The sequence below is a fragment of the Diceros bicornis genome, assembly GCF_020826845.1.
Source record: "Diceros bicornis minor isolate mBicDic1 chromosome 1 unlocalized genomic scaffold, mDicBic1.mat.cur SUPER_1_unloc_3, whole genome shotgun sequence".
Lineage (NCBI taxonomy): Eukaryota > Metazoa > Chordata > Mammalia > Perissodactyla > Rhinocerotidae > Diceros > Diceros bicornis.
The window spans coordinates 3,262,290-3,334,378 of NW_026690856.1; the positions used below are offsets into that span (position 1 = coordinate 3,262,290).

A 72,089-nucleotide genomic window follows, 5' to 3' on the forward strand; every position below is an offset into this window, starting at 1 on the left:
TAGTAAACCTGAATAATGTGTAGGTGAACAAATCAGTTGCTCTCTATGCCTCTAAAACATGTCTTGACATCTGACTCATAAATAGTACAGGTTAAATATAATAGAATATCTTTGGAAATAACTTCGCATCTAATCTCATCCAATGCTGTTTGCAGGAGCCAGTATTAAACAGCCAGATGGTGAGTACCCATGTTGAAGCACCATTTTTATCACAATGAAGAGAATATGAGGCATAAGCCAAACGGACTGATGTTCAGATATTCTCTCTTACCCTTGATCAATTTTGTAAACATGTTTTTCTTTATCAAAAATGAATTATAACAGTTACATTAAAGGATTACTGTAAGAATTGCATAAGGTAATACAGTAAAGGAATCAGTGCACAGTAGATTGATAGTTAATTCTCCTTCCCTGTCTCTCTTCTAAGAAACATACAGAAATAATCGAAGAAGAGAAACTGTGTATAAAGTAAACTTATGACAAAAATTCAATGGCTCCTGAAGTAAGGGACATCATTGTTGTGTGCTTAACCTCAACTGCCTCCAAATACTGTTAACTCTCAATTAATTTTACGTGTTTTCTGTCTTCCAGACACTTCGCTGGCTACAAGGAAAAGAGAAGGTGTGAAATTTAAATTGATTTCACCCTTGAATGGTCTAGCTGTAACATCAGGTGTTTTAAATCACCTAGTTTTTCAGGTTTCCTGCTTATTACTGTATATTTTACCATGTTTCACAGCCCGAGAAAATTAGAAAATCATTATAATTTTACACACATGAATATATATCTTGATTACATCTGGACTCAATATATAGAGCAATGTTGTACATATTTTGTCCTCGTGGATAGTACAGAATACTTTTCTTCAGCTTTTCTTTGGCATTATCATTTATAATGAAGAACTCAGTAATATATGACCTGGAGATAAGGGTTTAGAAAAATCTAACATACTATCCTAGTCATGCCTCAAAAAAAAAAAATAAAATAAATAAAAAGCTATAAAAATAATGAGAGGCTATTTTGAAGGCACTATTTTTCTTAATTATTTCCAACTTTATTTCTCTTTACCTCTTGTTAATCTTTCTCCATCTTATTTGCTATTGGCTAATCATCTCACAGTAATTAAACCACACTCAGCTGAGTCCCCCATGCCTCTTCAAGTGCCCCAGCCTGATGTAGGTCTCAGCTCTGACAAAAAGAAGTTGGAAAACCTGTTTTGTGGCCCTATTCTTAATCAAAATAATATTACCTCTTCCTTTCCAATTTGGATGCTATTTCTTTCTTTTTCTTGCCTACCTGCCTTGGCTAGAACTTCTAATACCATGTTCAATAGAAGTGGTGAAAATGGGCCTTCTTGCCTTGTTCCTGATCTTAGAGAAAAAGCTTTCCTTCCTTCACCCTTGAATATGATGTTCTCTGTGGATTTCTATATATGGCTTTTATTATATTGCAGTAGCTTCTTTTTACTCTGAGGGGATTTTTAGTGTTTTTAGCATGAAAGCATGTTTAGTTTGGTCAAACGCCTTGTCTGCATCCGTTGAGATGATCATGTGTTTTTTTTCCTTCATTCTGTTAATGTGGTTTATTACATTGATTCATTTTCATATATTGAAACATCCTTGTATTCCAGGAATAAATCCCACTTAAAAATGCTGTATAATCCTTTTAATATGCTGATGAACTTAGTTTATTACTATTTTATGGAGTATTTTTATATCAATATTCATCTAGGATTTTGATCTATAGTTTTCTTTTCTCTTAGTGTCTTTGGCTTTGATATCAGGGTAGTGCTAATCCCATAGGATGACTTTAGAGGTATTCTCTCTTCTTCAACTTTTTGAAATAGTTTGAAAAGAATTGGTGTTAGTTAATTGAAAAAAAAAGTCTTTGGCCCAGGAATAAATTCAGCATTAAATAAATACAAATAAATATTTTTTAAAAATATGAAAAAGTTTTCTTACTAAAAAAATTAAAAATTAAGCAAGTACATCACTTACTTTATTTCTAAAAAGTTTTTAAACCTACTAGTAAGCATGAACAAATTGTTAGAATTAAAATGACTGAAGTGTTAATTTTCTTCATTGCAAATTTTCTGACAAAAGTATATGATGTCATCATGTATGACATCTTTTATGAAAAAATGATCATTTTTTGTAGTATTTGAGAATATTATGAATTTTCCCAGTGGCCTCTGACAATACTCTGATATGCAAAGTTATCTTTTCAACATGTATGTCTCATCATCATCCTTACCAAATTAACAAACTCAGGTGCTAATTAATCAACTACTTTTCCTATGATTCAGGTTCTCCACCATCAACTTCCCTAAGCCTCAGGAAATTCTACAACTTCTGCAAGATTAACAATTTTACCTTATATTGTATTCATCTCATGTGGTTTAAAACAGCCAAAAATCATTGATAAACTGACCCTACCCACACTAAAACATTGTGAATTATAAAAGGTGGTCTCTGTTAAGTGAGGAGGGATTTCAGGTTGAACTTAATTTTATAAGTGGTCAATTTATTACAGTGTATTGTTCTGTTATGTATTTCACTTCTTTTCTAAAAAAAGTGATAGCTGAGGGCACTTAGATAAAAATTTGAGAAATTAAGGAACAGTTACACACTGTAAGCTTCAAATGATTTCAAACATATGATACAATAAGAATTAAAACTACGAAATGGCACAGGAAATAGAGATAAGAGGATGAAATTACAAAACTGAATCTATAATAATATTTCAATGGCTAATGTTGTGGTGCCAGGAAGGTGGTGAAGTCAAAGAATTCGTAAAGATGATAATAAACACACTGCAAAGAAAAATGATTGAAATTTTCATAGAGAGAATTTTTACAGTGATATGACAGATAGAGAACAGGGAAGAGAAGTTGGAGTAAGAGACTATCTGCTTCTTAAATTATTTCCACTGTTGAGAATAAAACTCCAATTTGCTGAAATCTTTATTCCCCTCTATGACCCTATCTTTACCTGCAAAATCTCAGCATTGAATTGATGTCACAGTCCAGCTTTTCCATCCCTGAGGAACAGAGCAATTTATCTCATCCGAAACCTCAATTGCTGAGGCTGTGAAACAAGGCCGGCCATCCATTCTCACAGAGGAGCGAACTGGAGGTAGGATTTTTGGTTCTGAATTCAGCTAAACATCTTCAAAGAATTGTATCTGGCCTTCCTTATCCAGGGCTATCAGTGAAGTGCTGGCTGGCTTTCAGAGAAGAGCAATTCACAATCAGTGGAGATATTTTCTGTTGAGCTCTCTAGAGAAGGCTGTGGGGCTTGTCAGTAAGAGTTGATTTCTATGCGGGTTATATTTTTTAATTTTATTCAGAGATTTACAAAGAAATTTACATGGTAAGTATTATTATCAACATAAAACGTTGTCTAGTCTCTGGTCATTAAAGCAAAATATTCCTCTCAGGGTCCACCCATGGACAAAGTCCAGATTTAATCTCCAAGAGTCAATCAGGCACTCTGTAGTCCATGGGAAGCCCTCAAGTTTGCAGCCTGTTTCCTTGTGTGCTGTGCTGGTGTTTAATCTTCCATCTCTTCCTGGTACAACTAGACAGATGCCTATCAAATCATCAAGGGAGTTGACATTCGAGAAATGTACTTTTCATTATCTTTAGACTTCTACACTTTTCAAAAAGACTCTCAGCATGTCCAGTAATTGTGCAGCAGTTTAACCAACACTAAGGTTCTCACTATTAAAAGTTAAAACAAATAAATTTTTAAAAGGAAAAAGTGATCTTTGCAATTTTGTACAGAATCTATATAATGGGTGCATCCTTATAAACGGAGGTGATGGTGTTCAGGGCAAGCTAACCCAGGAGGCAACACTCTTGTATGCAGATTATTTTGAGCTGAAGACAATAAGAACTCAGAGAACTCAGGAAGAATATTTGAGTTTCCCTTCCCAAACTGCCTAAAGAATTTAAAACAAAAGATCTGTTTCAGTAAGGAGTTGTTATCATGATGGCTGTAAAGATAATGTAGGATAGAGGTTACAACAGGAAAGGCACCAAGCCCCTTTTATCAAAAACTCTATCTCTCCCTGAGCACATTATCTATAGATGACCCTGAGAAGAGTTGTCAGGCAAAAATTTGCATTTCTATCTCCATGTGAGTTGGCTTCTTGCCCTCTGAGGTCCCAGACCACTACCCATCCCCAACATCTTCCTCGTCTTTAGCTACAATACTTAAGCGGGCAGCTTAGACAGAGGGACGAGTTGCTCATTTCTGAGTTTCTCCCATGTATACCTGTTATTAAACTTGGTTTATTTTTCTCCTGCTAACCTGGCTTGTTAATTATTTGGCCAGCCATAAGAACCTTAAGAAAAGGTCAGAGGCAGATACTCTCTCTCCCGCAACAGTTTTTGTGTCCAACGTAGGGCTACACTGGCTGGCAAGTTGCATTCTCTGGCTGGAAGAACTGTCTTCTCCCTGGGTTACTGCAGATGATGAGATACGGGAACGCCTGACGAAAGCAGGCAAAATGTAAGAATTCTTACCACGTCAGCCTCCCACAATCTCTACCTCTGGAGTCCGGTGGAAGGAAGTGGAGAGAATTTTTTTCTCTTTCTAAATTTAGATTCGCAGGAGAAAATATTTGGGAAACTAGTTTCTTGTGCTTTTAGTGACGCTGGTAAATTTGATAGAGTACTCTTGGTTTTGATCTTGATCCCTTTTCTCCCCAGAGATAGTCTCTGTTTTTCTCTTTTGTCTTTGTCTTTTGTATAGTGTGTCATAAGAAGGAAATACCATAAGGTAGGACGCAGGCATAGGCCCTATAAGCCTACTGTCCCGGCCGGCCCAACAGACTGTTGAGTTTGCGGGTCTCACAAGACTGGCGTCTATTTAGACAAACGTTGTTGTGGGTTAATAGGCACATGAAGTGAAAGTCATTGCCAAGGGAATATTGGAAGCCAAAAAGGCCACAAATTTGGTGGGCACGGGTAGAGCAGTTAAGAGCCATTAGGGCGCTCGCCACTTTCAGGAGACTCCCGTGACAGGATAAGTTGAGTCACAGAACGGGGTAGATGACACAGTTCCCCCGCCAATTGCAAGAAAATGTCCATGCAATGACGAGGTACTCTGTAAAGCACACAGTCTCCAACCCCATGGCACCTCCCCCTCTAAGTATTATTCTGACTCCAAGAGACCTAAGGCGTGGCTAAAGCTGTCATTGTTCACATAAGAAAAAAACCGGATGAAGTTTTTCCTTCTGTCTTGTTCTGTGTCCTGAGACAACTTGGATTTGTGCCAAGTGAGAATATTCTCCTTGGTCTCCACTATACGGAAGGTGCATTTACTGGGGTGCCCTTGGTAGCCAGTCGAGTGGAGTGGGGTTCTGAACTGTCTCTTTGTCCTGCTGTGCCAAGCTCTCAGGGGAGTTTGTCATAAAGGGCCCAGTCCATAAGGGCTTTTGTCGTCTTAACCTTCGTTGCTTGTTAGTGCTGGAAAAATCCCATTCCATTATCGCCTGCACGGTGTCACAGATTAGCGGGTCTGTGACTGGAGGCGTCCCACACTATTGTGGGAGACCGGAGACACGGGTTTCACTATACCATCCTTACCGCCTGTGCAATGAAGGTCTTTCCTTTCTCTGAATATATTTGATATTTAATTCTGTGGAACATGGGGGCTACATCATCTGCGCCCTCACCAGGGATGCCTCTTGCGTCCATGGTAAAAATTTATTCTAAGCTTGGGAAGTTACCTCTGGGTCTTTCCTTAAAAAGTCTTATTAGATCTAGTCATTATTGGAATAAATATACAAATGAAGATCCTACTTGTCAATGACCAGACGACGGATTCTTTGAATTGGGAAAACTTCTAAATTGGGGGAAAAAAATATGTTTTGAGAGCTCTCACACAATTGTTTAATTGGTACATAGAAAAGAGCCAGAAAAAGGAAGGGAAAAATTTAAATAGCCTTAAGACCTTGACTCAGGTTACAATTGAATTGAGAACATGTAAAAGTGTAAGTGTTGATAAGATTATAAAGGTTGGAATGTTTGAGCTAATTTTATATAAAGAGGTTACATCAACTTTGCCTGATTATATTTTAAAATGTCTGACTGGGAATTCTTCCCTTGTCCAAAATCAGAAGACCAAGCCTATTAATAAAAGTCTTAATGATAACTATGTTTAAAGGTATAAGAGGTGATGAAATTTACATGAACTTTTGTACAAAAAACTGATGTTATTTCTATTACAGAACTGGTTAACAAAAATAGTAATTTAAATGATGGCTAATTTTATCTAATGTCTTATGAAGTCTTATAGACAATCTAAATAATTATTGGGAACAAATAAATAGTTGTGAAAAAGATGAATGTTGGGTGAACTTTAAATAATAATTATGTGTTATGGTGGTTACAGCTTCCAAACTCTTTTTGGTGACATAAAACTTTAGAGTTTTGCTAAATTTTGTGATAAAAATTCACTGAGTATCATCATTTCCAAATAAAATAAGATATTAGACATTGATTGCTAAACTTACATTTGTCTACTTTTGGCTTTTCGTTACAGGAAAACTAAAAGGCGTTTTGGGTGTATTGGTAAAAGTGTGTCTTATTAAAAGATTGTACTATAAAGTAACATATTTCTAGAAGTTATGAAGTCTTTATAAATTTTCCAAGCCACAAGATCCTAGTGTAAAAGAAAGTTTATAATTGTTTACTTTGTTTTTAATTACAAATTGGGCTTTCTAAGAGTTAAAATTTCTAATTAGTATATGTGATTGAAGCTACAAAATATTAAGAAAATTATGTCTGTGTACAAGGATAGTAAGATGTATAAAGAAGGAACAAAGAATGGAGATATTTTATTTGATTGATTAAGAAAGATAAATTTGTCTTCAAGTAGTAGGAGGGAAAAGAAAGACATGGGACAAATTCTGAATGTAAAAAGAAAGTTATAGGTTTGTGGAAGAGGAATTCTGGAAAAGGTGTTTTTGTATGGTCAAGTTGGCACAGATTGAAATGAATTTAATTAAGTAAATGAGTTTTACTATCAGAAGGAAGCAGGTACAAAATTATAATTTGGTCTTATTTCTCTTAAAAGGATAATTTTCTTGAACTTGATAAAGAGGTTATAAAATATTTTTCGTTACCTTTGTGTAAGTCTACCTAAAAGACAGAAAAAAAAAACTGTTAAAATAATTTCCTGTGTTCAAAAGACTGAGGTCTCTCTATCAAGGTTTTTGGACTGTCAATGCTCTCTTTGCTTTAACGTTTTCTATTTTTGACAAGCTCCCCAAAATTCATATAAATAAAGTCTTTTTTTTACTTTTTTTCTTTGAGAATTTTCAAAAGGTCCTGGAACTTCTCAAAGAAATTTGCTCTCTTCCTATAAGGGGAAAGATACTAAATTTATTAGGCTTATTCAGTATGTTAAATTACATGGAAAGCATTGTCAGACAAGTGATGATAAGTCTGCTTAGGTGCTGTTATGTGGGCAAATGTTATTGACATAGGTGTTTTAAAATTGTATAACATTACTGAAATTCTGATCTGTCCTGATTATCAGTCATATTTCTGGTTATTATTATTTTAAAGTGTTGTATGTCACAAAATTAACCAAATTTCTCTGTCAATTGCCATTTTGAGGTCTTGTTGTTTACAGACTTATTTCTTTGCTCTAATGCTTTTGCAAAATGTTTCCACTTCAGAAAAAATCATGGAAAGTACTCTGACATTTACGCTGGAGTACAGGTTTCTGACAAACTTTCTGATCATAAAACTGAACTTGGTAAGAAATTACAGAAATCTGATGGAAAGACTGATAACTTCATGAAGCTGCTAACAAAAAGATTGGGATCAAGAATGGATTACACAGGACTGAATGAACTGATAAGGATGATTATAATTTTTATGATTTTTCATTTGAAGTATTGCTGAATTTTTAATGTTTTGTTTTTTTAGATATAAGGAAAACTTTTTCTCTTTTCTCCTGAGCTAGCTATGACTTATAACAATTTGGTAAATGATATTTTTGTAAGTAAAATTGAAGTATTTTTCTTTCTCCATCTGATCCCTCGAATTTGGAAACTCTTAGTAAGTGAGTATTGTTTTCATGGCAATATAGTTATTTGCATAAGTTCAATAAGAATCTGTTCTCCTTATAACAGGACACAATTGGAAACACTGGTTATATTACCAAGGTTGTGACTGGAACATCATATTTGCGATATAACCATACAGCTTTTGAGGAATGAAGATTGGACTTTATGGAATAAAGCCACGTGGAAATACTGGCCTGGTACCTTATGTTCCAAGCAGCACTTACCAGGATAAGTAAAGAATGTCACTTATCTGGCAGGTACAAGGAACCTCAAAATATTTTGGGGGATCCTCGGAGGAGAGGAAGTCACCTAAATCTGTAGGTATTACAGGCAAATTCTGATGACAAAATCCTTGGCTTGGCTTTCCTGGCCTGGAGAGGCCTTTAAAGTTCAATCTGAGATTCCTTATAAAAAGTTCCAGCAAAGCAGATTTAAAAGAGCCTATGTGATCAATTGCTATTCTTGCTGTACTTATGTAAATAATTGGGCCAACTCTATTGGAACTAGACTTATTTTGCAAACTACTTAGTTTTAATTTGTCTATCTTTGATAAAAATGAGGGTGATTTTAGAAAGAAAAATTATATTTCAGTAAAAACTATAGTGTACATTTGTGGATATTAGATCCTAGTTTTGTTAATTGTCTTTTAACGTTTTTGTTTTATATTGTTGAATTTACTGGACCCTGATTTCTTCTAGTCTCCTCAAATACCTGGCTACACATGTCCAAACTAACGTTTTTCATTTTTTCCATCATTTTCATTTCGAATCACTGAAAACTGAACCTGCCCTTTTTCCTGAAGCCTTACAAACTGAAGCTGATGGACTTGATATAAACTTAAGAGATTACCCGATGACATCATCAGAGACATTTTAAACTCAAAAGCTGCTTTGACATTGACATCTAAAAATCTTATCTGGCTCTCCTCTAAACTCAGAAACTGCTTTACAACTTGCTTCAACCATTAACCTTGTTTTTCTTTTGTTTACATAGAAATGTTTCCATTAAATAGTTGATTTCTTGCCTCCACAATATAGGTGTAACCTTGAGAACCCACCTGCATCACCACCTTCTAAAATGTATGTAATTGAACTATCTATTATCAGAACTAAGAAATGTGCTCAGTGAGATGAAACAATCTACCAACTCAGCTTCTGGACTATGAAACTTCTTTAATTTTCAAAAGGACTGTGAAACTTCTAGGGAAGTTTCAGGGGAGGGAACTGATGGTGCTCAGGGCAAGTTACCCCAGGAGGCACCACTCTGGTATGCAGATTATTTCAAGCTGAAGACAATAAGGACTCAGAGAACTCAGGAAGAATATTTGAGTTTCCCCTCCCAAACTGCCTAAAGAATTTAAAACAAAAGATCTGTTTCAGGAAGGAGTTATTATCATGATGGCTGTAAAGATAACATAGGATAGAGGTTACAACAGGAAAGACACCAAGCCCCTTATATCAAAAACTCTATCTCTCCCTGACCACATTATCTATAGATGACCCTGAGAGGAGTTGTCAGGCAAACATTTGCATTTCTATCTCCATGTGAGTTGCCTCTTGCTCTCTGAGATCCCAGACCACTACCCACACCCAACACGTTCCTCACCTTTAACTGCAATACTTAAGTAGGCAGCTTAGACAGAGGGATGAGTTGCTCATTTCTGAGTTTCTCCCATGTATACCTGTTATTAAACTTGGTTTTATTTTCTCCTGCTAACCTGTCTTGTTAATTATTTGGCCAGCCATAAGAACCTTAAGGGAAAGGGCAGAGGGAGATTCTCCCTCTTCCCCCAACAACAAGATTATCTGATTCCCAGAAAAAGAAAACATTACTATAAGATTAAGGCTGCAACTGTCAAAATGAAGCCAAGATAAACTCAAGTCAAGCTTTTGCTCAAAAGTTAATTGGCTCCTCTTTGAAACTGTATCATGTTTATTATGTCAGCATAATATAGAGCCTAGAATATAGAAAGTGCTTATTGGTAAGTTAACATTGTGATCATTTATTTTGTAAATGTTAGTATGAGAGATGTAATTTATTTTCTAGTCTATTCAGATTCTCAAGTTCTGCTAAACCTAAAGCCACATTACTGGCAAGTGGGATACCTCTAGCCATCTGAAAAATATGAATCCTAAACAGAAGCATATAAATTCTCTATTCATCAGGTTTTAAGTTCTAAAACATTCTAAGGTTTTGGAACAAATCAATGGCATTCCAAATTACAGTAAGACTACATGTGCCACACAGGATCCTACAGGAAGAGAAATCCAGATTTTAAATAGAGGAGATTATGCACAAAAATAAAGTAGGTTTTCAAGTCTGAAAGGGGATTTCAAGAAAGAAGAGACTCTCAGAACATGTGGGAAGTGGTAAATAACTTACCACGGGCTCTCTAAAGGAGAACATATTGTGGATAAAAGAACTTCACACCAGAGAGCTAAAATGGCATCTCAGGAATCCTTCCGATAAAACAGATGCTGAACTACTATTTCCTGAAACTTAAAATGCACCTTGGGCAGGCCCCGTGGCTTATAGTTTAAGTGTGCACGCTCCGCTACCTGCGGCCCAGGTTCGGATCCTGGGCGCACACTGACCCACCGCTTCTCTGGCCATGCTGAGGCCGCATCCCCCATACAGCAACTAGAAGGATGTGCAACTATGACAAACAACTATCTACTGGGGATTTGGGGGAAAATAAAAGGAGGAGGATTGGAAGTGGATGTTAGCTCAGAGCTGGTCTTCCACAGCAAAATGAGGGGGATTAGCATGGATGTTAGCTCAGGGCTGATCGTCCTCACAAAAAAAAATAAAAATAAAATGTATCTTATCCTCCAAACAAATACCACCTCCCTGCCTTGCAGCTTACCTGGACATAGTGATGTGTTGGAATCGTTTTTCTAATTCATTGGTTCTTCTTTCTTTTTTGAAGAGGATTGGCAGATGTTAGCACAGGGCTGATCTCCTCACAAAATTAAAAAAGATAGGCCTTGGCTCAAGCACGGAGTCTGCAGGTGGAGGAGGCCAGGAGGTGGGAAGCAATGCTGGGTTCCTGCAGGAGGAAACTGAGATGCCTCTCAGTCACGGGAAGACTGTGCCTGTCATGGTCCCCCCGCCCCCATGCCCAAATGCCATGTTCCTTTCTACTTCTATACCTTTCCTCTCTTCTCCCATTTGAAATCCTCACTCTTTCTTCCCTCCACCTGCTCAAAAGTGGTCCCTTTGAGGACTTAATCTAGTCCACATCTCCTTAGAAGCTGTCCTTAATTACAATTTCTCGATAACTTTCTCATTTTTTTAAGGTTCTGTAATACAACATACACTAAATAACTTGAGAGAATCAAATTATATCTTGCAAACAATTTCATGTATATGGAGGAGCTTGGAACCTTATAATTCGTTATATTTCCTTCAATACCTATCACAAATAACTTGCACATAGAGGTCAATGGATGTCCAGTAAAGTTAAATAGAGTTGAAGCACACTTTATAAGCTAAAACTTTTATGAGTTCAGTTATTTCTTTAGATCAGCTGCTTGAACCATTTGTTTTTCTCCACAGGTCAACAGTGTTGCCTAGCACAAATGAATTTTACACCTTCTCAAACTCAATAGAGCAAAGATGGAACTTCATTCCCCTTGCAAGCCTTACTGCCCCAGAGGAAAGCAAAAACATGTGATGTCTAATACTTTCTTCACATTCTCATCTCAAATTTTAGCTGTTTCCCAGTTGCTAATTGGTGTTCATTATTAAAACTGACAAAAAAGAGTGACGTTAGCATCACGGCGGAGTGAGATTTCCTGTGAACTCTTCCCCCGACAAGATACAACAAAAGCAACAGCCACAGACCAACAATGGAATCCCAGACAGTGAAAACCTAAAGCGGAGGGATCCACACTGCCGCACATCTGAGAGCAGAACGTGCTGGGCCCCCGGAGGAAGTGGGGAGAGGTAAGGAGAACTCCGCTCCCTCCCCATCAGATCAGCGATCCCGGGCCACGCGGCTCCCAGAGAGGGGGGAGGGGCGGCCCTCGACGGGGAAACCATGGCTCTTTGGACTCTCTCAGCCAGTGGGAAACTCCCGCACAGAGGACTCAGAGGAGCCACAGGGCTACCATCAACATCTGAGCACCCCAGAGAGCGGATAAAGTGGGACAATCGAGAAGCTTCCCACGTCAGGAACCCAGAGGGCAATAGAGAGAGCTCCCCCCTCCCCGCAACCCGGAGTCTGCAGCTTGACCAGACCAGACCTAGCGATCCGAGACAGACCTGATCAAACGACTGGACCCGTGGATCGCAGTGGGAAAAAAAAAACAAAACTGCGGATCACAGCAGAAAAACCGGAGCAGAGTGCAAGAGGCTTAGACTACACAGCCCTTTACCACCAGACAGTGTCGGCAGGTAGAAATTGCAACCAGAGACTTCCAGGATGAGGAAAAACAAAACCAACACGGGAACCGCAATGCAAAAATATATGAAATCACCAGACAAGAAACAAAATGACAAGCACCCAGAAATCAACCCCGAAGACACAGAAATCCATAAACTAAATGACAGAGATTTCAAAATAGCTATCATAAAAACACTCAACGAAATACGAGACAACACAGACAAACAATTCAATGAGATTAGGAGTTTCTTCACAAAAGAGATTGAAATCATAAAGAAAAACCAATCAGTGCTGATGGAGATGAAGAACACAATGGAGGAGATAAAGGAGAATCTGGAATCTTTAAAGAACAGAGCTGACAATATGGAGGAAAGAATTAGTACTTTAGAGGATAGGAATACAGATATACTCCAGATGGAAGAAGAGAGAGAACTAAGACTAAAAAGAAATGAAGAAAGACCCTGAGAAATATCCGACTCTATTAGAAAATGTAACATAAGAATTATAGGTATTCCTGAGGGAGAGGAGAGGGAAAGAGGAACAGAGAGCCTATTCAAGGAAATAATAGCTGAAAATTTCCCAAATCTGGGGAAGGAGGAGGAAATACCAGTAAGCGAAGCCAACAGGACACCTATATATATTAACAGACAAAGGCCTTCACCACGACACTTAGTGGTAAGGTTAGCCAGGGTCAACGACAGATAAACAATATTAAGGGCAGCTAGACAAAAACAAAAAATAACGTACAAAGGAACTCCCATCAGGCTCTCAGCGGATTTCACAACAGAAACTTTTCAGGCTAGAAGAGACTGGAATGATATATTCAAAATACTGAAAGACAAAAACTTTCAGCCAAGAATACTCTATTCAGCAAAAATATCTTTCAAATATGATGGAGAAATAGTAACTCTCCCAGATAAACAAAAGCTAAAGGAGTTCATGGCCACGAGACCCCCACTACAAGAAATACTCAAGAAGGCCCTCAAGCCTGAAAAAAAAGAAGAGAAAGGGAACACAAAGCTTGAGGAAAGAGAAAAGTAGGTAAACAAAATCAGAGAAATAGTAGATCTTTACCAGAATAGGTTAGCAACCACTTAAATACTAAACTCAAAGATCAAAGGAAGAAATTCACCAAAAATAAATTTAACCTCATCACTGTAAACACACAGACACAACACAAGATAGAATAAGGTATAACAAGAGCAACTTAGAAGGGGAAGAGGAAAGTGACTGAATTGACTTAGTATAAGGAAATAGGAGGCTATCAGATAATGGACTATCTCATACACAAGATTTTTTCCCAAACCTCAAGGTAACCACTAAACAAATAATCAAAGCAAAACCACATATGATAAACACAGAGAAAACTAGAAGAATCATAAGACAGAATAACCAAACTGAATTGGCAGTCCAAAACAAATGGGACAAGAAACAAAGGAAATGCAAAAGAAACAGAAAATAAGTGACAAAACAGCAACATTAAGCCCACATATATCAATAATTACCCTAAATGTAAATGGATTGTACTCTCCAATCAAAAGATACAGAGTGGCAGGATGGATTAAAAAGCAAGACCCAACAATATGCTGCCTTCAGAAAACACATCTTAGCACTAAATACAAGCACAGGCTCAGAGTGAAAGGATGGAAGACAATACTCCAAGATAATGGCAAACAAAAGAAAGAAGGTGTTGCCATACTCATATCAGACAAAGTAGACTTCAAGATAAAACAGGTTAAGAAGACAAAGAAGGTAAATATATAATGATAAAAGGGACACTACATCAAGAAGACACATCACTTATAAATATATATGCACCCAACATAGGAGCACCAATGTACATAAAGCAACTATTAACAAACCTAAAAGGAAAAATCAACAACAACACAATAATAGTAGGGGATCTTAACATCCCACTTACAGCAATGGATAGATCATCCAGACAAAAAGTTAATAAAGAAATATTAGACTTAAATGAAAAACTGGACGAGATGGACCTAGTAGACATATACAGAGCACTCCATCCAAAAACAGCTGACTACACATTCTTCTCAAGCATGCATGGAACATTCTCTAGGATAGACCATATGTTGGGAAACAAAGTAAGCCTCAATAAATTTAAGAAGATTGAAATCATAACAAGCATCTTTTCAGACCATAAGGCTATGAAACTGGAAATGAACCATGAAAACCAAACTGGGAAAGTGACAAAAATGTGGAGATTAAACAACATGCTACTGAACAACCAATGGATCATTGATGAAATTAAAGGAGAAATCAAAAACTATCTGGAAACAAACGAAAATGATAACATGCCATATCAAACCATATGGGATGCAGCAAAAGCGGTCCTGAGAGGGAAACTCATAGCGATACAAACCCACCTTAACAAACAAGAAAAAGCCCTAATAGGCAACCTTAAATTACACCTAACAGAACCAGAAAAAGAAGAACAAACAAAGCCCAAAGCCAGCAGAAGGAGAGAAATAATAAAAATCAGAGCAGAAATAAATGATATTGAGACCAAAAAAACAGTAGAAAGGATTAATGAAACAAAGAGTTGGTTCTTCGAGAAGATGAACAAAATAGACAAACCCTTAGCCAGGCTTACTAAGAAAAACAGAGAAAAGTCTCCAGTAAATAAAATTAGAAATGAAAGAGGAGAAATTACAACGGATACCATGGAAATACAGAGGATTATAAGAGAATACTATGAGAAATTATATGCCAACAAATTGGACAATCTAGAAGAAATGGATAAATTCTTAGACTTATACAACCTCCCAAAATTGAACCAAGAAGAAATGGAGAATCTGAATAGACCAATCACAAGTAAAGAGATTGAAATAGTAAGCAAAAACCTCCCAAAAAATAAAAGTCCAGGACCAGATGGCTTCCACAGTGAATTTTACCAAACATTCAAAGAAGATTTAATACCCATCCTCCTCAAACTAGTCCAAAATTAGAAGATGGAACACTTCCTAAATCATTCTATGAGGCCAAAATCACCTTGATACCAAACCAGACAAAGTCAATACAAAGAAAGAAAATTACAGGCCAATATCGCTGATGAACATTGATGCAAAAATCCTCAACAAAATATTGGCAAACCGAATACAACAATACATTAAAAAGATCATACACCATGATGAAGTGGGATTTATACCAGAGATGCAGGGATGGTCCAACATCCGCAAATCAATCAACGTGATACATCACATCAACAAAACAAAGAATAAAAACCACATGATCATCTCAATAGACGCAGAGAAGGCATTTGACAAGATACAACATCCATTTATGAAAAAAACTCTCAATAAAATGGGAATAGAAGGAAAGTACCTCAACATAATAAAGGCCATATATGACAAACCCACAGCTAACATCATACTCAACGGGGAAAGACTGAAAGCCATTCCTCTGAGAACAGGAACGAGGCAGGGCTGCCCACTCTCACCACTCCTGTTCAACATAGTGCTGGAGGTTTTGGCCAGAGCAATTAGGCAAGAAAAAGGAATAAAAGGATTCCAAATAGGTAACGAAGAATTGAAACTCTCACTATTTGCAGATGACATGATTTTATATATAGAAAACCCTAAAGAATCTGTTGGAAAACTATTAGAAACAATCAACAACTACAGCAAAGTTGCAGGGTACAAAATCAATCTGCAAAAATCAGTTGCATTTCTATATGCTAATAATGAACTAACAGAAAGAGAGCTCAAAAAGATAATACCATTTACAATTGCATCAAAAAGAATGAAATACATAGGAATAAATCTTACCAAGGAGGTGAAGGACCTATACAATGAGAACTACAAGACATTATTGAGGGAAATCCATGATGACATAAAGAAATGGAAAGATATCCCATGCACGTGGATTGGAAGAATAAACATAGTTAAAATGTCTATATTACCTAAAGCAATCTACAGATTCAATGCAATCCCAATCAGAATCCCAATGACATTCTTCACAGAAATAGAAAAAACAATACTAAAATTTATATGGGGCAACAAAAGACCCCAAATAGCTAAAGAAACCCTAAAGAAAAAGAACAAAGCAGGAGGCATCACAATTCCTGACTTCAAAACATACTACAAAGCAATAGTAATCAAAACAGCATGGTACTGGTACAAAAACAGACACACAGATCAATGGAACAGAATTGAAAGCCCAGAAATAAAACCACACAAATACGGACAGCTAATTTTCAACAAAGGTGCTAAGAACATGCAATGGAGAAAGGAAAGTCTCTTCAACAAATGGTGTTTTGAAAACTGGACAGCCACATGCAAAAGAATGAAAGTGGACCATGTGCTATCGACATACACAAAAATTAACTCAAAATGGATCAAAGACCTGAAGGTGAGACCTAAAACTATAAAACTCATAGAAAAAAATATAGGCAACACACTATTTGACATTGGTTTTAAAGGAATCTTTTCGGATGACATGCCTACCCAGACTAGAGAAACTAAAGAAAAAATAAACAAGTGGGACTTTATCAGATTAAAGAGCTTTTATAAGACAAATGAAACCAGAATCAAGATGAACAGACAACCCACCAGCTGGGAGAGAATATTTGCAAAATATACATCTGCCAAGGGGTTGATCTCCATATTATATAAAGAACTCACACAATTGAACAACAAAAAACAAACAACCTGATCAAAAAATGGGCAGAGGAAATGAACAGACACTTCTCCAAGGAAGATATACAGATGGCCAATAGGCACATGAAAAGATGCTCAACATCACTAATCATCAGGGAAATGCAAATCAAAACAACACTAAGATACCACCTCACGCCCGTTAGAATGGCTATAATCACCAAGACAAAAAACAACAAATGTTGGAGAGGATGTGGAGAAAGAGGAACCCTCATACACAGCTGGTGGGAATGCAAATTGGTGCAGCCTCTATGGAAAACGGTATGGAGATTCCTCAAAGAATTAAAAATAGAGATGCCCTATGATCCAGCCATCCCACTACTGGGAATCTATCCAACGCACCTGAAATCAACAATCCAAAGAGGCTTATGCACCCCTATGTTCATTGCAGCATTATTCACCATAGCCAAGAAGTGGAAGCAACCTAAGTGTCCCTCGACTGACGATTGGATTAAGAAAATGTGGTATATATATACAATGGAATACTACTCAGCCATAAAAAAAGACAAAATCGTCCCATTTGCAACAACATGGATGGGCCTGGAGTGTATTATGTTAAGTGAAATAAGCCAGAAAGAGAAAGACAAACACTGTATGATCTCACTCATATGTAGAATATAAACAAACACATGGACAGAGAAAACTGGACTGTGGTTACTAGGGCAGTGGGGGTGGGGGGTGGGCACAAGGGGTGAAGGGAGTCATATATGTGATGATGGACAAACAAAAATGTACAACCCACAATTTCACAATGTTAGAAACCATTAAAACATCAATTAAAAAAAACTGACAAAAAAGTTTCTCATTCTTTCTTTCTTTCTTTTTTTGTTTTATGAGAAAGATCAGCCCTGAGCTAACTTACAATGCCAATCCTCCTCTTTGTGCTGAGGAAGATTGGTCCTGGGGAAACAATTGTGCCCATCTTCCTCTACATTATATGTGATGCCACCACAACATGGCTCGACAAGCGGTGCATTGGTGTGCGCCCGGGATCCAAACCTCTGAACCCAGGGCTGCTGTAGTGGAGTGTGCTCACTTAACTGCTGCACCACTGGGCTGGCCCCTCTCTCTATTTCTAAAGCTAAAATGTCTAAATCTTTCTCTGGGCTAGTTGGAGTTTCCATAAAATGAAAATGTACATTCCAGAAAAATCCTTAACTTTTCCAGAATAATCTTTAATATGATAAACACCTTGGCAAAAATGTCACTGATTTTCAATGTCAGTGCCTCCACAAGGGTATCCTTACATTGTCTCCCCTCCCAACCACCTCTCACTTTGGCCCTCCCCAGGCTCATGGGATCAAACTGTTTACTGAGCACTAAGAATGATCAGAGTCTGAGGGAGACTTCACGGATGACTAAGCCATGGTTTCTGACCCCAACAATCACTCTCCATCTCTGCTTTAACCTCTATTTTTCTTACTCTGGTTTCTACTTTAGTTGTTTACTTGTCTTGTGAATTGTTGTTTTGTGGTTTATAATTACCATGTAAATTCATATTACTTGTTGCCTTAGAATTTAGAAAGAACTTACATTAAACAATGTTTTTTTCCCAGCCCTTTGATGTGTCTAATACCTTTCAATGAAATTCAAGTGGCTTCTTGTTTTTACGTCTCCATCATTATTTAGAATTATGTTCACCCCACATTTTTGAACTGACCAATGCTGCTTTACTCTTTAAACTTTTCTATGACAAGACTCATGTGAGGAATCCCTGAAGCACCATCAGCTAGGCATCCCCACATTCCTCACATCTGTTTCCTTGATTTGTTCCTAACTAAAGATGTTTCTGAAACTAATACTGAATTGTACCAAGTGCTCATTGCATAAAAAGCACTATCACAGATACCTTAAAGAGAACAAATGGAAAAGAATATTCAATTCCTCAGATAAGTTTGCAATCAAATGAGGCATTGAGGGGACCTGGGGGCACTGATCAGAGCAGGAATCTAAGAGAAGAGTTTTAAGTCAATTTCAAATGAGGTTAAAACTGGAATGAGATAGTATTTTAACAGTTATCTGAAACCATAAACATTTTTCTGACATTTGAGAATTTATTTGCATATAAACTGTACGTGTGGGGTAAGAGAGTGCTGATATTGTTTAATTTCTTTTTATTATTCATCACTTTGTAATAGATGTGGCTATTCACAATTAATAAATATCATAAAGTAGAGAGACCCAACTGCATCTTGTTATCAATTCTTACACAAAGCTAAAGTTGTAAAGATCAAACTTCATTCTAGTTACCTTTCCACTAGTCTATTTATATCAGAAAGATGCTGAGTTTTAGGAAAATACTGCAAAACACAAATTTTATATGTAATTTCAAAAGCAAAATATGAGTTAAAAATTGGGTGGTAACTAATTTTGCTGCTATATATTAAACTTTAACATGGGAGCAGACATTTTTAGAGAATATAATTGATATTTGCCTATTTATTTATTGTAGAATGTTAAAGGATTTACAGTTTTAATAGTATTTCAAATACCAGAGAATAAAAAACAGAACTGTTTCAGTTTTATGAAATAGCTTTTAGACATAGCAGATTTTCAGAGCATATTACTTGAAAATAAAACAATCAGTTAGTGAGGTTTAAGCCATGTGGTTTTATTTTAAACATGCTCATTCCATAGGAACATCAATAAAAGCCCTCCAGCAGTAGCTGACGCTCTTTCCTTCCACCTGAGCACCAGCTGTATTTTCTTGAAGCACCAAACTCCCGGGCAACACCATAGCCCTCAACTCTGTTTAGTTGAGAAAAGACTTTATGTGTCATGTGTTTTTTCTAGGGGTATGGTGCTCCTAGACTTATTAAGTACAGGGAGAGAGTAAGAGTCTGAACACATTCAATAAACTCCAATGTGCTCAGGTGAGAAAACAGGTGCCTGAACTGACATCTGAAAAACTTAGAGGATGCATTCTGACTCTGCTTTGTGCCTCTGACTAAGCAGTCCTGGACATCCCCGTTACAGCCACAAATAACACAGGCAGCCTTGATGGACCAGAAGTCCTCCTATGTCCATCATTTGTACAGAGCAAACTGGCTTAAGACATTTCATTTCCTGCTGCAGTGGTAATTTACAGAGATACAGAACTGCCCTCTAGTGACTAAGAGAGCAGCAAAATGCTTTACATGAAAAGTGAAATTCTGAGTTTTATAAAACAGAACAGTGAAGCACTAAAGCTGGTAAAGTTGACACAATGTGGCACACGAAAGTTATAGTAAACCTGAAAAAATGTGTAGGTGAACTAATCAGTTGCTCTCTATGCCTCTAAAACATGTCTTGACATCCGACTCATAAATAGTAGAGTTTAAATATTATAGAATAACTTTGGAAACAAACTTCTCATCTCATCTCATCCAATGCTGTTGGCAGGAGCCGATATTAAATAGCCAGATGGTGAGTACCCATGTTGAAGCACCAGTTTTATCACAGTGGAGAGAATATGAGGCATAAGACCAATGGACAGATGTTCAGATCTTCCCTCTTACCCTTGATCAATTTTGTAAACATAGATTTCTTTATCAGTTAAACATGAATTATAACAGTTACTTTAAAGGATTACTGTAAGAATTGCATAAGGGAATACAGTAAAGGAACTGGCGCACAGTAGATTGAGTTAATTCTCCTTCCCTGTCTCTCTTCTAAGAAACATACAGAAATAATCTAAGAATAGAACCCGTGTATAAAGTAAACTTATAACAAAGAGTCAATTGCTCCTGGAGTAAGGGACATCATTGTTGAGTGCTTAACCTGAACTGCCTCCAAATACTGTTAACTCTCAATTAATTTTATGTGTTTTCTGTCTTCCAGACACTTCACTGGCTACAAGGAAAGGAGAAGTGTGAAATTAATTTCACCCTTGAATGGCCTAGTTGTAACAACAGGTGTTTTAAATCACCTAGTTCTTCAGGTTTTCTGCTTATTACTATATAGTTTAACATGGTTCACAGCTGGAGAAAATAAGAAAATCATTATAATTTTACACACACGAATATGTCTTGACTATTACAGCTGAAATCTTAATATATAGAGCAATGTTGTACATGTTTTGTGCTTGTTGATAGTACAGAATACTTTTCTCCAGGTTTTCTTTAATTTTACAGAAAGGAATACTACATTCCAGAGAGCCTAAGTACGTTGTCACACACTAACTAGAAACAGACCTGGGCCTAGAACTCAGGTCTGAGTCACCTGACTTGTACTGGACCACACTCAAGGGAGCACACCCTCTTCTTACTGGTAATTTCTAATACTAAGCTATTTTCAAAAGCACAGTTGAGAGAAATTGTAAATAAATAAAACATGATTTTATATAAAATTAAAAGCTGTGACCCACAATTTCTATTCCATATGAGTGTTTCCTTTCTTGTAGGTTTCTTGTTTTTAATACTAAGTCCATTTTGGTAACCAAAAAAAAAGACATAATGTTTAGTTTCTTTAGTAACATAAAAAAAGCTTCTGTGGAAATTAAAAAGACACTAACTAATGTCTCGTCTACTAAAGCAACTGAAGAATATTATTTGATTTTAGGAAAGCTCTGAGAGATTTTTTTAAAAATCATATCCACGTGACTATTAGTCCAGCCAGGCACATCTCCACATGACATCTCCTAGAGTGTCCAGTTTTCTGCTGGATCCAGCTATTGTCAGGCCCAATGCTCTGGCTGAGTAGAGAATGATGCCGCTTCTGAAAAGCATGTTCTCAGTTCCACTTCAAGGCTGATTGATGGAGACACTAGGAAAGGAAAAGATGAAAATATTACCCTAACCAATGATGTAAAACACAAGATATGAACAACCGTTAAAAGAATTTTCTATGAAATTGATCAATTCTACTATCACTACACCGGGCTATTTCCTATCAGTAATTTGACACATAAACAAATAGAATAGCGTATTTAATGATATCAATTCTTTTAGTTGTGTGCTTTTCCTTTTAAAACTACATATGCTTATATGTGTTTGCTTTATTTTCAGGTGGTGTCACCGTGTCAAGGCCTCGCGGGCAGGTGGGGTCTTCACTGAGGACTCCCAAGGCCCCCCCTACCCCCGGTGGCTGTGCATGTGCCCTTGGCCTCATGGGTTAAACCCAAGGTCACAGGGCTCCCATAGCGGCCAGAGAAAGAAGGGCCCATGAGAGAGGTATGCGAAGGCCGCAGGCTGTGCCAACTTCCTCTTCTCAGGTCCCTGAGAGAGAGAGACAGAGAGAGAGAGAGTGAGAGAGCGAGAGAAATCCCTGACCTCTACATTGCTGACTCCACCACTGGTGCCATGTCACACACCATCCCCCTTCCCCCAGCATCCCCATGCCACCCCTGGGAAGGCACCACCACTGGGAGGCCTGTTTCTGGTCACCTCCTTGTTGTCCCTTCAGGACCAGAGCCCAGTGCAGGGGAATTGGTTCAGGCAAACATTTACATGTCCCTCTCCATGAGAATTGTCTTCTGCCACTCTCACATCCCAAACTCCACCCCCAACTTTCTCCTTTCTCTTAGCTGAAGATAGTATTTAAGAGGAGCATCTCTGCCATTCTTTTGAGAGACTCCATTTCTCATGTGTCTCCCATGTATACATGTTATGAACCCAATTTAATCAGGCATGGATTCTTTTACTTGCCTATTTGCATCAGGAACATAATTACTAGCTAGAGAATTAATTAGAGAATATTCATGGTGAATGAAAGATGTCATTTCTAATAACGTAATGGAATCCTTGAGGCTTTATTCTTGGGACATGTGTAGGATTAAGTCAGGACACACTGTGAGAGTGATAAATAAGTTCTATATGTTTTTTTTCTTCAAGACCATGAATTTCAGCCACAGTTCATACCCATCTACTTTGCAACAATGAAAAACAATTAAACAATGATCTTGAATATTTTGCCCTCAGATTCATTAGTCTTTAAAGTATTAATTGAACAATTTAAATCTAGATGAGTGAAAGACTATGTAGACTTCTAGAATGTCACGTTAGGTCCTTTAGAAGTGAAGAATTGTTTTTATAAAACATTTCTATTCTTTCTTATACCTTGACAGTAATGTTACTCTGAATCTGTTTTAAAGAGGATAATGGCAGATTTACTTTAATTTGCACCCTTTTTTAAGTATAATTACCTAATATTTCTCAGTCTCTTGAAAACTTTTATCTTTAGCTCAACCTTCATTTAAATCACCAGACCTATTTGATGAAGGCGAAATTAACATTTACTCAAAAACTCCTCAGAAAATTACTAATTTAGTCTGTACTCTGGACAATCCATTGTAAAACTCAAACTGGATTTGCCAGGCCCCTCAAAATGGCTCATAACTCTGTTTGCACATTTATCTGGGAACATACTAGCTGAAGGTAATTGTTCACCCCAAATGCTTTCTTTAACTCAATCAGCCATACTTCCAAAGTTTTCATGTAAATGTGACCAATTTGGTGAAATCCAAGTGACTTTTTTTGTTTTGCATGCCTATGAGATTAAGAAAATAAGTATTTTAATTATTGTTATTGATTTTAAAAATCAGAGATGAATAAAACAAACTTCTTTGTCCACAGACATTTCTGCAAATGAAATTGTCTGAAAAACTGACAGCTAGCTCCCCGTTTTAACCACTAAACCATAAGAAATGTAATACCGTGGGCAAACACTTGAGTGTTGTCACCTGCAGGAGTCCCCAGCGCTGTTGCCCCATCAGGGCCACGGATCAGGGGAAGGAGTCAGTGGAGGGGAGTCAGCTGTGCCCTCAGCATCCTTCCTTCCTTGGTCAGAACCCGGTCCCAGCTGCTCCCTGTCTCATCTTCTGGGGAAGCAGAGAATTCTTCTGGAGACACAACACATTGGGTGTTAAGGATGTCATCGTTCTTTTATAAACAGATGTTAGATCGTGTAATGGGCTTCTCAGGACAGGAGAAACCACCTCAAGGGAAAGCAGAACTTCTCCAGGAGCTGAAGGTCATCCAGCGAGAGCAGAGTCAAGGGCTGCACAGCATCAGCCTGCTCCTGCTCTCCATATCATGGACACCTCGGTCCCCAATCCCCGACACCCCTCCCAGTGCCCCCACAAGGGTTCCCATTGTATCCACAGTGTCCCGCGCAAGCGCAGGACTGGTGCTCAGAGTGGCAGAGGGGCCGCTGAGCTGGAGAGCCCCAGGGCGCATGCACTGGGGGCAGAGTCCCTGATGCGGAATTAGTGGCCACTGGAGTTTGTGTGGGGGGGCTCGGGCAGTTTCTGGATCCTTCCTCCAGGATTTTCAGCGCGGGGAGCTCTCCTTTCTGCAGTGTGGAGGAGCACTGGGCAGGAGCGGCGCTGAGGTAGGCGGTGGGCAGCGGGCTCGGCGTGGAGATCTCCGCCGCATATGGCGGGAGCTTGGTGTCCAGGGCGGCGGATGGGACCAGGCGCTGGGGCTGCTGGCAGTCTGCTCCAGGCGGGGGAGCCCAACCTCTGTACCTTGGAGGAGCAGAAGAGCTCCACTTGGCCAGCCTGTCCCTGTGCCTTGGCGGCGACCCACCCCAGCGGGGCCTCACCTCGGCGGGGCCTCCTGCCCACCCATCCGAGGTTCAGGGGGCGGCAGGGAGTCACCTGCCCTGTGAGCCCGCCCTTGAGTTCGCGCCCCCTGGGACCCCATCTAGGCCAGTTCGCGACATCTCTGGGTGAAAGCTTTCCTTCGGAAGAGGGCCTGTGGTCAGCGCTCCTCTGCCTGACTCCGCTCAGGCTATTGGGCTCCTCATTGCCTTCATTAAACAAATGAACGGTTTCTACACCCTTGGGACCACCTTTATAGAAAAGCCTCATTGCATTCATGGTTTCTGATAATTGACTCTATATTTGCAAGGTGAACTTTGAAGCCTGTGAATTGTTGTAAACTGCATTTAATGAAAGGAGCTTTAAACAATCTTTGGTGCAAATTGTGTAGCTTCCTAATACTAACTCACCTTCTGTTAACATAGACTGATGACTGATCAATTGATGATTGACGTAATGTGTATGGAATTTTGGTTTCAGTTGAAAAGATTTTCTTGGCAGTTGGTGCTAAAATTAAAATCGGATAAAGAGGAGGATTTTGGAAGTTGTATGTAGTGTCTGTTTTGTCTCCATAATCATTTAGAATTGTAAGAATTTAGATTTGGAAAGCCCATAGAACAAGAAGTTTTAAATTTTGATTTGACTGACAAGGGAAAAGGTCAAATACGGTAGGATTTCATTTATGTAATATTCTAGAAAAGATAAACCATAGGGAAAGACAACAGATCGTTAGTTGTCATTAGTTTTCATATTTAGTTAATCATTTAGTTTAATAGTTTAATCATTAGTTTTAATTTTTCTTATTAAAAAATACATTTTAATGATAGCATCCTAATTATGCTTTTGGATGATACCAGAAGTTAATAACCTATTAAATTCTGCAGTAGGAAGAAATGACATGTTGGTTATTGGTGTCTTTAAAGTGTAAGTATTGGCGGTAATGAAACTTTTAAATGAGCTTTTTTGGATTCTAAACTACTGATTTTTTACTAGATCCTGTTGGGCATGGCATGTTACAAGTTTTAAAAGGCTCTTTAAATTATTGTAGTATGCTGAAGCTATTAAATTATAATGTAAGCTCTTTATAGATGAAACAGGCAAAAATACAAAAAGCCATTCATCAATTTATCTTTGTTAAAAAATCAAGTATATCTTACCATACACATGAATGACTTTTGGCTAGACAGACCTGACCTTGACAAGATGGACTCATTGGTATGGGGAACCTCTTTTGGAATGTTAAAATGGGAGAGGATATATAAATTTTACCTGAGGGTGACCCAAGTCGATATGGCAGGTTTAGTTGCTTTTACACTCTTTCTGAATTATGATCTTGATTAAAAACCTGGTCATAGGCATTCCAAGACAATTGGACCATTTTATGTATCAATATATTAAGATGTCTTATTTATCTGATACTTTCTGATTTCAGGGTGTCTGGGAAAAACAGTTTCTCAACATAAGTACTTTGGAATATAATTTTTGATTGTTGACTTATTGAATCATAGAACTGTTGAGTTGGAAATAATTTTAGTGGTTTAGAGCCTAACCTCTTCAATTTCCAGGAAATGGAAAGTGAGGTCTCTTGAGTTGTCGTCCACAGTCAGACTGCTACTTTAGTGGCAGAGTTGGAACAAAATGCTCAGATGCTTGTCTCCAGATTCCTAGTACAGTGATTTCTGTGCTACGTATTATTAAGTAGACAAACCAATGAGTTACCTTCTCATATCATATAAGTAGCCAGCAGCGTCGATTATTTCCCATATGCATTTCTTTCCTTTCTTTTTTAAATAACTTCTAACCACAATTAATTTATTCCCCTGCCATATTTAATGACTATCCTTGTGTGTGTCTCCTCGAGCACACGTGTGAACTCCCTAGAATGGACACCTGCCTGTGATTGGATTGTTGGGCCAGAGGATGATGTGCATCTGCATCTTGACGAGCTGCAGCCAAATCATCCTCTGAAGTTTTAAAAATTTCCATTCCCTCCAACAGTGTTTGAGTCATCCTTGCCCTGGGAATTGTCAGATTGGCATTGTCAGATTTTTAAATTTTTGCCAATCTGATGGGTGAGAAATGAAGTATTTGTTTTCCTCTTTTGACAAACGCATAGAGCTGTGCAACTCCCAAAACTGAGATACAGAACAGTTCCAGCACCCAGAACTCCCTTGAGCTGCTCTTTTGTAGACAACTCTTCCCCTAACCTTAACCACTGGTGGCTAATGATCTGTTGTCTTTCTCTATGGTTTGTCTTTTCTGGAATATCATATAAATGGAATCCTACAGTATTTGGCCTTTAGAATCTGGTCTCTTTCATTTAGCATGATACATTTATTTGAGTGTTCATCCATGTTGTTGACTGTATCAGCAGTTCCTTCTGTTTTATTGCTGAATGTAGTATCCATTGTATGAATTTACCACAGTTTATCCATCCACCAGTTGAAGGACATTTGAGTTATTTTCAGTTTTGTCTTTTTTGACTATGAATAAAGCTCCTATAAATCTTTATGATTTGAGAAGGCAAACAAGTTTTTGTATGAACTTGTCTTCTTCTCCTGGGTAAGCACATAGAAATGGAATTGCTGGGTCATATGGTATGTGCATGTTTAACTTTATTTTAAAAACTCTTTGTGATAGCAAAGTCATGGCCCACAAAGATGTCCTAATCCCTGAACCTGGGAATACATTAGTTTACTTGGCAAAGGTGAATTAAATTTGCAGACGGAATTAAGGTTGCTGATCAACTGACTTTAAAATAGGGAGATTATCCTGGATTATCCAGGTGGGTCCAGTGAATCTCAAAGGCCCTTAAAAGGGAAAGAGAAGCAGTAGAGTAGAGAAAAAAATAGAACAAGGGAAGCAGGGCCAGAGAGATCCCGAGTTCTTGGTTTTGAGGGTGGAGGAGGGGGGCCATAGGGTAAGGAATGTGGTGGTCTCTAGAAGCTTGAAAAGGCTAGGAAATGGATTAAGCTTTAAAGTTTCCCAAAAAGAACCCAGCTCTGCCAACACCTTGATTATAGAACAAAGAGACCCGTGTCAGACTGCTAACCTACAGAACTGTAAAACGATAAATCTGAGTTGATTTAAGCCATGAAATTTGTGCTAATTTGTTACAGCAGCATAACAAACTCCACTTTAAAACTGTTTTCCAAAGAGGCTGAAGCACTTTGCGTTCCCACCAGCAATGTAGGAGTGTTCCAGTTACTTTCCATCCTCATTAACACTTGGTATGGTCAACCTCTTTAATTCTAGTCATACCAATACGTACATAGCAGGATCTCAGTGTGTTTTTTATGTGCCTTTTTTTCATGATTAACGACCTTGAACATCTTTTCATGTGCTTATTTGCCATCTGTGTATCTTCTTTGGTGAAGTGTCCAAATCTGTGACCATTTTAAACTTGGATTTTCTTATTGCCGAGTTTTGAGAGTTCTTTATAGTCCTGTCAGATATGTGATTTGCAAAGGTCTTCTCCCAGTCTGTGGCTTGCCTTCTCCAGCCTCTCACGGGTGTCTTTGTAACGTCTGTGTAACGTAACTCGAGAGGTTTCACATGACCTTATCTTCCCTCAGATACAGAAACAGAGTGAAGTTGGAGAACCTGAGTCCAATCAGACCTTGATCAGATTTGGGTCTGAGTCTCAGTTTTAGTAAACCCAGGCCTTCCACTTTCCCCCTGTTCCTGTTTGCGGTGCTCCCCTTCCCCGCACAGGGGTCTGGTACTAAGTCTGGTAGATCTCTGTCTCCTCAGGTTTGGGAGCCCACAGAAAACTTAGTTACGACCGTCAGACATTTCAGCGTAGCTCTCCAGCCTCCTACCTTACATTGTTCACAATATGGCAAATTCCCAATAGGTCACACTAGCAGTATGTTGGACTTAGGCTACTTCCACCACTTCTGGAGGTTTCGCTTTGCTTTGTGGAAGCTTTTGGCCTATTTCCCCAGATTCCTGTGTGGCACCAAAACTTAACAGAGATGCTGTGAGGAAGAGCGGTTGTGTGTCTGAGAGCCTTCAGCTTTCCTCTGCCACACCAAACTAGAAGTTTGGCTAGCTTCTCTTTTCCCTAGCCGAGGCTCTGACTGAGCAAGCCAGATCCTCGGCAAGCACCCAGAATCAGAATATGCCTGCAGGAGAAAGAAAGATAAAAATCCCTGCTCACATAAAAGAGTTTTCTTCTTTCTGGAATTTTAGTTGGTTGGTTCTGAAGTTCTCTGATGCTCTAAAAATATATTTATAATTTATCTGGCTTTGTCCAGTTTTGCAGCGAGTGCTTTCCTGTCCTGGTCTACTCTAAAACAAGTTCCCTTGTCATTAGTTTTTAACTCCATCAGTTATAACCTGTCAATATTATTATTGTTTGGTAAAGTCATGTTTTCAATGATTTATTCAGACGTTTACCCTTTTTTATCCTCACGATCCATTTTTACATCTTAGCATTTCCTCTTCTATCAATTTCTTCTTGAAGAACATTCTTTTTCACTTTTTAAATTTTTTCCTTGAGGAAGATTAGCCCTGGGCAAACATCTTTTCCTATCTTCCTCTATCTTGCATGTGGGTCACCACCACGGCATGGCTGATGAGTGCTGTAGGTCGACACCTGAGATCCAAACCCATGAACCCAGGCAACCAAAGTGGTGCGTGGTGAACTTAAACCACTACACCAGGTGGCTGGCCCCCTTAAAGTACATTTCTTCGATGTTCCTTAATGAGCATTTGTTGGTGGTAATACTCTTAGTAAATGTTTGCATAAAAATATCTTTAATTCACCCCAGTTCTTGAGATGTGGTTTGATTGGGTATACACTGAAAGTGATCGTCTCTCTGTACCCTGAAGAATTAATCCAACTCTCTCTTGCCTTCCATTGTTAAGAAACGTATCATGGGACTAAATGTAAGTCTCCATAAGTGTTCTGTCCCTCTGCGGGGCTTTGAATATCTTCTTTTGTATTTGGTGTTCTTTGGTTTCCCTGGATGTATCTGACTCTAGATTTATTTTTTAAATTCTGCTTGAGATGTATTCAGCTGCCTGAAGCTAGAGTAGAAGAATTTTATCAATTTTGGAAATTTCTGTTATTATGTGTGAATATTCCTTTAAATCATATATACATTTATATTTTTTAATTCAAATATATATACACATTCTTATTTATACACGTTCAATATATATTCATTAAATATATATTTATATTATTTAACTCAATGTATTATATTATTCAATATAATGATTTATGTTATTCAAAAAATACATATATTATTCATATATATAGTTTCCTTTACTTGACCAAACTCAAGCCAGGCTCCTTTGAGCCCTCTTCTTCACTAGGCCTTGATCTTGGCCTATAATAACTACAGCCTCTCAGCACAAATGGTTTCACCCCACACACACACATTAAAGACTTAAACACTGACATAGTTTCTAACAGCTCATATCCACATCCTTACGATGACCTCTGCCCCCTTAGAGTGCCTACCTGAGAAAGCTCAAGGCAGCCAAAAGAATTGACTGTTTGTTCTGGCCAACACTCGATCATTGGCCCCTGACATCCCTTTCTTAGAGCATTTACCCAAAAGTGCTTACAACTGTGAATCTTTCTTCTGTCTTTTTGAGTTGTGTATGTGTCTCCTATAACTGCATTTCTCAAGGACCTGAGAGCCATTCCTTTAGATGAGGACAGGGTGTCTGTCTCCCAGACTCTGTGAGAGGAGAGAAGTTAAAATTTGATCATTTCCAACTAGCCAACACAACTGGCCAGATCACACTGAACTGACCAACACTCTGTAGCTTTTCCCTCCCTGACTCTACTGAGCCCCTGCTCACCCCTCTGCCTGCTCCCTCATTCTCCCTTTCAAATGCCCAGTCACCTATGTACAAATCAAATTGAGTTCAGCCCTGTTCCCTCTTCCCTACTGCAGTGGTATATTACTGATTAAAATCTGTTCTGATCATTTTAACTAGATTCTGACTTTGTGTATACTCTACATTTAACACACATTCTGATAATCTCATGCATATGCATATATATGCATATACCAACACAACCAGGTGCCCTCCAGGACCAGTTCAGCTGAGCCCATCTTATCAACAGAGTAGTTCCGCATTTTATTTCAGGAACTGACACCCCTCGTCCAGTTCAGGCCAGTTGAGACCACCAACCCATCAACCGGGCCTGCGCACATGCTTGATAAGTGACCTTTTTGACATCAAGCTAAAAGCTCCATCCTCAGATCATGGTAACACTGCCAATTTGTGAACACACATCTGATGAAGAGTCATGAAGCTTGACTTTGCTTGTGCAGATCATCAATTACCTCACTTCTCCTTACTTCCAATCATCTACCTCCACACATCAGACCACCCTGTCCTTCATCCCATAAACTGTAACCCAAGCCCTGGCTCAGGGAGACAGATCTGAGACAAACACGTGCCCCCGTCTCATTACAGATCAATCTCACAAAATAAAGCTACAATTCTATCCCCAAAAGCTAATGCCAGAATAATTGCGTTTTTTAATGTAGATTGGGCAAGAGAATCTCAATATTGTGTGGTAACATCAATACATATATATATACTTAATGGATGTTTTATCTTCTTTTTCTTTTTCTTTGCTGAGGGGGATTCACCCTGAGCTAATATCTGTTGCCAATCCTCTTCTTTTTGCTGAGGAAGATTCACCCTGAGCTAACCTCTGTGCCAACCTTCCTCTATTTTGTATGTGGGTTGCCACCACAGAATGGCCAAATGATGAGTGGTGTAGGTCCATGCAAGGAACTGAACCTGGGCCGCTGAAATGGAGTTTTCTGAATTTAACCACTAGGCCATGGGTCTGGCCCATCTCTAATTGTTTTAAAGATGTTATTAGAGATGTAATTGAAGTTTCACTATGATCTCTGAATTTCCTTGCTGCTCCTTTAGTCCCTCACTTCAGTGTATGTGTTTCTTGCTCCATCTTTCATTCTAGAGGAATTCCTCAAATATCTAGTGGTCCTTGGCTACCCATTCGTATTTCTGTGATGAGGAGGAAACAGCTGAGTATGATCTCTGTGGGCCTGATGGGGCCTGTGTCTGTCTGGACTCAGTGTTTCTTCAGGGGTGTAGAGTGTTGACATAAACAAGCAAACAATGTTGGTACCCACGCTCTCTGTCTTTTTGTGTTAAATAAGTTAACATACTTATTCCACACATTCCCACAATGACAGACATCCTCTGAACACTTGGAAATGCTGACAACACACACACACAGACACACACAAACATACACACTATTTGCAAATGACCAGCAGCATTCAGACAGTAAACTGCACCTGATAATGCACACTGATAATCAGAACATACACACAAACTCACACTCATACAGACCACTCACTGTCTCAGAGCCCACAGTGACTTGAACTCTCTAAACACACACAGACATCAACAAAACACACCTTCACAGAGATGCTATAATAGCCATGCACCCTGTGACCATACAGAATTGCTGAACACACACATCCACACAACCAGGAACGTGACCGTGCACGTGTGGGCTTGATCAGGGGATTTTTCACACCTCAGCATCAACATGGACACCCCGGGGCGAGAGGGAGAGGCAGAGGGAACAGGGGGAACATGTGGGGAGCAGAGAGGAGGCACTTGCATAAAGCAAATATGATACCTGCAAAGCTGGTTCCTAAATGACATATGACTCAAAGGTATGAGGAGCCAAGAGGATCTGAAATGGTACAAAGGAGGTGACTGATACAAACCCATCACAAGATATTGAAATGTAAAGGACAGTGATATTTTAAAAGACACTGAGGAGAGTTCATCAAAGCTTAGCTATAATTCCAGACAATGAGTGACATGGTATTCTGGCCAAAGAACAGCCATTATTGCTGTTAAAATGCCTATTTAAATGTTTCTTATAAAATTATACTCCTTGAAAAATGACAAATATTCATTGGTTTAAAACATTTAAAACATTTCAGGATAAAATTACTGCAGGTTCCACTTTTATTGAGTAGCTTTCCTTGGTCAACTATAAAAGCTGGACAAAGCACACAGAACAGCTTCTTGAAGGGTCAGAGAACATCCCGTGCAGGCAGGACTTGGGGGTCTATAATCTCTGAGATGAGGGAAGCACAAGATTGTGAGCATCAGCTCCATGCAGCTTCTTCCCTAAGGCATTGCTATTTCAACAGTGAGAGAAGAGAGTCTGAGTAGAAAGAGGAGGAAAAATGAAATGAAATTTGGTTCCAGCAAAGTCCAGTAACTTCTGCTTCCAGTCATATGTGGTAAAGGCAGAGCAACAATTAAACATTGATTTAATAAGTACAGTATGTTTGAAAACACCAAAGGGATGTGGAAGAAACAGGACTAGATGAAATAAAATTTCAAAAAGGGAAGAGCCTTTTTAGGTGAGATTGCCAGACACGCCCTCACCCGGGGAAATTTGCGTAATCTGGACTGTGGCAATCAGACTTGTGTTAGCAGAAGACAATAGTAAGTATAATCTGTCATAATTGATCTATGTTAGCATTTTAATATCACAAGCTTTGTTTCCCTGTTAAATTTTATTGCCTCCACTAGAAGACTCTGTGAAGGGAAGGACATTGTATCATTTGCCACGTGATCTCCAGAACATTCTTCAGTTGGGGCTGTATGACTACTGTAAATATTTGTTAATTGTTGGTTCCATGAATGCTATGGACTGAATGTCTATGTAACCCAATTTCATACGTTAAAATCCTAATCCCTGACGCGATGGTATTTGAAAGTGGGGCCTTTGGGAGTTAATTAGGTTAGGTGAGGCCATGAGTGTGAAGCCACCATGATGGGATTAGTGCCCTTATAAGGAGATGGAGGGCCAGAACTCTCTCTGCCAAATGAGGGTAGAGCAACAACCTGTCCTTCTGCAAAACAGGAAGACAGCTCTCACCAAAAACAAATCAGCTGGAACCTAGATCTTGAACATCCCAGTCTACAGGACTGTAAGGAATACATTTCTGTTGTTAAAAGTGTCCAGTCTAAGGACAGCCCAGTGGCGCAGCTAAGTGTGTGTGCTCCATTTCAGCGGCCTGAGGGTTTGCAGGGTCGGATTCCGGGTGCACACTGATGCACCGCTTGTCAAGCCATGCTGTGGCAGCGTCCCATATAAAAACTAGAGGAAGATGGGCACAGATGTTAACCCAGGGCCAATCTTCCTCAGCAAAAATGAGGAGGATTGGCATCAGATCTTAGCTCAGGCCTGATCTTCCGCACACACACACACACACACACAAAAACCCAAAAGTGCCCAGTCTAGGGCCTGCCCCTCCACCTAGTAGTTAAGTTCAGTGAGCTCCTCTCCGGTAGCTTGGGTTTGGTTCCTGGACACAGACCTACACCACTCATCAGCAGCCATGTTGTGGGGGTGAGCAACATACAAAATAGAGGAAGACTGGCATGGATGTTAGCTCATGGTGACTCTTCCTCAGCAAAAATATAAATAAAGAACCCAATCTATGGTATTTTTGTTACAGCATCCCATACTGACTAGGACACTGAGTGTGTGAATAAGTTCATCTAGATCGATGATCCTTCTTCCACATGACACATTATTGCCAATGATTCCTAATTTGGTGTGAGTCAAATTTCCCTTAAGGATCATAAAGACGTTAGGACACTTCTCTGTAGTTATGCACATATTGATATGCATGAAAACGTTGCATCAAGTGCTTTATCGATGCCTTAGTCTCACACCTCATCCCATTAGCCTTCAATGAACCTCAGTGTTACAACCAGTGCTTTGGGAAATAGAGGAAAGTACCTGGACAGAAGAGGGTCTTGTATCCATCTTGCAGCTCCTGTCCTCTGCCCAGCCAGCTCCAGTGCAAGATCAATTTATAAGATGGGTTTTCCTCCAGGCAGTTCTGTCTTTCTCCCAGCCTGTTCTCATTTAGGATGATCTCACCAAGAGCAATGAGTGGAAATTGGAAAGGAAGAGCTACAGAAGGCATCTGCCAAGAGAAATTCTTTGTGGTTACATGACCTAGAATATGGACACTTGGCTGGTCTAAGGTGTCCTGAAAATGGAACCCTTCCCATGTCTGCAATATCCCTCTATGTCCTCTTTCCCCACCATCTCTCTGTTCTTGGTGGTAAAACTCCCTTGGCAACTACAATATAAAAATGCAAATAGAGAATGGTCTTTTTCCAGGCTCAGAATTCTGTGAAATTTTACTGCCTATCCCCAGTCTCCCAGGACTAACACCCTTTTCACTGTTTTAAGATTAGATCACATTTTAATCTCCTTGAATCAGAGTTTTCTCTCATCCTTGTTATGTATATACATTTTCTAACACAGAATATTGAAAACATTATTTTTGGCCCTACAATCTCCAGATTAATTCATAGCTATATTCTGATGGATGCATGCCTTTTTAATTATGCTTATAACTCCATTAACTATAGAAATTGACTAAATGATGAGTAGTAATGTACTAATACAGGAAAATGGCCCATTTTTATTCATCATAATATTTCATGTTTTCATCAAGACAAATACACGAATACTTAATTATTCAGCAAAAACTCTTACTGTGTATATGTAAGCAATTATAAATCTATTGGAGTTGGTTTACCTTGTCGATTATTCCTTGTTTCTGCATTGTCCCTTCACCATTTCTATGAACATTTTAGAATCCTGCATCTTTATCCTACTATTTTAAATACTGGGTCATTGACAAAACTCCACATAACTTATCCAGTTGTGGCTAATGGGTCCTTTGTAGGGTGTCTTTCCGGGTACGTTTTCCAATGTGAACTCCAGCTGATGGCCTTGTGACACTGATGTAAATACTGGTGTCTCCACATATCATGGCGCCAGTGGTGTGTGGTTCTTTACGGAGTCATATATAACCTAGTACTTTTCATTCAATCAGTGTAAACAATGCTATGGAAAGTAGATTGGGGACAATTAATAAAAGAAGATTGATTATGAACATGCTGTTAGGGAGAAAAATTGAACCTCTGGCTATAAAGGTTTATGTTTATGCAATTAATCAGCCACCCTAACAAATCTCGTTCATAGGCAGGGCTATATACATATATATATATTAGATTAAGATTATATCATTCATTAGTTTGAATGAGCTTTTGTAAAGTATGCCTTGTTTCTCTTGCCCTTTCATACTGGGAGAAAAACGGAATAGATAGAAAACGACTGGCTCACTCTGGTCCTAACTCAGAGCACATAGGGCTTGAGTCGTTGAACAAATGAGCCATTACCGGTGGCTACACCACTGGAATTTCCTGATCCAACATCGGTTATACACCCTATTGTGGATATGGACTCTAGAATAAGATTGTGCTGTTATCCTCACGGTAACTTGTTCTGTTGATCAATATTTTGGATCAATAAGTGATAAAATATTTTGACTAGCTGGTCTAGATTTTAATCACTCGGTGGTGACCAGACCTTGCAAAGGCAACATCATCATTTGTTGTCTAAATGAGAACTTGTATGAACGGCCACTCGAGGGTTTTACTCTCTCTTACGTTTAAACAGTGAAATTGACCTTTGTCTCAAGAGGCGGGAATGACAAAATAAGACGAGAAAACCCTATGGAGCTTCAATGAATTAAAAAAACACAAAGGTAAGCCAAATCAAGGGATAACAAAACTTAAATGGACTAACAATTTTGTTTGGGGTGACCTCAGAGAAGAAAATAACCTCTGAGTGATTAAAATCTAGACCAGCTAGTCAAAATATTTTATCACTTATTGATCCAAAATATTGATCAACAGAACACGTTACCCTCGGGATAACAGCACAATCCTATTCTACACTCTGTATCCACAATAGGGTGTATGTCTGTGATGTTGGATCAGGAGATCCCAGTGGTGTAGCTGTCATTAATTGCTCATTTGTTGAATGATTCAAGCCCTACATGATCTGAGTTCAGACCAGAGTAATCCAGTCAGTTTCTATCTATTCCATATTTCTCCCAGTATAAAAGGGCAAGAGAAACAAGACACACTTTACAAAAGCACATTCAAACTAATAGATGATATAATGTTAATCAAATATATATATTTATATAGACCTGCTTATAAACGGGGTTTGTTAGGGTGGCTGATTAATTGCATAAAAAGTAAACCATTATACCCAGAGGTTCAATTTTTCTCCCTTAACAGCAGGTTCATAATCAATCATCTTTTATTAATTGTCATCAATCTACTTTCCATAGCATTCCTTACACTAATTGAATGAAAATTATTAGGTTATATATGACTCTGTAAAGGACCTGTCTTGACGTGAGTACAGCCATGTTTGGCTGCTCCATCGACATATAGCCACCAGCACACAAAGAAATACAAAGCTGCTTTCTGTGTGGTGGGAACTGGCCTTTTCCTGAGAACTGGCCTTTCTCCCATGGAGAGAGTTGAAAGTTGTAACATTTCAAGGCTCTTGGAGCATCGTAGCGTGGGATGGACTGGCTATCTGTGCCGGGCTAAGACGATAACCAAAGAGAACAATGCACGTACACAACTACTGAGCTGGGACGTTAGCTAAGGGGCTCAGTGCACGTACGCCACAGACAACCATTTTGTGCATGGGAACACTAGATGTGTGCTCTGTAAACTCTGTAACTGCTTATATAAACTGCTGGAAATTGAGACCTGGTGAGAGTTCCACCTGTGGAAGGGACACCTTGTCCAGGACGTGTGATCCTTGCCCAGCCGCGTTGATTGACAGGGCTTTCCCGGCAGTGGGGCGTGGATGTTGTGAGTAATTGATTTGATGTGAAGTAATTGATTTGATATGAAGTAATTGATTTGATGTGTTCTCTTTTCGGTCAACCTGGTGTTTCTCTTTCCGGTTGACTTGTGTCATTTCTCTTCAGCCGATGTGGATGTTTTCCTTTTCCAGTCGGGCTGATGTTTTTTCCCTCTTAATATTTGACCTATTCGGGTCTGTTTGCAGACTCTCGCCTTTACTATCCTCTATATAATAAAATATACCTTCAGTCCATTTGTTTGGAGTGGAAAGTGTCTTTTACATCTCCGATCGAATCCCTGAACCTCTCATAACAGACCACACATCTTTGGCCCCATGATCTGTGGAGACACCAGTATTTATATCAGTGTCACAAGGCCATCAGCTGGAGTTCACATTGGAAAATGTACTCGGGAAGACACCCTACGGAGAACCCATTAGCACACAACTGAACAAGTAATGTGGACTTTTGTCGATGACCATGTGAAAACGTACCTAGGAAGACACCCTACAAAGGATCCACTAACACACAACTGAATGAGTAATGTGGACTTTTGTCGATGACCTAGTATTTAAAATGGTAGGATAGGGCCAGCCTCGTAGCTGAGTGGTTAAGTGCGTGCGCTCCATTGCTGGTGGCCCGGGTTTGGATCCCAGGCTTGCACCGACACACTACTTCTCTGGCCACGCTGAGGCAGCTTCCCACATACAGCAACTAGAAGGATATGCAGCTATGACATACAACGATCTACTGGGGCTTTGGGGGAAAAATAAATTAATAAAAATTATTTAAAAAAATAAAATGGTAGGATAAAGATGCAGAAATCTAAAGTGTTCATGGAAATGCTGAATGCACAATTCAGAAACAAGGAATAATCGACAAGGTAAACCAACTCCAATAGATTTATAATTGCTTACATGTACATAGTAAAAGTTTTTGCTGAACAATTAAGTATTCATGTATTTGTTTTGATGAAAACATAAAATTTTATGTTTAAAAAATGGGCTATTTTCCTGTATCCGTACATTACTACTCAGCATTTAGTCAATTTCTATAGTTACTGGAGTTATAAACATAATTACAAAGGCATGCATCCATCAGAAAATAAATATGAGTGAATCTGGAGATTGTAGGGCCAAAAATAATGTTTTCAATATTATGTATCAGAACATGTATATACATAACAAGGATGAGAGAAAACTCTGATTAAAGGAGATTAAAATGTAATCTAATCTTAAAAGAATAAAAAGAGTGTCAGTCCTGGAAGACTGGGGATAGGCAGTAAAATTTCACAGAATTTTGAGACTAGAAATGGGCCATTCCCTACTTTCATTCTTTTATTGTCATTGCCAAGGCAATTTGGCCACCAAGAACAGAGAGATGGAGGGGAAAGAGGACATGGAAGGATATTGCAGACATGGGAAGGGTTCCATTTTCTGGACGACTTAGAACAGCCAGGTGTCCATATTCTAGGTCATGTAACCACAAAGAATTTCCCCTGGCAGATGCCTTCTGTAGCTCTTCTCTCCAAATTTCCACTCATTCCTCCTGGTGAGATCATCCTAAATGAGAACATGTTGGGAGAAAGACAGAGCTGCCAGGAGAAAAGCCTATCTTGTAAATTGACCGTGTTCTAGAGCTGGCTGGGCAAAGGACAGGAGCAACACGATGAATACCGACCCTTTTCAGTCTAGGGACTTTCCTTTATTGCCCTTTGGGGAATAGACTGACTGCAACACTGAGGTTCACAGGAGGCCAGTGGGATCAGGTGTGAGACTAAGGTGTCAATAAAGCACTTGACGCAACATGTTATCATGTGTATCAATATGTGCATAACTAGGGAGAAGGGCCTTAACATCTTTATGATCCTTAAGGGAAATTTGACTCACACCAATTTAGGAATCATTGGCAGTAACGTGTCATGTAGAAGAAGGATCGTCAATCTAAATGAACTTATTCACACACTCAGTGTCCTAGTCAGTATGGGATGCTGTAACAAAAATATCATAGACGGGGTACTTTATTTATTTATATTTTTGTTGAGGAAGATTCACCATGAGCTAACATCTGTGCCAGTCTTCCTCTATTTTGTATATGGGTCACCCCCACAGTATGGCTGCTGATGAGTGGTATAGGTCTTTGTCCAGGAACTGAACTCGTGTTACCGAAGAGGAGCTCATTGAACTTAAAAACTAGGCCAAGGGGCAGAGCCCTAGACTGGGCATTTCTGGGTTGTGTGTGTGTGTGTGTGTGTGTGAGAGAGAGGAAGATCAGCCCTGAGCTAACATCAGATGACAATCCTCCTCTTTTTTGCTGAGGAAGATTGGCCCTGGGTTAACATCTGTGCCCACTTTCCTCCACTTTTTATATGGGACGCTGCCACAGCATGGTTTGAGAAGCAGTGCATTGATGCATGCCTGGGATCTGAACCTGTGAACCCTGGGGCCACTGAAACGGAGCACCCACATTTAGCCACTGCACCACCTGGCCATCCCTAGACTGGGCACTCTTAACAACAAAAGTGCATTCCTCACAGTTCTGAAGACTGGCTTGTTCAAGATCTAGGTTCAAGCTGATTTGCTTTTGGTGAGAGCTCTCTTCCTGTTTTGCAGAAGGACAGCTTCTTGCTCTACCCTCATCTGGCAGAGAGAGCTCTGGCACTCCATCTCCTTGTAAGGGCACTAATTCCATCATGGTGGCTTCACACTCATGGCCTCATCTAAGCTAATTAACACCCATAGGCCCCAATTCCAAATACCCTCAGGTCGAGGATTAGGATTTTACCGTATGAAATTGGATTACATAGACATTCAGTCCATAGCATTCATGAAACCAACAATTAACAAATATTTATAGAAGTCATACAGCCCCAACTGAAGAATGTTCTGGAGATCATGTGGCAAATGATACAATGTCTTTCCCTCCATAGAGTCTTCTAGTGGAGGGAGTAAAAGTTAACAGCCAAACAAAACTTGTGATATTTAAAAGCTAACATAGATCAATTATGACAGACTGTACTTACAATTGTCTTCTGGTAAGACAGGTCTGATTATCAGAGTCCAGATTAAGCAAATTCCCCCGGGTGAGGGCATGTGCGGCAATCTCACCTAAAAAGGCTCTTTCCCTTTTGAAATTTTCTTTCATCAAGTCCTGTTTGCTTCCACATCCCTTTGGTGTTTTCAAACAGACAGGATTTATTAAATCAATGTTATTTGTTACTCTGCCTTTACCACACATGACTAAAAGCATAAGTTACTGGACTTGGCTGGAACCAAATTTCAGTTCATTTTTCCTCCTCATTCTGCTCAGACTCTCTTCTCTCACTGTTGAAATAGCAAATGCCTTAGGGGAGAAGCCACGTGGAGATGGTGCTCACAATCTTGTGCTTCCCTAGTCTCAGAGATTGTAGACCCTCAAGTCTTGTTTCCACAGGATGTTCTACAACCCTTCAAACAGCTGTTCTGTGTGTTTTGTCCAGCTATTCTAGCTGGCCAAGAAAAGCTACTCAATAAAAGTGGAACCTGAAGTAACTTTATCCTGAAATGTTTTAAACATTTTAAACCAATGGCTATTTGTCATTCATCAAGGAGTATTTCTATAATTTTATAAGAAACATTTAAATAGGAATTTTAACAGCAATAATGGCTGTTCTTTGGCCAGAATTCCATGTCATTCATTGTTTGGAATTATGTCTAAGCTTTGATGCACTCTCTTCAGTGCTTTTTAAAATATCACTGTTCCTTACTTTTAAATATCTTGTGATGGGTTTGTATCAGTCACCTCCTTTGTACCATTTCAGATCCTCTTGGCTCCTCATACCCTTGAGTCATATGTCTTTTAGCAACCAGCTTTTCGGGTACCATATTTGCTTTATGCAAGTGTCACCTGACTGCTGCCCACATGTTCTCCCTGTGCCTTCTGCCTCTCCCTCTCGCCCCGGGGTGTCCATGTTGATGCAGATGTGTGAAAAAACTCCTGATCAAGCCCCGATGTGCACGGCCACGTGCCTTGTTGTGTGGATGTCTATGTGTTCAACAATTCTGTATGGTCACATGGTGCATGGCTATTATGGCTTCTATGTGAAGGTGTGTTTTGTTGACGTGTGTGTGTTTAGAGAGTTCAAGTCACTGTGGGCTCTGAGACAGTGAGTGGTCTGTATGTGTGCGTGTTTGCGTGTATGTTCTGAGTATCAGTGTGCATTATCATGTGTAGTTTACGGTCTGAATGCTGCTGGTCATTTGCAAATAGTGTGTGTGTGTGTGTGGGTGTGTGTTGTCAGCATTTCCACGTGTTCAGAGGATGTCTGTCATTGTGGGAATGAGTAGAATAAGTATGTTGTTAGAGATCAGTGTGGGCACCAACATTGTTTGCCTGTTACTAGTTCAACTCTCAACACCCCTCAAGAAACATTGAGTCCAGACATTCACAGACCCCATCAGGCCCACAGAGATCTTACTCAGCTGTTTCCTTCCCATCACAGAAATATGAACAGGTAGCCAAGGACCACTTGATATTTGAGGAATTCCTCTAACATGAAAGATGTAGCCAGAAACACATACACTGAAGTGAGGGACTAAAGGAAGAGCAAGGAAATCCAGAGATCATAGTGAAACTTCAATTGCATATCTAATAACATCTTCAAAGCAATTAGACATGGGTTGGTCCCATGGCCTATTGGTTAAGTTAAGAAAACTCCACTTCAGTGATCCAGGTGCAGTTCCTCGGCATGGACCTACACCACTCACAAGTGGCCATGCTGTGGTGGCAACCCACATACAAAATTTAGGAAGGTTGACACAGGTGTTGGCTCAGGGAGAATCTTCCTCAGCAAAAAGAAGATTGGCAACAGATGTTAGCTCAGGGTGACTCCTCTAAGCAAAGAGAATAAAAAAATAAAACAACCAGTAAGTGTATATGCATGTATTGATGTTACTGCACAATATTGGGGTTCTCTTGCCCAATGCACATTAAAAAAGCCAATTATTCTGGCATCAGCTTTTGGGAAATGAAATGTAACTTTATTTTGTGAGATTGAGCTGCAAGGAGACCGGGGGCATGTGTCTGTCTCAGATCTGTCTCCCTGATCCAGGTCTTGGGGCACAATTTATGCGATGAAGGGCAGGGTGTTCTGACATGTGGAGGTAGATGATTGGAAGTAAGGAGAAGTGAGGTAATTGATGACATGCGCAAGCAAAATCAAGCTTTGCAGCTCTTCATCAGATGTGTGTTCACAAATTGGCAGTGTTACCATTATCAGAGAATGGAGATTTTAGCTCCTTGATATCATAAAGTTCACATATAAAGCATTTGTGAACTCCCAGTTGATGAGTTGGTGGTCCCAACTTGTCTGAACTGGAAGAGGTGTCTCAGTTCCTGAAAGAAAACTAACTACTCTGTTTATAAGATGGGGTCAGTTGAACTGGTCCTGGAGGGCCCATGGTTACATTTGTATATGTGCATCTATGCATATGCATGAGATTATCTGTATGTGTGTTAAATGTGGAATATACAGAAAGCCAGACTCTAGATAAAGTGGTCAGGACAGATTTTATTCAGGCATATACCACTGCAATAGGGAAGAAGGAACAGGATGAACTGAACTCAATTTGATTTGTACAGATGTGACTGGGCATTTGAAAGGGAGAATGAGGGAGCAGGCAGAGGGGTGAGCAGGGGCTCAGTAGAGTCAGGGAGGGAAAAGTTACAGAATGTTGGTCAGTGCAGTGTGATCTGACCAGTTGTGTCTGCTAGTTGGAAATAATCAAAGTTTCACTTCTCTCTTCTCACAGCATCTGGGAGACAGACACCCTGTCCTCATCTCAAGGAATGGCTCTCAGGACCTTGAGAAATGCACTCCTGAGTTATAGCAGACACACCTACAACTCTAAAGGACAGAGGAAAGATTCACAGTTGTAAGCACTTTTGGGTAAATGCTCTAAGAAAGGGATGTCAGGGGCCAATGATCGAGTGTTGGCCAGAACAAATAGTCAATTCTGTTGGCTGCCTTGAGCTTTCTCAAGCAGGCACTTTAAGGGGGCAGGGGTCATCCTAAGGATGTTGATTTGAGCTATTAGAAACTGTGTAAGTGTTTAAGTCTTATAATATGTGTGGGAATGTGAAACCATTTGTGCTGAGAGGCTGTAGTTATTATAGGCCAAGTTATTATAGGCTCAAAGGAGAGTGGCTTGAGTTTGGCCAAGTACAGGAAACTATATATATAAATAATACTCGTATATTTTTTCAATAATAAAAATCACTATATTGAATAATATCATATATTGAATTAAATAATATAAATATATATTTAATGACTATATATTGAATGTGTATATGTATATATATTTGAATTAAATAATATAAATATATATATATGATTTAAAGGAAAATTCAGATATAGTAACAGAAATTTCCAGAATTGATAAAAGACTTCTACTCTAGATTCAGGCAGCTGAATACATCTCAAGCAAAATTAAAAAAAAAACAAATTCTAGAGCCAGATCCATTCAGGGAAACCAAAGCACACTAAATACAAAAGAAGATATTCAAAGCCCCTCAGAGGAACAGAATACTTACAGAGACTTACATTTAGACCTATGATACATTACTTAACAATGGAAGGCAAGAGAGAGTTGGATTAAATCTTCAAGGTACAGAGAGAAAATAACTTTCAGTGTATACCCAATCAAACTATATCTCAATAACTAGGGTGACTTAAAGATGTTTTTATGCAAACATTTACTAAGGGTATTACCACGAACAAATGCTCATTAAGGAATTTCTAAAGAATGTACTTTAAGGGGGTCAGCCACCTGACGTAGTGGTTTAAGTTCAGCACACTCTGCTTCCAAGGCCTGGGTTCATGAGTTTGGATCCCAGGCGTGGATCTACACCACTCATCAACCATGCTATGGTGATGATCCACGTAGAAAATAGAGGAAGATTGGCATAGGTGTTAGCCCAGGGCTAATCTTCCTCAAGGAAAAGACTTAAAAAGTAAAAAAGAATATACTTTAAGAAGAAAGAAACTGGGACAGCCTCGTGGGTAAGAAGCTAAGTGTGTGCGCTCCGCTACTGGTGGCCTGGGTTGAGATCCTGGGTGCGCACCGATGCACCCCTTCTCTGGCCATGCTGAGGCCGTGTCCCACATACAACAACTAGAAGGCTGTGCAACTAAGACATACAACTATCTACTGGGGCTTTGGGGGTAAAAAAAAGGGAGGAGGATTGGCAATAGATGTTAGCTCAGAGCTGGTCTTCCTCAACAAAAAGAGGAGGATTATCATGGATGTTAGCTCAGGGCTGATCTTCCTCACAAAAGAAAAAAGGAAGAAGAAACAAACTGATAGAAGAAGAAATGGTAAGAGGTAAAAATGGATTGTGAAGATAAAAAAGGGTAAACATCGGAATAAATCATTGAAAGCATGATTTTTCCAAACAATTATAATATTGACAATATATAACTGATGGAGTTAAAAACTAATGACAAGGGAACTTCTGTTTTAGAGTAGACCAGGACAGGAAAGCACTCGCTGCAAAACTGGACAAAGCCAGATAAATTATAAATATATTTTTAGAGCATCAGAGAACTTCAGAATCAACCAACTAAAATTCCAGAAAGACAAAAAAGTTTTTTATGTGAGCCCTGCAGGCGTTTTCTGATTCTGGGTGGTTGCCGAGGATCTGGCCTGCTCAGCCAGATCCTCGGCTAGGAAAAAGAGAAACTAGCCAAACTTATAGTGATTCTGCAGGACTGGTGTGGCAGATGAAACCTGAGGGCTTTCAGACACACTACTGCTCTTTCTCGCAGCACTTGTGCTAAGTTTTGGTGCCACACAGGAATCTGGGGAAGTAGGCCAAAAGCTTCCACAAAACAAAATGAAACCTCCAGAAGTGGTGAAAGTGGCCTAAGTCCAACATACCGCTAGTCTGATCTGCAGGGAATTTCCCATATTGTGAAGAGATATCAGGTGGAGGCTGGAGAGCTGTGCTGAGATGTCTGAAGGGTGTAGCTGAATAGTCTATGGGCTCCCAAACTTGAGGAGACAGAAATCTACCAGACTTAGAACCAGACGCCTGTGCGGGGGAGGGGAGCACAGCAAACAGGAACGGGAAAGTGGAAGGGCTGGGTTTACTAAAAGTGAGACCCAGCCCCAACTCTGATCAAGGTCTGATTGGACTCAGGTGCTCCAACCTCACTCTGTTTCTCAATGAAGGAAAATAAAGTCATGTGGAACCTCTTGAGTTATGTTACACAGACCTTCCAAAGACACTGGTGAGAGGATGGAGAAGGCAAGCCACAGACTGGGAGAAGACCTTTGCAAATCACATATCTGACAGGACTATAAGGAACGCTCAAAACTCGGCAATAAGAAAATCCTAGTTTAAAATGGGCACAGGTTTGGACACTTCACCAAAGAAGATGCACAGATGACAAATAAGCACAGAAAAAGATGCTCAACGTCATTAATCGTGAGAAAGATGCACATAAAAACCACATTGAGATCCTGCTCTGTACCTATTAGAATGACTAGAATTAAAGAGGTTGAGCATACCAAGTGTTAATGAGGATGGAAAGTAACTGGAACACTCTTACATTGCTGGTGGGAACACAAAGTGGTTCAGCCTCTTTGGAAAACAGTTTTATTTGTTTATTTACTTTTTTGTGAGGAAGATCAGCCCTGAGATAACATCCATGCTAATCCTCCTCTTTTTGTTGAGGAAGACCAGCTCTGAGCTAACATCTATTGCCAATCCTCCTCCTTTTTTTTTTCTCTCCAAAGCCCCAGTACATAGTTGTATGACATAGTTGCACATTCTTCTAGTTGCTGTATGTGGGACGTGGCCCCAGCATGGCTGGAGAAGCGGTGCATCGGTGTGCACCCACAATCCAAACCCGGGTCACCAATAGCGGAGCAGACGCACTTAACCACTAAGCCACGGGGCCAGCCCCTGGAAAAACAGTTTTAAAGTGGAGTTTGTTATGCTGCTGTAACAAATTAGCACAAATTTCATGGCTTAATACAACACAGATTTATAGTTTTACAGTTCTGTAGGTTAGCAGTCTGACATGGGTCTCCTTGGGCTAAAATCAAGGTATCGGCAGAACTAGGTTCTTTTGGGGGGACTATAAAGTTTAATCCATTTCCTAGCCCTTTCAAGCTTCTAGAGAACACCACATTCCTTAGCCTATGGCGACCCTCCGCCACCCTCAAAACCAAGAACTCGGCATCTCTCTGGCCCTGCTTCCCTTGTTGCAATTTTTTCTACTCTACTGCTTCTCTTTCCCTTTTAAGGGCCTTTGTGATGCACTGGGCCCACCTGGATAATCCATGGTAATCTCCCTATTTTAAAGGCAGTTGATCAGCAACCTTAATTCCATCTGCAAATTTAATTCACCTTTGCCAAGTAAACTAACGTATTCCCAGGTTTAGGGATTAGGACATCTTTGTGGGACATGACTTTACTACCACAAACAGTTTTTAAAATAAAGTTAAACATACACATACCATATGACCCAGCAATTTCACTTCTAGGTGCTTACCCAAGAGAAGAAGACGAATGTTCACACAAAAACTTGTTTGCAAAGATTTATAGTAGTTTTATTCATAGTCAAAAAAAGGCAAAACCGAAAATAACTCAAATGTCCTTCAACTGGTGGGTGGATAAACTGTGGTACATTCATACAATAGATACTACATTCAGCAATAAAACGGAAGGAACTGCTGATACAGTCAACAACATGGATGAACACTCGAATGTACGTATTGCGCTAAATGAAAGAAACAAGACTCAAAACGCTGAATACTGTAGGATTCCATTTATATGATATTCTAGAAAAGACAAACCATAGCGGAAGACAACAAATCATTAGCCATCAGGGGTTAAGGGTGGGGGAAGAGTTGACTACAAAATAGCAGCTAAAGGCAGTTCTGGGTGCTGGAACTGTTCTGTATCTTGATTTTGGTAGTTGCACAGCTCTATGCTTTTGTCAAAACTAACGTACAAAGAGGAAAACAAATACATCATTTCTCACTCATCAGATTCGCAAAAATTTAAAAATCTGACAATGCTGATCTGACAATTCCCATGGCAAGGATGACTCAGACACTGTTGGCAGGAACGGAAATTGTTAAAACTTCAGAGGGTAATTTGGCTGCAGCTGGTCAAGTTGCAGATACACATCAGCCTCTGGCCTAGCAATCCAATCACAGTCAGGTGTCACTTCTAAGGAGTCCACGTGTGCTCGAGGAGACACACACACACACAAAGTATAGTCATTAAACATGGTAGGGGAATGAATTAATTGTGGTTAGTCGTTATTTAAAAAAGAAAGGAAAAAAATGCATATGGGAAAGAATCAACCCTGCTGGCTACATATATGATCTGGGAAGGTAACTCATTTGTTTGTCTACTTAATAGTACGTAGCACAGAGAGCACTGTACTAGGAATCTGCAGACAAGTATCTAAGAATTTAGTTCCAACTCTGCCACTAAGTAGCAGTCAGACTATGGATGACTTAACTTGAGAAACCTCACTTTCCATTTTCTGGAAAATGAAGAGGTTAGGCTCTACAACCACTAAAATTATTTCCAACTCCACAATTCTATGATTCAATAAGTCAACAATCAAAAATTATATTCCAATTTACCTATGTTGAGAAACTGTTTTTCCCAGACACCCTGAAATCAGAAACTATCAGGGAAATAGGACATCTTAAAATATTGATACTTAAAATGGCCCAAATTTATTGGTACATCTATGACTAGCTGTTTAATCAAGATCGTAACTCAGAAAGAGCATATAAACAGTGAAACCTACCATATTGACTTGGGTCACCCTCAGGTAACACATATGTCCTCTCCCATTTTAACATTCCAAAACAAATTCACCATACTAATGAGTCCATCTTGTCAAGTTCAGGTCTATCTAGCCAAAAGTCATTCATGTATATGGTAAGATTTACTTCATTTTTTTAACAAAGATAAAATGATGAATGGCTTTTTGTATTTTTGCCTGTTTCATCTATAAAGATCTTACATTACAATTTAATAGCTTCAGCCTGCTACAATAATTTAAAGAGCCTTTTGAAGCTTGTAATATGCCACGTCCAACAGGATCTAGTAAAAAAATCAGTAGTTCACAATCCGAAAAAGCTCATTTATATTCATTACCAACAATACTTACACTTCAAAGACACTAATAACCAACATATCATTTGTTCCTACTGGAGAATTTAATAGGTTAAATTCTGGTATCATCCGAAAGCATAATTAGGATGCTATCATTAAAATGAATTTTTAAATCAGAAATATTAAAACTAATGATTAAACTAAATGATTAACTAAATATTAAAATCAATGGCAACTAACGACTTGTTTTCTTTCCCTATGGTTTATCTTTTCTAGAATATCATATAAATGAAATCCTACCGTATTTGGCCTTTTGACTTTTCACCCTATCAGTCTAATCAAAATTTGAAAATTCCTGTTCTATGAGCTTTCCAAATCTAAATTCTTACAATTGTAAATGAATATGGAGACAAAACACACACTACATACTACTTCTAAAAACCTCCTCCTTATCCGATTTTAATTCTATCACCAACTACCAAGAAAAATCTTTCCACTGATACCAAAATTTCTTACACATTATGTCAATCATCAATTGATCAGTCATCAGTCTATGTTAACAGAATGTGAGTTATTATTAGAAAGCTACATAATTTGCACCAAGGATTGTTTAAAGCTCCTTTCATTAAATACAGTTTACAATAATTCACAAGCTTCAAAGTGTACCTTGCAAATATACAGTCAATTATCAGAAACTATTAGTGCGATTAGGCTTTTCTATAAAAGTGTTCCCAAGGAAGTAGGAATATTTATTTGTTTAAAGAACGCAATGAGGAGCCCAATAGCCTGAGCAGAGTCAGACAGAGGAGCGTTGACCACAGGCCATCTTATGAAGGGCCGTGTTCACCTGGAGATATCCCAACCTGGCCTAGACAGGGTCCCGGGTGGCAGGACTTCAAGGGCTCGTACAGAGGGCAGGCGACTCCCTGCCGCTCCCTGCACCTCTGCTGGGTGGGCAGGAGGCCCCGCTGTGGTGGGGCCCCGTCAAGGCAGAGGGACCGGCCTGCCAGGCTGCTCCTCCAAGGGACTAAGTTGGGCTCCTCTGCTTAGAGCAGCCCGCCAGCAGCCCCGGCCCCCGCCCCCGACACTGTGCTCCCGCCATCTGCAGCGGACATCTCCACACCGAGCCCGCTGCCCACTGCCGACCTCGGCGCCGCTCCTGCCCAGCGTTCCTCCACACTACAGAAAGGCAAGCTACCCAGCGCTGAAAATCCTGGTGGAAGGATCCAGAAACCACCAATCCTCCCACACAAACCTCCGAGGCAGCCATGTCCACACCAGGGACCCCCCCCTCCAGTGCACACGCTCTGGGGCTCTCCAGCTCGCCAGCCCCTCTGCTGCTCTGAGCGCCAGTCCTGCGCATGCTCGGGCATCTCCGAGGATACAATGGGAACCGCTGGGGTGGGCGCCAGGAGCGGTTGGCGACTGAGATGTCCTTGAGAGGGAGAGCGGGAGCGGGCTGTCCCTCTGCAGCTCTTGACTCTGCTCTCCCTGGATGACCGTCAGCTCCTGGAGAAGATCTGCCTTCCCTTGAGGTGGCTCCTCCTGTCCTGAGAAGTGCATCACATGAATTAACATTTGTTTCAAAAAGAACGATGACATCCTTAACACCTGATGTGTCGTGTCCCCAGAAGAATTCTCTGCTTCCCCAGAAAACTAGACAGCAAGCAACTGGGACCGTGTTCTGACCCAGGAAGGAAGGCTGCTGAGGGCACACCTGTCTCCCCTCTGCCGGCTCCTTCCCCTGATTTGTGGCCCTGGTCGGGCTATAACGTTGGGGACTCGTGCAGGTGACAACGCTCAAGTGTTTGCCCATGGTATTACATTTCTGATGATTTAGTGGTTAAAATGGGAGGCTAGCTGTCAGTTTTCCCGACGATTTCACTCACAGAAATGTCTTTGGATAAAGAGGTTTGTTTGCTTAATTTCTGGTTTTTATAATCAATAACAATAATTAAAATACTTATTTTATTAATCTCATTGGCATGCTAAAACAAACAACTCACTTGGTTTTCACCAAATTGGCTACATTTTCCTTAAAACTTTGGGAATATTGCTGTTTGAGGTAAAGAAAGCATTTGGGAAGAACAATTACCCTTAGATAATATCTTCCCAGATAAATGTACAAACACATAGTTATGAGCCATTTTGAGGAGCCTGCAAAATCCAGTTTGAGTTCTACAATGGATGATCTGAAGGTTAAATTAGTAATTTTCTGAGGAGTTTGCCAGTAAATGTTCATGTCGCCTTCATCAAATAGGTCTGGTGATTTAAATGAAGGTTGAGCTTAATGATAAAATTTTTCAAGAGACTGAGAAATATTAAGAAAATGTACTAAAAACAAAAAGGTGCAAATCAAAGGATAGCCTGCCATTATCCTCTTTAAATCAGAGTCACAGTAGCAGTATTGTCAAGGTATGAGAAGGAATAGAAATGCTTTATAAAGTCAATTCTTCACTTCCAAAGGACCTAACGTGACATTCTAGAAGTCTCCATAGTCTTTCACTCATCTAGATTAAAATTGCTCAATTTATATTTTAAAGACTAATGAATCTGAGGGCAAAATATTCAAGGTCAGTGTTTAATTGTTTTTCATTGTTGCAAAGTACATGGGTATAAAGTGTGGCTGAAATTCATGGTCTTGGAGAATAAAAATATATAGAACTTATTTATCACTCTCACAGCATGTCCTGACTTAATCCTACAAATGTCCCAAGAGTAAAACCTCAGTGAATTCCATTCTGTTCTTAGATATGACATCTTTCATTCGTAACGGATATTCTCAAATTAGGCTCTAGTTAGTAACTATGTTCCTGATGCAAATATGCAATAAATAAGAATCCATGCGTGATTAAATTTGGCTCAAGAGGACTACTTAGAGCCCAAATTTGTTTTTTGCTCTGTTTTTCTTTATCGATTTCTTTCTTTCTCCTCAGCAGAGTCGGCAGATAGATGACACAGAATGTTGAGAGACTGGAGGGCAGAGTCTTGAAGAATGTGGGATTTCCTAATCTTCCAGATATTTTTTATCTTTAAAATTCTACGATTTTTCTATTTATATAGGGGTTCATTTTTTTCATTATTTCTAATAGTGATCATAATAGTGAGACTAACAAAACTTAGCACTTGGGGAACATTTTTCATCATAAAAATTTACGTTATTCTGACAATTGTTAATATATTAAAAAGCCACTGAGAACTAATCTGATCCTCAGAGGATTTTTAGGTTACTGAGACTGTTCTGTGCATAATGGTGGTTACATGTCACTATATGTGTGTCAAAACCCATGGAACTGTACAACACAAAGTGTGACCCTTAAACTAGAGACTGTAGTTTATAACAACGTTTCAAGATTGTTCATTCATTATAACAAACGTATCACACTAATGCAAGGTGTTAATAATAGGGGAAACGGGGCTTGGGAGAGAGGAGAGAGGCAGTGTGGTGTGTGTATGGAGCTCTATGTACTATCTGTTCAATTATCTGTAAATCTAAAACTGTACTCTTAAGAATAAAGTTTTTTAAAGTTTTATTGAAAGGCACCGAAAGGTAAGCTAACACTGTAGGGCATCTATTTTGTGCAGAAGGACAAAGAAGAAGTTGAAATGATTTAAAAATTTCACCTTGTGAAGGTTTGAATTGTGGTGTGTTTCTGAAGCCTTAGACAAGGGCAGGACATAGAATTTGAGACATGGATGAAATAAATGAGAAGGAAGACATCAGAGTGATCAGAGCTGATCAAATAAATTTAGGACAAATTACTAAATCGGATGGATTTGTTTTTATTTTCTTTGCTTTTTAGAAATCTTACACCTTTCTATGAAAGCCACACGTGCACAGTGTCCACAGGTATGTTTCCTACTGAGAGGCACCTGCTTCTCTCCCTCTGCATCTTCTATTCCTTTCCCCCTCCTCTCACTACCTCTGACTGATGGTCCCTGTTTCTATCTCCCTTCCTTACTCTCCCTCTCTCCTGTTTGTTTGTTTGTTTTACTCTTTATCTTTGTGTTTTCTTTCTCCTCTTACACATCAGACTAACCATAACCTTCCTGGTCATTGTTTAGTTCCACTGAAAGATCTCAGTATTTTCCATCAAGAAATGACAGATCAGTGTTCTGGGAAAATTTTCTCTATTTCAGCTACTTCACACTCAATCTGAAGCAGGAAAATTTCTTGAAAGTTAAATCAATTGTTTATTTTTTTTTCTTTTCTGAATCCAAATTTCAGAGCTCCTGGTCATATTGGAAAAATTCCTGAAGACGGCTGCCTGGAGTTGAGCCATAGGAGTTCTTCCTATGGCCATAAAGGGGAATCCTTATTTTGGCCATGTGGCCTCAGGAGAAGCCCTCGTGAGAGAGGAATCTTTGCTAACCCTATGTTGTACCTAGGACTGGCTTCTCTTAAGACAGTGGTTCCTGAACTCCAGTGTGCATTAGAACCGTGTGGAGGTCCCCTACAACACAGAGTGCTGAGCCCATCCCAGAGTTTGTGATCCAGCAGGATGGAGTGACATGAGAATTTACGTCTCTGACCGTTTCCCAGGTGATGCTGCTGACCAGCCACACATTGAGAACCACCGGCTTAGAAACCCTAGGTTTCAAAGGATGCTTTGCTTGAGCAGACAGCCAAAAGTATCAAAATCGTAATCAAGATTCACCAACAACTTGAATGTGTTGGCATTTGGATCTAGAGGCTCCTGAATTTTCAGGGGCTAAAGCAAACATTACTCTGAGTTCAGGGTTTGTGACTCTCCTAAGTGTCACACAATTCCTTTGCTTGCTTCCCTTGAACCCTACCTGGCTAAGAAAGAATATTAAAAACAAAGCCAGCTTTGATTATTTAATCCTCAGTCAATTAAGACATTTTTGAGTGAGGTTTTTTTGACAGAATAGCTAACTTTATCTACACTATTGGAAACGAATTATTACTGATAACAATGGTTATTTACTAAGGTCCCAATATGTCTCAAGCCCTTTACATTTATTTCTCTGCTTCTCAGAACACTACGGGATCCCAGGTGTGTTTACTCTTTCTCCACAACTCCTCTAAGGAACCCCCCAGAGCACACTCATAATTGACCTCACCATGTTTTCTCTCATTTAATTTAGCAGTAGATTAAAATTACTGAAGAAACTTGAAGCGATCTTGAGCTCCAGCAGGAGAAGGTCTAAAGTCTATCCAGGACAAATGGCTTAGTGTTTGTTTCTGACAAGTTTCCAGGGACAAAGACTCCACAACCTTCAGAAACCAGTTCTGTTGATTATTAATATCTCTAATCAATGATATACATTAATTGTCTTTTTATTTATTGGTTGATTGTTTGCTATATTACTTTGCCATATAATAAAAGTTTTCTTTGTGTTATTTAAATAATTTTCACTTTATATCCACTTTTTAAAATTCGCCTTCTCTGGACTTCCTCATACATTGAAGATGGGAATTGTCCCCTATTAGCATTTTCCTCTTCAGTTTAGATAACCTCAGTTTCTTTACTGTGTTAAAAATATTTAATAAGTGTAGTGCTTTTTTTTCCTCCAGTTCTTCTCTAGGTTCAACTTATTAGGTAGTGTCGGGGGAAGAGGGAGAATCTCCCTCTGCCCTTTCCCTTAAGGTTCTTATGGCTGGCCAAATAATCAACAAGACAGGTTAGCAGGAGAAAATAATACCAAGTTTAATAACATGTATACATGGGAGAAAGCAGGGACACTGCGTTTCTCAACACAATAGCAGAAATTTTCGTCTTAAATACCATGTTCAGCCAATGACAAAGGAGGATTTTGGGGGTGATGGGAGTCACTTACAGGAGATTACCACTAAAGCACAGTAAACAAGATTAAGGTTATTATGCAGCTTTAAGGCCTCAACTTCCACATTGATAAGCCTCTAGAAATGAGGCCATCCCCCTCTCTTCTCAAAACAGAGAGGGAGATACCTTTACAAATGGAGATTTCCCTTATAAATGTAAATGATTGTCTGGCAACTCCTCGCAGGGTCATCCAGAGAATGCGGCCAGAGAGACAGAACTTCTGATAAGAGGGGCTTGTTGGTGCCTTTCCTATTGTAATCTCCACCCTACATTATCTTTATAGCCATCATGATAGATCTGTTCCAGGAAGGAACCACCATGTCAAATTCTTTAGGCAGGTAGTGGGGGAGGTCAAATGTCCTTCAGAGAAAACAATCAAGGTAAGAGATATATTTCAGGGTGGCCAAATCTTGATCTCCCACAGTCCCACCTTTGAAACTAAAAGTTTCACAGTCTTTTTGAAACTTAAAGAAGTTTCATAGTCCAGAAGCTGAGTTGGTAGATTGTTTCATCTCACTGAACGCATTTCTTAGTCCTGATAATAGATAAGTTCAATTAAGTTCATTTTGGAAGGTGGTGATGCAGGTGGGCTCTCAAGGTTATGCCTATTTTATGGAAGCAAGCAATCAAGTATTTAATAGAAGCATTTCTATGGAAACAAAAGAAAAACAAGGTTAATGGTTGGAGCAAATTGGAAACGTGTTTCTGAGTTAGGGGACAGCAAGTTAAGAAGATTTTTAGATGTCAGCGTCAAAGCAGATTTTGCAGTTTAAAATGTCTCTGATGGTGTCGTCAGGTCATCTCAAGTTTATATCAAGTCCATCAGCTTCATTTTGTAAGGTTTCAGGAAAAAGGGGAGGTTCAGTTTTCAGAGATTTCAAATGAAAATGATGGAAAAAATCAAAAATGTTAGTTTGGACATCTGTAGCCAGATATTTTAGGAGACTAGAAGAAATCAGGATCCAGTCTAGTCAACAGATATAAAACAAAAACCTCAAAAAACAGCAAAATTAGGATCTAATATCCGCAAATGTATACTAGAGTTTTAACTGAAATATAATTTTTCTGTCTAAAATCACCCTCATTTTTATTAAGATAGCCAAATTAAAAATTACTAGTTTGCAAAATAAGTCTAGTTCCAATAGAGTTGGCACAATTATTTACATAAGTACAGCAAGAATAGCAATTGATCACATAGGCTCTTTTAAATCTGCTTTGCTGGAACATTTTATAAGGAATCTCGGATTGAACTTCAAAGGCCTCTCGAGGCCAGGAAAGCCAAGCCAAGGATTTTGTCATCAGACTTTGCCTGCAATACCTACAGATTTGGGTGAATTCTTCTCCTCCGAGGTTCCCCCCAAATATTTCGAGGTTCCTTGTACTTGCCAGATAAGTGACATTCTTTACTTATCCTGGTAAGTGCTGCTTGGAACATAAGGTACCAGGCCAATATTTCCACGTGGCTTTATTCCATAAAGTCCAATCTTCATTCCTCAAAAGCTGTATGGTTATATTGCAAATATGATGTTCCAGTCACAACCTTGGTAATATAACCAGTGTTTCCAATTGTATCCTATTATAAGGAGAACAGATTCTTATTGAACTTATGCAAATAACTATATTGCCATGAAAACAACAATACTCACTAAGAGTTTCCAAATTCGAGGGATCAGATAGAGAGAAAAAGATAAATATTTCAATTTTACTTACAAAAATATCATTTACCAAATTGCTATAAATCATAGCTAGCTCAGGAGAAAAGAGAAAAAGTTTTCCTTAAATCTGAAAAAACAAAACATTAAAAATTCAGCAATACTTCAAATGAAAAATCATAAAAATTATAATCATCCTTATCAGTTCATTCAGTCCTGTGTAATCCATTCTTGATCCCAATCTTTTTGTTAGCAGCTTCATGAAGTCATCAGTCTCTCCATCAGATTTCTGTAATTTCTTACCAAGTTCAGTTTTATGATCAGAAAGTTTATCAGAAGCCTGTACTTCAGTGTAAATGTCAGAGTCCTTTCTATGAGTTTTTCTGAAGTTGAAACATTTTGTAAAAGCATTAGAGCAAAGAAATGAGTCTGCAAACAACAAGACCTCAAAATGGCAATTGACAGAGAAATTTGGTTAATTTTGTGACATACAACATTTTAAAATAATAATCAGAATTGTGACTGATAACAAGAACAGATCAGAATTTCAGTAATGTTATACAATTTTAAAACACCTATATCAATAACATTTACCCACATAATAGCACCTAAGCAGACTTATCATCACTTGTCTGACATTGCTTCCCATGTAATTTAACATACTGTATCAGCCTAATAAGTTTAGTATTATCTTTCTCCTTAAGAGAGCAAATTTCTTTGATAAGTTCCAGGGCCTTTTGAAAATTCTCAAAGAAAAAAGTAAAAAAAAGACTTTATTTAAGATATGAATTTTGGGGAGCTTGTCAAAAATATAAACAGTCAAAGCAAACAGAGTATTAACAGTCCAAAAAGCCTTAATAGAGAGACCTCAGTCTTTTGAAAGTAGGAAATTATTTTAACAGTTTTTTTTTTTTAGGTAGAATTACTCAAAGGTAAAGAAAAATCTTTTATAACCTCTTTATCAAGTTCAAGAAAATTATCCTTTTAAGAGAAATAAGACCAAATTATAATTTTGTACCAGCTTACTTCTGATATTAAAACTCATTTACTTAATTAAATTCATTTCAACCTTAGCCAACTTGACGATGCAAAAACTGCTTTTCCAGAATTCCTTCCGCAAACCTTCTATAGCTTTCTTTTCACATTCAGAATTTGTCCCATGTCTTTCTTTTCCCTCCTAGTACTTGAGGACAAATTTATCTTTCTTAATCAATCAAAAAAAATATTTCCATTCTTTGTACCTTCTTTATACATCTTACTTTCCCTGTACACAGACATATTTTTCTTAATATTTAGTGGCTTCAATCACATATACTAATTAGAAATTTTAACTCTTAGAAACCCCAATTTGTAAGTAAAAACTAAGTAAACAATTATAAATTTCTTTTACATCACTATCTTGTGGCTTGGAAAATTTATAAACACTTTATAACTTCTAGAAATATGTTACTTTATAGTACAATCTTTTAATAAAACACATGCTTATCAATAGACCCAAAACACCTTTTAGTTTTCCTGTAATGAAAAGCCAAAAGTAGACAAACGTACATTTAGCAATCAATGTCTAATATCTTATCTTATTTGGAAATGATCTAGATACTCAATTGAATTTTTATCATAAACTTTAGCAAAACTCTAAAGTTTTAAGTCACCAAAAAGAGTGTGCAAGCTGTAACCACCATAACACATCATTATTGTGTAAAGTTCATCTAACATTCATCTTTTTCACAACTATTTAGTTACTTGTTCCAAATAATTATTTAGATTGCCTACAAGACTTCATAAGACTTCAGATAAAATTAGCCATCATTTAAATTACTATTTTTGTTAACCAATTCTGTAATAGAAATAACATCAGTTTTTTTTCTACAAAATTTCATGTAAATTTCATCACCTCTTATATCTTTAAACATAGTTATCATTAAGATTTTTATCAATAGGTCTTGGTCTTCTAATTTTGGACAAGGGAAGCATTCCCACTCAGACATTTTAAAACATACTCTGGCAAAGCTGATGTAACCTCTTTATATAAAATTAGCTGAAACATTCCAAGCTTTATAATCTTATCAACACTTAACATGTTCTCAAGTCAATTATAACCTGAGTCAAGGTCTTAAGGCTAGTCAAATGTTTTCCTTCCTTTTTCTGGCCTTTTCTTAGGTACCAAATAAATAATTATGTGAGAGCTCTAAAAACATTTTTTTTCCCCAATTTAGAAGTTTTTCCAATTCAAAGGATCCGTCGTCTGGCCATTGACGAGTAGGATCTTCATTTGTATATTTATTCCAATAGTGACTTGAACCAATATGCCTTTTTAAGGAAAGACCCGGGGGTAAATTTCCACGCTTAGAATAAATCTTTACCATGGACGCAAGAGGCATCCCTGGTGAGGGCGCAGATGATGTAGCCCCCATGATCCACAGAATTCACTCCCAAAGATATTCAGAGACAGTAAAGACCTTCGTTGCACAGGTGGTAAGGATGGTGTCTCCGGTCTCCCACAATAGTGTGGGACGCCTCCAGTCATATACCCGCTAATCTGTGACACTGGGCAGGCGATACTGGAATGAGATTTTTCCAGCACTAACAAGCAACAAAGGTTAAGACGACAAAAGCCCTTATGGACTGGGCCCTTTATGACAAACTCCCCTGAGAGCTTGGCACAGCCGGACAAAGAGAGTTTGGAACCCCAGTCTACTTGACTGACCACCAAGGGGCACCCCGGTAAATGCACCTTCCGTATGGTGGAGACCAAGGAGAATATTCTCACTGGTCACAAAGCCAAGTTTTCAGGACACAGAACAAGACAAAGACCACTCTAGGAGGAAAAAGGATCAAGATCAAAACCAAGAGTACTCTACCAAATTTAAACTAAGAGTCACTAAAAGCACAAGAAACTAGTTTCCCAAATATTTTCTCCTGCCAATCTAAATTTAGAAAGAGAAAAAATTCTCACCATTTCCTTCCGCCGGACTCCGCAGATAGAGATTCCAGGAGGCTGACGTGGTAAGAAGTCTTACCTTTTTGCCGGCTTTCGTCAGGCGTTCCCGTATCTCATCATCTGCAGTAGTCCAGGGAGAAGGCAGGTCTTCCAGCCAGAGAAGGCAACTTGCCAGCCAGTGAGGCTCCTGGCGACTTCGCCAAAACTCTCGGGGGAAGAGGGAGAATCTCCCTCTGCCCTTTCCCTTAAGGTTCTTCTGGCTGGCCAAATAATTAACAAGAGAGGTTAGCAGGAGAAAATAATACCAAGTTTAATAACATGTATACATGGGAGAAACTCAGAAATGAGCAACTCTTCCCTCTGTCTAAGCTGCTTGCTTAAGTATTGCAGCTAAAGGCGAGGAATGTGTTGGGGGTGGGTAGTGGCCTGGGACTTCAGAGGGCAGGAGGACAATTCTTTTCAGGGTCATCTATAGATAATGTGGTCAGGGAGAGATAGAGTTTTTTGATAAAAGTGGCTTGGTGTCTCTCCCATTGTAACATCTACCTTACATTATCATTACAACTATCGTGATAGAAGATCTGTTCCAGGAAGGAACCACCATGTCAAATTCTTTAGGCAGCTAATGGGGGAGGTCAAATGTCCTTCAGAGAAAACAATCAAGGCAAAGAGATACATTTCAGGGTGGCCAAATCTTGATCTCCCACACAACAAAGGTTAAGACGACAAAAGCCCTTATGGACTGGGCCCTTTATGACAAACTCCCCTGAGAGCTTGGCACAGCCGGACAAAGAGACAGTTCAGATCCCCAGTCTACTCGACTGGCCACCAAGGGGCACCCTGGTAAATGCACCTTCCGTATGGTAGAGACCAAGGAGAATATTCTCACTGGTCACAAAGCCAAGTTGTCTCAGGACACAGAACAAGACAGAAGGAAAAACCTCATCCGTTTTTTTTCTTATGTGCACAATGACAGCTTTAGCCATGCCTTAGGTCTCTTGGAGTCAGAATAATACCTAGGGGGGGAGGTGCCACGGGGTTGGGGACTGTGTGGTTTGCAGAGTACCTCGTCGTTGCATGGACATTTTCTTGCAGTTGGCGGGAGACCTGTGTCATCTACCCTGTTCTGTGACTCAAATTATCCTGTCACGGGAGCCTTCTGAAAGTGGTGAGCGCCCTAATGGCTCTTAACTGCTCGACCCGTGCCCACCAAATTTGCGGCCTTTTTGGCTTCCAAGATGCCCCTGGCAATGGCCTTAACTTCATGTGCATATTAACCCACAGCAAAGTTTGTCTAAATAGATGCCAGTCTGCTGAGACCCGCAAACTCACCAGTCTGTGGGGCCGGCCAGGACAGTAGGCTCATAGGGCCTATGCCTGCATCCTATCCTATAGTATTTCCTTCTTATGACACACGATACAAAAGACAGAGACAAAAGAGAAAAACAGAGACTATCTCTGGGAGGAAAAGGGATCAAGATCAAAACCAAGAGTACTCTATCAAATTTACCAGAGTCACTAAAAGCACAAGAAACTAGTTTCCCAAATATTTTCTCCTGCCAATCTAAATTTAGAAAGAGGAAAAAATTTCTCACTACTTCCTTCCACCGGACTCCACAGGTAGAGATTCCGGGAGGCTGACGTGGTAAGAAGTCTTACATTTTGCCGGCTTTCATCAGGGGTTCCCGTATTTCATCCGCTGTAGTAATCCAGGGAGAAGGCAGTTCTTCCAGGCAGAGAAGGCAACTTGCTAGCCAGTGTAGCCCCACCTTGGGCACAAAAATTCTTATTTGATTTCTGATACTGGTGATTTGTGTTTAATTTCAGTGGTTTATTAACTTTATTAATATTTTTAAAAATAACTTTTAGCCTGATTTGTTTCTTTAATATTTTTCTATTTCATTGATTCTTATCATTATTATTGTTTCCATTCTGCACTTTTTCCAGTGTGATTCTCTTTTAATTCTTAAGACAGAAGTTGAGATTATGGATTTCGTGTCTGTCTTCTATATTCATACATTCATTTAAGGCTACACACCATTGTCTTGCAAGCACAGATGTAGCTAGTATCTCTTATCTTCTCTAGTATATTTCTAAACTCTGTGCTGTAAGCCATGTCTGTCCCATAGGATCTCCAGCCCATGAGCCTGCAGCAATGCCAGCCTTCGTGTGTCTCCATCCCTCTACCTGAAGCTGATATCTTCTGTCCAGTGTCACCCTCTCATATGATTGCAGCCCACGTCTGACCTTTTGTGTTGTCAAGGTTTTCTCTCCCCTCTGTCCATACCACCTCTCAGAAGTCTCCATTCCTTGTTCCTGTAGTCCATGGCAACCCATATGAGTCTCCATTCCATCTCTCTAAAACCCATGTCAGACACCTAATTTCATTCTCTCACATACTTGCAGCGGATATCTTTCCTCGAGTGTCTCTATCTCCTGTGCCCACATTTGATACCAGACCTCACATGTCTCTCTCACTCCATGTGTCTGCATCCCTTTCCATCCCTGAGTGTGCCTCTCAGCTGTGCTTCAGCCCATGCCAGCTCGTGTTTGTCTGCGTTCTCTATGCCTCCAGCCCATCTAGACAACCATTATTTTCATCTACTGTTCCTCTAGGCCCTGTCTCAACTCGTGTGTTTCCTTACCCTGTGCCTGTAGCACATGTGTTCCTCAAGTATCTTCACCAAGTGTCCCACACTTGGGTGTCATTCACCCAAGGGACACTGGTTCCTCCTAGGTTTTGGTCATTGTGAATAAAGTTGCTTTTTAGATGTTCTTAGGGGGTCTGTGTGTGGATGTATATTTTCACGGTAGTTGGAGAAATACACTGGTGCACAATTGGTGCATCATATAGTGACACTGTACTTAGGTTCACAGTAATTAGCAAGATGTCTTCTTAAGAGGTTATACTATGTGTATTCCCATCAGCAATGAATGAGATTTCCTATTGTCCCACATCCTCACCAGTAATTGGTATTGTCAGTTTTGAGATTTTAGCTATTCTACTAGAAGAGTAGAGTATCTCATTGGTGTTTTAATTTGCTTTTTCTTAATGCACGATGGATTTTATTTTCCAATAATTCCTTGTTGTTGAGCAATTTATATATGCTTATTTCCCATGTATATATATATATTTTTTGGTAACTTGTCTATTCATATTTTGGTCTATTTATTTTAATTTGGGAGGTTTGTTTTCTTGTTGCAGCGTTTGACTGGTTCTTTGAATAATTTGCATGCAAGGTTTTCTGCAGATATGTTTTTTACAAATGTATTATCTTAGTCAGGAGTTTGTATTTCCACTCTGTGAATGCTGTCTTTCCCAGATTGGAGAATTTAAATTTAACCAAGTCCACATGATTAATTCTTTTCTTCATGGATTGTGTTTTTTGTGTTGTATATGAAAACAAATCATCAAACTATAAATCATGAAGATTTTCTCTTATTTCCCAGCATGAATTTTATAGTTTTGTATTTTATATTTAAGTTGATGAGTGAATTTGAGTACATTTATTTCTAAGGTGCAAAATTTGTGTCTTTGTTCATTTATTTCCATAGGGTCGTCCTTTTGTATCATCACCATGGTTGATGATGACTGGAGACTAAAAGACTAAAGACTAAAAATCTATTATTTTTTATGTTGGAGTGCATTTATTGTCATGACCAAGATCAAGTTGTCTGTACTTGCAGAGGTCTATGTGTGGACTTTCCGTGTTTTTTCATTTACCTCTGTGTCTATTCATTTTAAAATATCACTGTCTCTTGATTATTCTAGTATTGTAAAATAGCACAGTCTCTTGACTTTGTAATTAATCTTGAAATTGAGAAGTGTGAGTTCATCAATTTGTTCTTCATCAGGATTGTCTATCTGACAAAGAAAGTCTGTATGTCTGTGTTATATCCAATGCTGAAAACTAACAAGCTTAAATAAGCTTTTATTTACCAAATATTATTTCATATCATGTTAACTGGAAAAACATTTGGATTTAGAAATAACTTTTCTAAGCACTTACTTCAAATTAACTGAATAGAGCTCTTAATTTTGACCATACCCTCCAGAGGTAAAATACCGTGCACATATAACATACATGTAGACAGACACATATGAAGAAGAGACAGATTTTGGCGCTGACCCTGTGGCTTACTGGTTAAGTGCGCAAGCTCCGCTATTGGCGGCCCGGGTTCATATCTCGGGCAGACACTGATGCACCGCTTCTCTGGACATGCTGAGGCTGCGTCCCACATACAGCAACTAGAAGCATGTGCAACTATGACATACAACTATCTACTGGGAGCTTTGGGGAAGAAAAAAAGGAGGAGGAATGGCAATAGATGTTAGCTCAGAGCTGGTCGTCCTCAGCAAAAAGAGGAGGATTAGCAAGGATGTTAACTCAGGGGTGATCTCCCTCACAAAAAAAAAAAGAAAAAAAGAAAACCGGTACTCAATTCTGCCTGTCAGTGGCAGTTTGGTGAGAAACTGAAGAGCCAGATTGTATGTATAACTGAGATCAAATGGTATTTGTCTTTCTCTGTCTCGGTAATTTCACTTAGCATAATGACCTCAAGGTCCATACATGACATTGCAAATGGCAAGATTTTCTCTTTCTTATTGCTGAATAATATTCCATTGTAAATATGTACCACATTTTCTTTCCTTTTTTTTGTGAGGAAGATCAGCCCTGTGCTAACATGTGCCAATCCTCCTCTTTTTGCTGAGGAAGACTGGCCCTGGGCTAACATCCGTGCCCATCTTCCTCCACTTTGTATGGGACTCCATCACAACATGGCCTGACAAGTGGTGAGGCAGTGCGCTCCCAGAATCTGAACCCCAGGCTACCACAGCAGAACACATGCACTTAACCACTACGCCACCAGGCCGGCCCATACTACATTTTCTTTATCCATTCATCTATTGATGGACATTTAGGTTGTTTCCATATCTTAGCTATATAAATAATGCTGTAATAATCACAGGGGTGCATATATCTTTTCAAGTTAGTGTTTTCATTTTTTTCGGATAAATACACTGAAGTGTATCTATTTTTAATTTTTTCAGGAACCTCCACTGTCTTTTCCATAGTGGCCCCACCAATTTAAATTCCCATGAACAACGCACAAGTGTTCCCTTTTCTTCACATCCTTGCCAACACTTAGTATCTCTTGTCTCTTTGATGATCACCATCCTTACACGTGTGAGATGATAGCTCTTTGTGGTCTTGATTTGCATTTCCCTGATGATTAGTGACATTGATCTCCTTCTCATGTATGTGGTGGCCATTTGGATGTCTTCTTTGGACAAATGTCTACTTAGTCTTTTGCCCATTTTTCGATTGGATTGCTTTTTTCTTATTGGGTTGTATGAGTTCTTTATAAATTTTCTTATGGGTTGTAAAAGCTTTTTATGAATTTTGGATATTTAACCCTTTATCTGATACGTGGTTTGTAAAATTTTTCTCCCAACCTTTTGATTTTGTTCATTGTTTCTTTTGCTGGTCAGAAGCTTTTAAGTTTGATGTAGTCCCATTTGTTGATTTTTTCTTTTGTTGTTTGCGGTTTTGGTGGGCTAGCCACAAAATCATTCCCAAGACCAATGTCGGGGGACCTCTTCACCTATGTTTTCTTCTAGAAGTTTTACAGCTTCAGGTCTGAGAATGCACAAAAGGCCGGGAGGAGCAATGTCCCTTTTTTTCGCAGCTGAACAGATTCAGTCTCTCATTTCTCTATCAAGCAGTTTTGTTCAGAACTTATAAAAACAATTCTTTCCAATTTTAAGCCAAATTAAAAAGGTCAGCCTGCCTCATTCACTCCAAAAGTGCCCTCTAGGCTTCTCTGGTATAGGAAATACCCCTTGGATTTCTCTTTCCTAGGAATGCTCCCCTGGGGTCCTCTGACCTAGGGTATGTACCGGTACCCCCTTAAGACACCTAGCCTTAAGACTTGAAAACAGCTCAAAGAAACTCTGAACTGTTGACTTACAATAAGGAAGTCCGGGTTTCAGGAGAACTCACCGGGATCACCTGAAGAATGCAGTGATGTGGGGGGCCCAATGGGCCCTTATTGGTACCCAATGACAGTTCAGTGTAGATTCTAGGTGGTCTCTGGTAGTTTTCTCTGAAATCCTGCCATGACTACACCAACAAATGTCTACGTCAATAATCCATAATCAATCTATAAATCAAAATTGGAGTGAGTTTATTATGAGCAAACGTTTGAGGACTGTGCCCCTGGGTCTTCCTTTCCTAAGGAAGGAAGGGCACCAAAGAATTGGGGTGTACAGAGCGGTTATATACCATCAAAGAGCATGTATCACATAGGATTGTAATGTCCCTTTTACTATAGCAACAAGATCACCCTGTCAGATTGCCTGGCCAGAATAGCTATTGATGGACACAGCAGGGAGCAGGTCTGCTATCTCGATGGGCTTGGCTGGATCAGGTCTGTTGTCTCGAACTGGGTGGTCACAGGATGACTGCAGCAACCAAATCCTAGCTTAGGGAGAAATGCTCATCCTTAAGGTAATGTCAATGAGGGGGAAGTTGCATCCTTATCTTAAGGGCATTTACTTTTCTCTTTCGGACACGGGAAAGCTGATACACAATGCAGGAGACAAGCCATTTTGGAAAAACAAACTCTGGCCAAATTAGTTTTACCCCAAATGGCTTCCTCATGTGCTCCAATATATCCTATTGCTTGCCATTTATTTATCAGTTCCTTAGTACTCATTGTGTGTCTGTTATGTTTATAGAATATATAATATCCTGGGGAAACAGGAGTCATACCATATGGTGCCTGGAGGCAGGGAGCATATAACCCTACTTGGAAAATAACTACATTTCTGAAATGCTAAACAGAAATACAGCAGAGAAAAAGACATGCCTCGATGGTCGAGGAAACGCCACAGCAAAGTTATTAATTGAATGCAAAACAGCGACAATCAGCACAAATGCCAAAAAAGCTCTGGAGACTCAAGTTTGCTCAACTAGCATCTCATAATAAAGCAAAGATTCAGCACTGGTTCTGGAGAGACCTTGATGTGGACATATGGTGATGACATTGAATTCTTCTGAGGAAGATTTTTTAATCTTTTTTTTTTTGTGAGGAAGATCAGCCTTGAGCTAACATCCATGCTAATCATCCTCTTTTTGCTGAGGAAGACCAGCTCTGAGTTAACATCTATTGCCAATCCTCCTCCTTTTTTTTTCCCCAAAGCCCCAGTAGATAGTTGTATGTCATAGTTGCACATCCTTCTAGTTGTTGTATGTGGGACGTGGCCTCAGCATGGCTGGAGAAGCGGTGCGTCAGTGCCCGCCCGGGATCTGACCCCAGGCCGCCAGTAGCGGAGCACATGCACTTAACCACCAAGCCACGGGGCCGGCCCTGAAGAGGATTTTTTAAACACAGGAAATAATGTGTGATTATTCTAACTAAACATAGATTTTTAAAATCTCAAAACAAGTGGTACTCCTGGTGGGTTATTTCTGAATAACAGCTGTCATTGTCTTAGCTCTTTCCACATAGTAGTTGCCCCTGCGTCACACCAGCCCTACGAATAGGACCAAGGCGAGTATCATTCCTGATCTCCTGGTGAGAACACTGAGGACTTGTAAAGTTAGGATATCTGTCTGGGCCCCAGTGTTGATGATATCCTATGATTTTTGTCTACTCCCTATTTTTATTTATCTTCTGTAATTGCCATTAGGTTTCGATATAACTGATAACTTGTTACCTTGGCTTTTCAAATGAAACCCACAAAGTTTTTCGGTGTCTTTTGGTACCTTTTAATCAAATGAGGAAAATGATATTACCAGCTACAGCTGCTGCTCATATTGACAAGTCATTTCATTTATTTTTCTACCTGACAAGCGTGTTCATTCAATAGACATTAAGCGGCTGTTATGTAGTCATCGTGACATTGTCAAGAGTGGGTGGATTGACAGGACAAGTGTGCACACTTCTCGTGCTGAAGAGGCTTTCAGTGCATTTGAGGGAAGATGAAATACACTCAGGAAATTGTTAAGCTGCCACCCTTGCAGACAGCACAACATTGTTGTCAAAACGAGGGGTGCAGGTGTGCCGTGTCTGTGTGCTGATTCCGGAGTGGTTCACGTGAGCTGGGGCTTCAACTTGACTTTAGTGATTGATGAGACTCTGTGAGGGGAGGACCAGGGAGGGCCTTCTAGTGGAGTGGAGCTTGACTCAGGAAACAGGGAGAGACGAATTTGGGGGGTGGACGAGAGGCATGTAGAAAAATTTAAGTGATAGTCTGGTTGAAGAGATGGCATGTGTAGACACTAAAAAACCATGAAAGAAAATGTGTTTTCCTTATTTGCTGCTACTGGATCCATGAGGTGAAGGAGAGGTTTTGAGATTACATCACAGCACTGCAATATGTGAGAGTCCTGGGGTGTGGCTGAAAGCCTGGAGGACCAACTGAACTTTCCATATATATAGTTTATATGGGGTTGTATAGAATGCTTATAGCATACATTGTATTGGGGTGAACATGGAATCTTAAGTGAAACCGTTTATCCCTTTGGCTGTTGGTCTTGCCTGTTTTATATGGAGCCAGTGAAGTCCAAGACTGAATGGCATTGTGTTAGGATGATGAAGCGCTCTAGGCAAGAGTCCCTTAATCGGGGGATGTGCAGCTCGCTACCCGGATAGATGCCCGGCTACACCTTCCATGAAAGTTTCACATGATACAGATGTGAAGGAGGCAGGATCCTGTGCCTAAAGGCTGGCAACAGACAAGGAGACATTTTCCTAAACCAGCAGCTGGTGCAGCACTGTCAGGACATCACCCCTGACATCCTCTCTTGCTCGACTCTTACCTTCTTCCTCTAAGTATGAGGATATTCTCTGATGTTTTGGCCAATCCACATATACGGAATCCCTTCAGTTTCACCAATGAGAGCTCATTTCTAAATTCATGCTAATTAAACGAACCACTCATTTCACCAGTGAAAAGCTATTTCTGATATTCAGTAAGCTAAGTAGCGAAGCCTCTGGTGCTTATCAAGATATGACTAGCTTAAAGAGACGTGAATAGCTGAAACGCACAGCCAGGTCTGAAATGTGACACTTTCTGATACAAGACTAGCTGACTCCTGGAATCTGAATTCTCTATTATGGTCAATGACTCTCCCTGAAGGTAAAGCTTGAACTAACTGATCTATGCATTGTATATTACCGTCAATGCTGAAGAATATTTTATGAATTTTTTAATTTGTTAAAACATTTCAGAAAGAGCACCTCCTGTCCATCAGTTAATTCAGTTTACTTTATAGTCTCAACATGATGACTATAGTATGATTTTTATTTTTAGTTTGCTCTTTACCTCTGCCGCACAGTTATTGTCTTCGCTTTGCTTTATAATCAACAAAGGTTTAGTGAAATATACATATAAGTAAGTAAAATATCATGAGGAGAAACCAGGAAATGAATATATTGAACACACACATCCTAAATATGTTGTTGTTCTGAAATCCTAATGAGTAGTTTTGCAAGGTTTTTATAGGCCTCAAAGTGGCCTCCCTTGTGAGATTTCCACTTTACTTCCTGGTGCCAGGTGTAGTTATGAGCCTTCTCATTCTGTCCAGATTCTATTGGTCTGTAGCTGGGAAAAGTATTCTTTGCCATCAGATGCCTGTCTAATTCTTTTATTCTTGTCTGGTTTATTTACTTTTTCACTATAATCCTCCCAAATAGTTCCCAACTTGGACCCAAGATAAGACAGTTTCCTGGACCTTTTGTTGTTGAAGGCAGGGAAGTTATTATCATCCTGTGGTGCCTAGTATAGGCTGTCCTTTGACTTGGCCACACGTATTCAAACAGATGTTAAAGGTACAGCATATTCGAATGTATTAAAGATGCTAAAAAGTTGCTTAAAAGATGCTTAAATTTCAGGGAGTTCTCCGATTGAGTGTCTGGATTTTCTGATCTTATAATCTCTGCCCATATGCCATCTCTACCTGTAAAGAAAGAGACTTATCTTCCCAAAGAAACAGCTCTTAGTTTCATTGAACGTTTCTATTCTTTTTCTAGCCTCTCTTTCATCTATTTCTGCTCTGATTTTTGTTATTTCTGTCCTTCTACTGACTTTAGGCTTTGTTTATTCTTCTTTTTCTAGTTCTTTTAGGTACCGTGTTAGATTGTTTATTTGGAATTTTCCTCGTTCCTTGACGTAGGCTCCTATTGCTATAAACTTCACTCTTAGTACTATTTTTGCTGCATCTCATAAATTTTCATATGTTGTTCTTCATTTTCATTTTTCTCTAGTAATATTTTGTTTTCTCCTTTGCTTCATTCATTGATCCAATAGTTGTTCAGTAGCATGTTGTTTAGTGTCCAAATATTTGTGACTTTTCCAACTCTTTCTTGTAGTTGATTTCTAGTTTCACACAATTGTGGTCAGAAAAATGCGTGATATGATTTCCGTCTTCTTAGAATTATTGAGGCTTGCTTTGTTTCCCAACATATGTCTATCTTTGAGAATGTTCCATGTGAACTTGAGAAGAATGTGTATTCTGCTGTTTTGGGATGAAATGTTCTCTATATATCTATTAAGACCATCTTGTCTGATGTTTCATTTAACGCCACTGTTTCCTTGTTGGCTTTCTGTCTGGATGATCAATCCATTGATGTGGGTGGGGTGTTGAAATCCCCTAAAATTATTGTATTGCTGTCAATTTCTTCCTTTAAGTCTGTTAATAGTTGCTTTATATAGTTTGTTGCTCCTGTGTTAGGTGCATGTATATTAATGTGTTATGTCTTCTTGGTGGAATGTCCCTTTTATCTTTATATAGTGACTGTCTTTGTCTCTTGTCAGGCAAGGGAAACAAAAGAAAAAATAAGAAAGTGGGACTACATCAGACTAAAAAAATTCTGCAAAGCAAAGGAAACTGTCAACAAAATGAAAAGACAACCTACCAACTGGCAGAAAATATTTGCAAATCATATGTCTGACAAGGGGCTAATTTCCAAAATATATAAAGAACTCATACAACTCCACAAAAAAAAAATGAACGACCTGATCAAAACATGGGCAGAGGATATGAAAAGACATTTTTCCAAAGAAGTTATACAGATGGCCAACAGGCACATTAAAGTTGTTTAACATCACTAATTATTAGGGAAATGCAAATCAAAACTACAATGAGATATCACCTCACACCCATCAGAATGGCTATTATTAAAAAGGCAAGAAATAACAAATGTTGGAGAGGATGTGGAGAAAAGGGAACCCTCATACATTGCTGGTGGGAACGGAAACTGGTGCAGCCACTAGGGAAAAATGATGGAGATTTCTCAAAAAATTAAAAATAAAAATACCATAAGATCCAACTATTCTACCTCTGCATATTTATCCAAAGAATATGAAGTCAGCAATTCAAAAAAATGTATGCACCCTCATGTTCTTCACAGCGTTATTCACAATAGCCAACACTGAGTAGCAACTCAAGTACTTATCAATGGATGAAAGAATAAAGATGTGATATATATACATATTTACCATAAAATACTACTCAGCCATAGAGAAGACAACCTCATGCCATTCGTGACAGTATGGATGGACATTGATGGTATTATACTAAGCGAAACAAGTCAGATAGAGAAAGAAAAATACTGATTGATTTCACTCATATGTGGAAAATAAACAAAAACATAGATAAGGAGTACAGATTAAGGTTAACAGAGGGAAAGAGAGAAAGGTGTAAAGGGGCACATATGTATGGTGATAGATGAAAACAAGACTATTGGTGGTGAACATGATCCAGTCTATACAGAACTGAAATATAGTAATGTAGACCTGAAATTTACACTTATAAGCTATATGACCTTAATAAAATTAAAAAGAAATTTATTTTTAAATATAGCAAGACCCACTTTACACCTGGGCTGCAGGCAGCCCACACACTCACTGAATTACAGAGAGGGGCAGTTTCCCAGTTGAGTCCTGTCTGTTTTGTCACCATCGGAACCTCCTGATGAAGAACACAGGCCCAAGGATGCTGAGGCATGTGGGACCCCTGGAGCAGGGAATGGTCTGAGAGTGTGTGACACAAAGTATCTGTGCAGTGCATACTGGGTTGTGAGTTTGTGCTTCTCTTCAAGGTATGCCTTTGATCATAATCTGCAGGTAACTCAAGGAAAATCACTGGTAGGCTTGTTAAATGGAAAATTCTCATGTCCCAACTTCAATGCTGCTGAGTTAGAATTCCAGGGAAGGGGACACTGGACTTGTCCATTTATTACCGTGTAGACTGAAGTCTGAGTAGCACTGCTGCTGGCGTCCAGCTGTAGCCACTGCCCGAGGTCAAAGCTCCACATCTTGTGAGGCCTGAGACGGCTCCCAGGGGAGATTTCTGTCTGTCGTCTGCAGAGGGGCGGCCACCTTACCTCTTCCCACTGACTCGCTTCCCTAACTGGCTTCCTTGTGCCTCTCTTAGTCCTTTTCTTTACCTTCAGAGATAACTGGGAGAGGCAAGATAGAGATACAAATTTTACTAAATCTAACATTTAAGTAATCTTTAAAAAATTGTACAGCATTAAGATGTAATATTTAATTTTATTTGGGGTTGTTTTTTGTCTTTGTGCCTTTTGTTGTTTTAAAGTATTTTGTGTTATTGGCTGGGAAGATAGCATGAGATTAACATCAGCTTTATATGGAACCGTAAACCAGGAAAGCACTTTATATTTGTCACACAAAATTAAGAATCACATTTGTGTAATGATGTATAAAGGAATTTGGTTGTTTTATTATTTGTTTTTTCTTCTTTTTGGCATAATAAAGTCCCAGTTTCTTCTTGGTGGACTGAGCAGGACTGTTGATGTCTGATCTATAAGTGAAGAGTTAATAGAAGGGCATTGTTACTATTCAGAAATCTCTCCTTCACCAACTTTTCTTAAATGGTAGCATGGGTGTTAGAGTTAAGAATTTTGATGTTTCCCCCATTGGATTATAGAGAGAAATATAGTCATTAGAGACTTAACTTGGAGTTGTAGTCAAAGAGCATAACCTAAGAGCACTGAGCTTGGGCTCTGCCATTTATCAGCTTTGTAACCTGGGTGAGTTTTCTAGCCACTCTACCCAGTCTCTTCATCTGTAAAATGGTAAGAAGAAAAACATCTACTAGATCAGGATATTTTGAGGGATAT

At 39.2% G+C, this 72,089-nt stretch overlaps 2 long non-coding RNA genes across 2 annotated transcripts; one reads left to right on the forward strand and one right to left on the reverse strand.

The window, feature by feature from the left end:
• Positions 1 to 21,439: 21,439 nt before the first annotated feature.
• Positions 21,440 to 49,736, reverse strand: LOC131401574 (uncharacterized). Its single transcript, XR_009217762.1, has 3 exons — positions 49,681 to 49,736; positions 23,777 to 23,962; positions 21,440 to 21,888 (listed from the first exon to the last, which is right to left on the reverse strand). It is a non-coding gene; the product is annotated as an uncharacterized LOC131401574 (long non-coding RNA).
• LOC131401575 (uncharacterized) lies at positions 24,343 to 52,855 on the forward strand. Its single transcript, XR_009217763.1, has 3 exons — positions 24,343 to 24,453; positions 52,338 to 52,384; positions 52,763 to 52,855. It is a non-coding gene; the product is annotated as an uncharacterized LOC131401575 (long non-coding RNA).
• The last annotated feature ends 19,234 nt before the right edge of the window (positions 52,856 to 72,089 follow it).